General features: G+C 37.9%; 2 protein-coding genes across 4 annotated transcripts; one reads left to right on the forward strand and one right to left on the reverse strand.

Annotated features, from left to right (window-relative positions):
- Nucleotides 1-15,310: 15,310 nt before the first annotated feature.
- On the forward strand, nt 15,311-42,711 carry LOC141668719 (putative pentatricopeptide repeat-containing protein At3g08820). 3 transcript variants are annotated; one of them, XM_074475707.1, is made up of 4 exons: nt 15,311-17,724; nt 18,289-18,344; nt 20,668-20,722; nt 41,833-42,711. In XM_074475707.1, exon 1 carries the CDS (start codon nt 15,788-15,790, stop codon nt 17,600-17,602), a length of 1,815 nt encoding a protein of 604 aa, XP_074331808.1. In that variant the 5' UTR covers nt 15,311-15,787; the 3' UTR covers nt 17,603-17,724; nt 18,289-18,344; nt 20,668-20,722; nt 41,833-42,711. The 3 variants fall into 3 exon arrangements, with proteins under 3 accessions (XP_074331808.1, XP_074331807.1, XP_074331806.1); XM_074475706.1 differs by lacking the exon at nt 41,833-42,711 and adding an exon at nt 36,872-36,987; XM_074475705.1 differs by lacking the exons at nt 20,668-20,722; nt 41,833-42,711 and having other exon boundaries at nt 18,289-18,523.
- Nucleotides 42,712-44,086: 1,375 nt separating this feature from the next.
- On the reverse strand, nt 44,087-52,324 carry LOC141667017 (putative zinc transporter At3g08650). Its single transcript, XM_074473307.1, has 6 exons — nt 52,179-52,324; nt 50,958-51,686; nt 49,467-49,751; nt 48,895-49,023; nt 45,260-45,357; nt 44,087-45,021 (listed from the first exon to the last, which is right to left on the reverse strand). The coding sequence occupies exons 2-6, from the start codon at nt 51,435-51,437 to the stop codon at nt 44,205-44,207; spliced, it is 1,809 nt and encodes a 602-aa protein (XP_074329408.1). The 5' UTR covers nt 51,438-51,686; nt 52,179-52,324; the 3' UTR covers nt 44,087-44,204.
- Between the last annotated feature and the right edge of the window lie 19,765 nt (nt 52,325-72,089).

Below are 72,089 nucleotides of genomic sequence, written 5' to 3' on the forward strand. Positions count from 1 at the left end.
TTGATAATGTGATAAATTGCACAACTGCCAAAGAGGTTTGGGACACAGTTCAACTACTGTGTGAAGGTACAGAACAAGTGAAAGAAAACAAAATGCAGCTTCTCATTCAACAGTATGAATACTTTCATTTTGAAGAAAATGAATCTTTAAATGAAACATTCAATAGGTTCCAAAAGCTGTTGAATGGACTGAAGCTGTATGGAAGAGTGTACCAGGTGAAGGATTCAAATCTTAAATTTTTAAGATCCTTGCCAAAGGAATGGAAACCCATGACTGTCTCCTTAAGAAACTCTCAAGATTATAAGGACTTCACTCTTGAAAGATTGTATGGAATCTTGAAGACTTATGAACTAGAGCTGGAACAGGATGAGGTATTGGAGAAGGGGAGAAAGAAAGGAAGTTCAGTTGCATTGGTAGCTGAAGATGAGAGGAAATGCAGACAAGAAACTGCGAGATCTACATCAAACTCCAAAGATGGTATAAGAAATCAGGAATCAAGCAAGGGGAAAGAGCAAGTTGCTGAAAATGAAGACAACTCCAGCCAAGATGACTCAGATGGTATTGATGAGCATCTTGCATTTCTGTCCAGAAGATTTGCAAAGATGAAATTCAAGAAAAACACTAGAGCCACTAAACCTCACAAAAACACTGTGGACAAATCCAAGTTCAAGTGTTTCAATTGTGGTATAAGTGGACACTTTGCAGGTGAGTGCAGAAAGCCAACTTCTGAAAAGAAGAAATTTGAACAAGTAGATTACAAAAAGAAATATTTTGATCTACTCAAGCAAAAGGAGAGGGCTTTCATTACTCAAGAAAGGGACTGGGCAGCTAATGGAGATGAAGAGGATGAAGATGTGGAGTATGTCAACCTTGCTCTCATGGCTGATTCTGAAGAAAATGAAGTTAGTTCATCAAGCAATCAGGAAACTTGGGTACCAAAATCAAATTGATTGATTTTATGGTGTGCAGGGAAATGGAAGAAATCTATGGTACTTGGACAGTGGTTGTTCAAGACACATGACAGGAGATTTCTCCCTGCTCACAGAGTTCAAGGAGAGAGCTGGCCCTAGCATAACCTTTGGAGATGACAGCAAAGGGTTTACTATGGGATATGGCTTGATTTCAACAAGGAATGTCATCATTAATGAAGTTGCATTAGTTGATGGTCTCAAGCACAATTTACTGAGCATCAGTCAACTATGTGATAGAGGGAATACAGTTTCCTTCAATTCTGAAGCCTGTGTTGTCACTAGTAAGAAAGACAAAAAAGTGGTTCTAACTGGAGTTAGAAAAGGAAATGTGTACATAGCTGACTTCAACTCTACAGATGCAGAATCCATTACTTGTCTCTTCAGTAAAGCAAGCACAGTTGAAAGTTGGCTATGGCACAAGAAGCTATCTCACTTGAATTTCAAGACAATGAATGATCTAGTCAAAAAGGACTTAGTTAGAGGAATCCCTCTAGTTGAATTCTCAAGGGATGGTTTGTGTGATGCTTGTCAGAAAGGCAAACAAAGGAAAGCATCATTCAAAAAGAAGCTTGAAACAACAATTGATGAACCATTACAACTGCTACATATGGATTTGTTTGGACCAGTCAATGTATTGTCTATTGCAAGAAAAAGATATTGCTTAGTGATTGTAGATGATTTCTCAAAGTTCTCATGGGTCTATTTTCTTGGATCAAAGGATGAAGCAAGTGAAATCATTATCAATCACATCAGGCAAGTCAACAATCATCCTGACTTGGAGGTTAGAAATATCAGGAGTGACAATGGAACTGAATTCAAGAATTTGACATTAAGGCTGTTCTGTGAAGAAAATGGAATCATGCATGAGTTCTCAGCTCCAAGAACACCTCAGCAAAATGGGGTTGTTGAAAGAAAGAACAGATCTTTAATTGAAGCTGCCAGAACAATGCTTGAAGAATCAAAGTTACCAACATATTTCTGGGCTGAAGCTGTTAATTGTGCCTGCTTCACTCAGAATATTTCTTTGATCAATCAAGCTAAAGGCATGACTCCTTATCAGTTGTTCAAGAGAAGAAAACCAACTCTAAACTTTCTTCATGTCTTTGGATGTAAATGCTTTATACTGAGGAATCAATCTGACCATAAAGGGAAGTTTGATGCAAAGGCTGATGAAGGGATATTTGTTGGTTACTCAGCTGGAAAATCTTATAGGGTCTACAATCTAAGAACCAACATTGTTATGGAATCTGTGCATGTTGTGTTTGATGATAAAAAGATTGATGGACTAACAGATGAGGGACATAATGAGAGACTCAAATTTGACAACATTGAGATATATTGTGATGATAGTGAAGAGGAGACTGATGGAGATGACACTTCAAAAGGGATTCAAAACATGCCCTTGGATAATGCACAAAATACTGCATCCGTTGATAGAGGCAATGCAGTATCCGTTGAAAGACATAGTGCATCATCCGTTGAAGTACAAAATGAAGCATCCGTTGATCATAGTTCATCAACGGATAATCGATTTACATCATCAGTTGATAGAACTCCAAGTTCCCTGCAAAGGACCAACAACTCAGGGGGAGTTTCAACTAGTCAACACTCTGTCTCACATCATGACAATACTGAGGCCACCTCATCTAGAGCACATCTTCCACCACAAAGGAAATGGACCAAGAATCATCCCTTTGAACTGATCATTGGTGATGCATCATCTAAAGTGCAAACAAGAAAAGCCACTCAAGATGAATGTCTGTATAGTAGTTTTCTGTCTCAGGAGGAACCTAAGAAAGTGGAAGAAGCTCTATTGGATCCAGATTGGATATTAGCTATGCAGGAAGAGCTGAACCAATTTGAGAGAAACCAAGTATGGAAGCTGGTACCCAAACCAAAGAACAAGAGTCCTATTGACACAAAGTGGGTATTCAGAAACAAGATGGATGAAAATGGCATTATCATAAGGAATAAAGCCAGACTGGTTGCTAAAGGCTATTCTCAGCAAGAGGGAATAGATTTTGATGAAACATATGCTCCTGTTGCAAGACTTGAAGCCATCAGAATATTTCTAGCCCATGCAGCCCATGCCAATTTCAAAGTCTATCAAATGGATGTCAAGAGTGCATTTCTAAATGGGAAATTAGAGGAAGAAGTCTATGTAAGTCAACCTCCAGGATTTGAAGATCCAAATTTTCCAGACTATGTGTATTATCTGTTGAAAGCACTCTATGGACTGAAGCAAGCACCTAGAGCCTGGTATGAAACCTTATCAAAATTTCTTTTGGAGAATCACTTCACTAGAGGTACTGTTGATAAAACTCTCTTCTTTAGGGATGTTAATGGCTCTAGTATACTTGTTCAAATTTATGTAGATGACATAATATTTGGCTCTATAGATGATAAACTTTGCAAAAAGTTTGCTAAGCTAATGCAAAGTAATTATGAAATGAGCCTAATGGGAGAACTAACCTATTTTCTTGGTTTACAAGTTAAACAAGTTAGTGATGGAATTTTCATTAGTCAAACTAAATATATTTATGATCTTTTAAAGAAGTTTGACTTAATGGAATGTTCATCTGCAAAAACTCCCATGGCCACTGCCACCAAACTTGAATTAAATAAGACTGAAAGGTCTGTGGATATTACAAGTTATAGAGGCATGGTTGGTTCACTTTTATATTTAACTGCTAGCAGACCAGATATAATGTTTGCTACATGTCTATGTGCTAGATTCCAAGCTGATCCTAGGGAGTCTCACTTAATTGCTATCAAAAGGATTTTCAGATATCTCAAGGGTACACCAAATTTAGGTATTTGGTATCCTAGAGAATCTGGCTTTGATCTAATTGGTTATTCAGATGCAGACTATGCAGGTTGCAAAATAGATAGGAAAAGTACAACAGGCTCCTGCCAATTCCTGGGAAACAAGCTTGTATCATGGTTTAGCAAAAAGCAAAATTCAGTCTCTACTTCTACAGCTGAGGCTGAATACATTGCTGCTGGAAGTTGCTGTTCTCAAGTGTTATGGATGAGGAACCAACTCCTTGACTATGGACTTCATGTTGATAGAATTCCTATCTTTTGTGACAACACAAGTGCCATAGCCATAACAGAGAATCCTGTGCAGCACTCAAGGACCAAGCACATTGATATCAAGTACCACTTCATTAGGGAGCATGTCATGAATGGTACAGTGGAACTACATTTTGTTCCAAGTGAACAACAAATTGCTGACATATTTACCAAGCCACTTGATGAATCAACATTCACAAGATTGGTAAGTGAGCTAGGTATGCTTAATTACTCTTAAAATTCATGTCTTTATTGCAATTTGAATTGAAGCCTGAAATATATTAGTTGCTAAGAACAAATTTGACTTTTAACATAGTTTATTCCATCAACGGATGTTCCCTATCCGTTGAAAGTCAAAATTGCTCTATCAACGGATAATCATTATCCGTTGAAAGACAAATACATTTCTGGAATTTTTATCCGTCAACGGATAAAACTGAAGTACCTTTCAACGGATGACAATTTGCCTTATCCGTTGAAATGTCACATCAATCAATTCAGGTGTTTAACAGCCGTTGATTCTATTCTCTTAACCGTTGATACTCATACATACATCTGTATGTATTGGTTTTAAAGGTAGTTTTTAGAATACTTACAGTTTATTCTTAAAACGGCTGAAATTCACTAACGCATATTTATTGATAAATCTTTATTTTATATTTTTGTTTATTAATTTGAGAAAGCATATAAGTCCTTCTGATTGTTCATTTTTACTTTACGCTTTCTTAAAATTTCAAGCATTTACCATTTTCTCTCTGCAAAAACTTCAAGTTATTCTCTGCAATTTCTACTCACAACAATGGCACCAGTCGTGAAAATTATGTCTCAATCTGGGTTCATCTATGAAAAGAACAATTTCATAGCTTTGGTAGAAAAGAATGAAGCCCACTCAGACTATCACAAAATGATGGACTTCATCAAAAACTGTAAACTTAGCTATGCAATGCTGGAAGCCCCAACAATTTTCTGTGAAGTAGTTGAGGAGATTTGGACAACTGCTGAGTTCAACTCCATGGATATGACTATCTCCTTCACTCTCAAAGGTAAAACTCACTGTATTAACTGTGATGATTTACAAGCATGTTTTAAATTGCCTGAGAACAATGCCATGACACCACACACTGATAGTGATGTATCCAGCATGTTAGATTCCATAGGTTATTCTCTTAACTCTGCTAATTTAGGGAGTATTAGAAGAAAAGGCCTTAGGAAAGAATGGAGTTTCCTTGGGGATGCCTTTATAAAGGTTTTCTCTGGGAAAATTAGTAATTTTGATGCCATAACTTCATCTCTGGTTAATATGCTCTATATGCTTGTTTCTGATAGGTATTTTAACTTTAGCAACTATGTGATGCTAGAATTAGGTACTAGATTAGGTAACAAAGCTAATAGACCTAATAACATCTATTATGCTAGATTCTTTATGTTATTGGCTAACCATGTTGCTGAAGGTTTAGTCATAATCAATGAGAATAATAAACTCAAGTGCTGGGCACAAGAGAAAAGAGTTCTTGCAGACTTGATGAGAATGGATCTTAACAGCAGTGTGTCATTGGTATATTTACCAATCATGAATGCACCTCAGGTAGGTGAGGTAATTGCTTCTACAACTCCTACTTCTTCCAACCCCTCTATTTCTTTATCTTCTAGTGTGGCCATGAAATCTGTGATGCCCCAACAGATTTCTACCAAGGTCACCAAAACTAAACTTTCAAAATCAAAGACAAAGAAATCCACCTCTGTTGTTTCTCAAAAGACAACAGTTGTAACACCAACTATTAACCCTGAGGTGAGTGAACAGGGTGTGAGTGGTGAGGGGAGGGGTGAACATCAAAGAAACCCCCAGGATAAGGAAGGAAAGTTGAGTGCTTCCCAAGCTAGCCAAGCCACAGTTTCTCAAAAAGCTGTGGTGGTTGAAAAGGTATCTAGCACATCCCTAGTAGCATCCTCCCAAAAGGATGTTACTATTGAAAATAGTTCCAAACCAGGAACACAGAACAAACGAGGGAGGGACACTAAAGCCAAACACTCACCAACAAAAGCCTTTATTAGAAGAAAGAAGGCTAGAACCCAATCTTCTACACAGGGTGCACACACTGCACAGATACATCCATCTGTATCTATACCTTCTCAAACTCAGTTTGATGTGACTCCAATAAATGTGGAGTCACAGCCCCATTCTCTCACAATAATCACACATCAATCACCAAACACTTCATCACCATCTCTGGATGTGGATATGTTATTCCCATCAATTCCTGATTCTCCCTCTTTACAACTCAGGGAGAAGCCCCACTCAAATACAAGTGATCATCATCTCTTGGATGATTTGTTGGATCACCCGCAAATTCTTTCAGATATAATTGAAGGATCTGTGTCACCACATCTCAAATCAATCTACACAGATTCAACAGTTATATCACTTTCAATTTCAACTTCTTTTCCTTCTTCAACGGATATCACTCATCCGTTGACAAGTGGTTGTTCTTCAACGGATAAGCTTAACAGCAGTTATCCGTTGATAACATCAGTTTCACCTTCAACGGATATTCCACATCCGTTGACAGTCTCTACACAAATAACTGAATTAATCCCAAGTGTAGAAGACATGAATACTGTGCAATCACTCTTAGGATTGAGGGAAGGGAGTGACAGTTTGAGTGAGAGGCTGGGTTGCTCCCAGGCAAAAGGAGAGATTGAGAGCTCAAAAATGCATGCTATTTCTTCCAGCATGGCAAAACTAAGTGAGTGGAGTACCACCTTAGTAGGTGAAGGTGAGGGAGTGAGTTGTGTGAGCCAGGGGGAGCCCCTGATGCAAGAACATAGAGAAAAAGAGAGAAAAGCAGGTACAGTAGATACAAGGGTGGAACCAGCCATTGCTAATGCGTCAATGATTGTGGATGATGCTGAAAAGGAAAGACAATTTCAGCAACATTACAAAGCTGTAATTGATAACATTTCCTTGGATGCTGACACTTTTACTCATCCTGTGACAGCCTATCAACTGTTGGCTGCTCAGGGCAATGAGAAAGCAGAAAGGTCACTACATCTAGTGCACACAACAGAATCTCTTCAAAGGGATAAAGCTGCCATTAACAAAATGCCTTCTACAGCTGGTGAGCCATCTGAGGAATTTGGAGCAAATTCTGATGATGATGACTCTATTTCTTTTGATGGAAGCATGAACTTAGGGGGAGATGAAGGCCCTAGTTCAATTCCAAATCTACCTGAATGGGCCTTGACTAAGGAGTACAGATCAGGGGAATTCAATGTCTCTTTAGTCAAACAAATCAACACTATTCAACAGGCCATTCAGAATACTTCACATGCAAGTATCAAGGCTATCCTTCAAGCTCACCTGGACTCACTGCATCTCATGAAGCTGCAGCAAGTGAAGCAGAATCTGAGTATGGATGATCTCAGGAAGGATATTGCTGACTTGAAAACCTATACTTCAGAAAAATTGGATTCAGTCATGCCCTATGGTACATTGCAGGACTTGGTTTTGAGATTGAAGAAAGAATCTGTTACTGAAAAACGGTTGGCCAAGTTAGAAGACAGAGTTCAAGTTATTGAAAATTCTGTGGCCACCATTCTTCACAATCAACAATCTCAAACCAGTCTCCTAATGCAGCTGGCAAAAGCACAAGGCTTGACCCCTCTCCTTGATGATAACAAAAAGGGGGAGAGTAAAAGGGAAGGGGAAGGAGAGCCATCTACAAAAGTCAACATATCTAAAGTGCTAGTTCCTGCCATCACTACTTCTCCAATCATTCAAATCAAGGGCAAGCCTGATGGAATTGATTTGATTCAGCTAGCAGCAGCTGAAATTCAAGTGAAAGAGCAAAGGAGGAGAATTGATGAAAGGTTGCAACTGTTGTTTGGTTCTACACAAGACAAATCAACATCTGTGAAATACAGCACAAAAATTGAACCAATCAACATGGAGCTCATGCCAGTAGGGAGTCATAAGGATGGAGAAGCTTCTTCCAAAGAACTACAAGCTATAATTCTCAAGCCCAATGAAAGATCCAATAAGGACTCAACAAAGAATCCTTTAAAAGAAGTGGACTTTCCTCCTCCAAAAGCTGATGAGAACAAGATTTTAGGCAGAAGTATTGCTTATCTCAAAAAGACCATGGATGAGGCTGTAAGGAGAAATAGAGCTATTATCATTAGAGAGGGAAAGAGCATATGTGTGATGCAAGGACATCCCAAATTCTCAATAGCCAAGAAGGAAGAAGACAAGCAATTAAAGGCTGACAAAAGAGCACAAGCAAAGCTTGAACAACAGCTAAAGTCAAGTCTAGTTGAAAAAGAAAAAGGGATTGAAGTCAGGGGTGAAGACAAGACTACAAACCTAGATGAGGTTTTAGGGAGTATATTTGGTGAGAGTGTGGAAGAAAGAGAGGAATGGCAGAAGGGAAACAGAAGAAAGGCCAAGGCACATAAAAGGAGTGGAGATAACACTGAAGTAACCAAATCTATATCTAAACCACTACCTTCCATACCTGAACCCCTTGTTGCTGATCCCACAATAAACATCCATGGTGAACCAATCATTCCAAAAGAGGAACCTATTGATTGGGACACTATCAAATTGCCTACCTTTCTAACCACTCTTCCACTACCAAAGAAACAGAAAAGAAAACCAAAATCTACACCTCCCATAACCTCTAAGAAATTCACTCAAAAACAAAAACCTAAGCCTAAGTCACCCATTTCTAAAGATGATTATGTTCACATCTGTGACATAAAAGAAATTTCAGACATTGAACTCTATCTGGATGAGCTGGAGGATGTAAGGGGAATAGCTGCCTACAGACAGTTACCAGAGAGATTAGTGTTCAGATATAAAGGAGCTGGGGAAAGAACATGGCCTCTCCACAGGATTCTGGATGAAGGCTACTCTACCTTGATTAGAGTCTATTCAGCTATACAAAAGGATTCTGGCTTTACCAGAACTGCCAAGACTGAAATTCTCAACAAGATAGCCAATATAAGGAAAACTTGGAGGGAGCCCAATGCTTTACCCAGGACTTTACTCATTCAAGAAAGGGAAATGAAAATTCTCAAATCACCTCATTGGTTGATGGAATTTAGAGATGATAAAGGAGTCAGAAGATTTTTCAGACTTGAAGACCAACTCAAGATTGCCAGCAATGAAACTCTCAAAGAAATGCAATCTAAGTTGGATGTCAGTGTTGAAGATGAAGCTGAATTCTTCAGACAACTCCAACTCCAAATTGAGGAAAATGACAAAAGGCTAGGAAAGAAAACCAGGGAACAAAGAAGAAAAAGATGATTTGCTCAGACTAAAGGAGTGTCCTTGGAAACACTGTAAATCTTCAATTATCTCCTAGTACATACACTTTTGCAGCATTTTTAAATTTCTACTTAGTTTCAATTCATATATCTGTTAAGTGTTTTGTTATCATCAAGTTAACCCTGAATTTATGCCTACAATTCTTATAGACATAAATAGGGGGAGATTGTTAGGAATGTATGTGCATTAGTTTGATGATATGTTTAACAAAATACTTAAGTAGAAATTTAGTGTCTGTAGCCTCAACGGATAAGACCACTTTGGCTATCCGTTGATGGTGTAGCTTTACTTAGAAATAAGTCTAGTGTTGTAGCATATTTCAGTCTCTGTATTTAAAATGTAATTCTTGGAAGTTGAGAGAAACTATGAGTCATGTTGACTACTAGATGATATGCAGATAGGAAGGCCAATTGTAAATACTTCATGCCTTGTAATTTTGTATAAGTGAAGTGGTATCAACGGATGACTTAAAGACCTTCAACGGATGAGAAGCTAAGCTTCAACGGATGTCTCTAAAGCTTCAACGGATAAAGTCATCAACGGATGAAAGCTTCAACGGATAACATCCTTCAACGGATGAGTGCATCAACGGATGAAAGCTTCAACGGATGTTCAGATGATTAGCCGTTGATAAGGGGTAGTTGTACCTACAAACAGAGGCACATGGGTTGATAGAGACAACTGAGATGTGGTAGCCGAATTTCAGGAACAACAGAAAAAGCAGCCGTTCTTCTCTAGTACAAAGATGCAATAGTCAACAAAGTACTGGAGTGAACAGGAAAAGAAGCAAGTGAAGATCTTATTTTATTACTGTATTTTATATTGTTCTTCACTTGTACACTTGGTAATATATAAACCAAGTAGAAGCTAGTAATTAGATGTGAGATTTTCCAGAGCTGTTTAGAAAAATATTGAGAGAAAATTCATCTAGTTTGTACTAGGATGCAGCTGTGATCAACATTGTTTAATCACAGATTTTCTAAAATACCATCTCTGGTGGAACAACAAATCCACCAGAAAAGTTTTTAAGGTCTGTTGTGTTCTTTACATTTGTGCTTGAATATATATCTGTCTGTATTAGCTTAAAGCAATTCACACACTTGTTCTTCTTGAACACACAACTTTCATAAACTGCTCAAAACTTGAAAAAGTTTTGAGATTTACATTCAACCCCCCTTCTGTAAATCTCATTGTTAGTCCACTAGGAATAACAATTATGCAACTTATAAACATTTGAATCAACAATTAGATATCAAGATTACGAAACAGGCATGCATATATACCATATCAACATGCTCCAATATATCGCAAAATTTGTTAATAACAATCATGCACTTATCGCAAGATAATGCATATACATATATACATCACAACAACAGTATAACGGGTAGAAAACTTGCCTGAGCGACTGGGGGTAGTAAAAGGCCCGGGGCGAGTCTGGTAACCTATACACAACATATAAGTTGAAATTAACCAAAGTTGCTTAGGAAACTAGACTTTAACCAATTAGACTCTAACGTTCTCTTATGGTCACTTATACGCTTAACGATTCACTTAAGTCGCTCGAGTACCCTTAGCTCCATCATTTTTAATAAATTAACCATTAAGAATTTTAAGGCGATTCTTTCACGAGTTCTCTACCAACTGCCTAATCCACTTTAAATAATTGTTTTATACTCCAATTAGTCATTTAAGGGCCTTAACCAAGGTTTAAAAATAAGGAGAGGGGTAATGTTTCGTTCGTGAAATGCCGTTACTTAAAACGGTCGTTTCTCCTAAACCGTACATTGGATTCAAGAGAACCACATATCAAAATGAAGCTCGTAACATGAACTATCTAAACATGGCAATGGTCAGAATCTAACAGTGAGTTCACGGTTCCTAAAGTTAAGAAAAAAAACAGTCTAAGGTAAATCGGGCATTACAACGGCTATGTTTACGCGATTACGAAATTTTAAACTACTCCAATCAATCCACAAAACAACCCACAATCAACATTACAACCAAAATCCATCCATACTTCACTACAACAGCCTCAACATCTCAAGATTTTCCAATTTATACTATCCCCAAACATGAACTAAAAGCTATACTTAAGTTCATTAACCAATAATCCAAGATTTATAACTCAAACTCATTACAAATCCAACCAAACTCTAAATATACAAGAATCATACTTTCCATGGACTATACCAATCAACAAGCTCTAATATTCAATAATAAGGCTAGGGTAAGAGATTATACCTTCCTTGGTGAGCAGAAGTAACTAAGGAGCTTGAAACAACCTTTGAAAATCCTTACCAAAGCTATATCTAAACAAAAACACAAGATCAAAAGTTTCAAGTTCTTGAAAATACTATTCACTCTCTTCTTCAATGATTTATTGAAAGAGATTGTGAAGGAAATGGAAGCTTAGATTCATAGGATAGCTATATCTAAGTATAAGGAACCTCGGATAATTACCTTATAATTTAACAAGGCTTGGATCTTGGTTTTGGATTTTCTCCTCTTTGAAAAGATGAAGAGCCGAGAGCTTGATGTTCTTGAAAGGGAAAGTCAACTCCAAGTTTGTGTTATGATATTTGTTTTGTTTCTTTTTATGGCTTGGCTAATTTTTAGGATTTACCATGGTAACTTTTGCATGGCCAAGAATCAACCAACAACACACTTCTTTTTGTCATGCTTATGTCATCTTTCTTATGTCATCCAATTGCCACATGTCTTTTCCTTGTGGTGTGATGACATCATCATCCACTAACCTCTTTGATTAACCCCTAATTACTTGGCTAATGACCGCTTATCTGTTATACGGTTCGCTTAACTTTCGTTCTCGTTTATCGTTTGAGGGATCATACCCGGGATCTTATTACTTGGGCTCCCCTAAACCTTTCTCAATATATTATATTTCTTTTATGATCCTCTCTTATAATTCTTGAATTTAAATCCTTTTAATCATATTACCTTATACTCAATTCTTTCTGTATCTGGTGGGTTTTCGGGAAAAATCAAAGTGTTCGAATTTGGATTCTGACAATCTTTACATACACTTATATACCATATAGAGTACTAATAAGATCCCAGAATATCAATAAAAGAACCCCTACATAGTGTGACATGAAAAGTTTTCTTATTCAGCATAATCAGCAAAATCACTATTCATAAGGGTTACAAAAAGTCCAAAATTTTTGGGGTTATTACACCAATGCCCATGGGCCCCACATCTAAAGCAGATATCTCTAGTATCCCCTTCTGGTGGGGCCTTCCTTTTATTTGACATCTCATTCTGCCACTTCTGGTGGTCAGAGTTGTTGTTGTATCCATCACGCTGCCACTTCAGGTGACCAGAGTTATACTGATTACGAAACCGAGCACAAAAAATTCCGCATCCACGATTTCGTCCGTACTCTCGTCCTCCTTCATGCCCTTTCCTACGTCCATTCTTCCGAAATGACGTGTTATGTACTTCAGGTAACTAGGTAGTGCCTGTTGGACGTATCTGATGATTTTTCAATAACAACTCATTGTTCTTTTCAGCAACAAGAAGGAGAAATATCAGCTCACTAGATTTTTGAAAGTTGCGCTCCCGATATTGTTGCACCAGAATCATAGTGTTGGGATGAAAGGTTGAGAGTGTCTTTTCAATCATGGCAGCATCAGTAATATTCTCACCACACAAAGTCAGCTTTGAGCTTATTTTGAATAAGGCAGAATTATACTCATCAATAGATTTGAAATCTTTTAACCTTATGTTAAGCCAGCCATACCGGGCATGAGGTAGATGAACAAGTTTTTGGTAATCAAATCTATTTTTGAGATTATTCCAAAGGGTGAGTAGGTTTTTGACGGTTAAGTATTCATATTTTAAATTTTTATGAATGTGATGCCTAAGAAAAATGATAGCCTTGGCAATTTATTCAACGCTTGGAGTTTTTCTCGATTCTATGGTGTCTTTTAACCCGTTAGCACTAAGGTGTAATTCAGCATCGACTACCCAAGATAGATAATTATCCCCAAATACATCCAAGGCAACAAACTCTAATTTTGCAAGATTCGCCATTCTAAATAGATTTTAAACAAGATATAATATGTCACATAATATTTAATCAGGCAAGTTGAAATAATAACTCTATACAAAAGTTACGATGGCATAGTCGGCCATAAAACTTTTGATTATTACTTGACGGCAGCGCCATCTTTATAGTAGTATTACTTGACGGCAGAGCTATCTTTATAGTATTATTTGACGGCATAGCCATCTTTATAAATTTCAATCAGTAACATAAATAAATATGTAATAATAATTAGAATAAAATGAGTAAAAGAAATCGTACCTCTTTTATGAAATAGTTTTATGTAATAGAGACTCGTGGGCCAGAATGAGTCGTGCCTCTTTCGAGAATCAAGTTTCAGTTGGCAGAGACTCGTACTGATAACGTGATATAAATAAACTATAAATTATAGAGTAAGAAAGAAAGAGATAGATCTCAAAAATATTATTACTTTTTCTGTAATTGTTCAAGTACAAATGACTAGGCAAAACTTCTATTTATAATAGAGTTTTATCAAATATAGTAAGAAAACTTAATAAAACTTCTATTTATAATAGAGTTTTATCAAATATAGTAAGAAAACTTAATAGGTGTTTTCTTAGTTAGGTTAATAAAATCTTGATTTTCGTGACAAGTTTCTGATATTAAATTAAATGTTTTTTGACAATTATTATTATAACAAGCTTAAAACTTGATGTCATTTTTAAATAAGACCCTTGTCAACGGCAACACACCAAATGTGAATCAGCTGATAAAAATTGACCCATCATCACCCAACTTCGAATTTCTAATTCTAGCTGATGAGTTTGATGAGTAAATACAAGATGATCAAATTGAATTAGTTTGTTTTTTCTTGTTATAATTTTCATGTCTAAAATCCTATACTGATCAATGATTTTTAATTTCCATGTATCTTTACATCTTGACGGGGTCGTAAAGATGTTTGTATTTATATCTATAAAAGAGTTAGAAAGATGTTTAAATATATAGACATAAATGAGGAGAAAATGGATCAAATTTAATAAATCAGCGGGTCATTTATAAGTTAAAGGGATATTGACGAGAGTATTGCTGCAAACTAGACCCGGTACGTGTATTTCTGTCTTTTTGTGTACTAAATCTTAAATTCGAACTCGATCCGGATTTGCATTCGTGTACCAATTTACTGACACTAATCCAGAACTAATATATTCGTGTTTATCCGCTTTAATACACTAAAATACACGGATTATATATATAAAAAATTAATTGTTAAAAAATCCAATGGATAATTAAATGGTAAAGTGTTCACTCACGTAATCAATGAACAATAAAATATATTTTAGTATTTATAATTATATATATGTTATTTAAAATAGGTAAAATTCACATTTGGTATTTAGTATATATATGTATTAGGTAAAATTCACATTTGATATTTAGTATATATATGTATTATATATTTTTTTAAAAAATAATTATTTGTTTATTCTCTATATTTTCGTTCCGTGTCGTATACCTATAATGGAAATCCAAACCGACACTAATTATATTCGTGTTTGTGTACTGTCGTGTTAGTGTACCAAATTTTCGAATTTAAATACTAATTATTCGTGTCGTTTCGTACCGTGTTCACGTGTCATGTCATATAACAGTGATGTCATGTCTATTAGAAATTGATGTGTAAATAATTAACGGACCTTCGTTAAAGTTAAAGGCAATTTAACGTTTGGGAAAGATTTTTAATATTAAGTGATTTAATTGCAAATTATTTTTAATTTAATGACCTAATTGATTTTTTTTTTTCAATTAAATTACCCACTTGCAAATTAGTGATCAATTTAGTAACACAAATGTCATTTAACCCAAAAAAGCCCTAACAAATACGACAACAAACAAATAATCAAACCCCTATTTAAATTCTATTTTAAGTGTTGAATTATTATTTTTTCAAAGTTTATCTGATTTTTTTAAATGGCGTTAAAATTATTGGAATTATTATTTTTCTTTTATGCTCTAAATTGAGTGTGTAATGGTTTTTTCACATTTCATAATTGCATTACATTTAACATATAATTATTTCATTCCCCTTGTATTGATAATACATACATAATAATATAGGCCACATCTGCGCGCCAAAAAAATTTGTAAATATTGAGGGTGTACTTTGAATTTCAGTATATGTTTCTGTTGGAATAGTTAAGTGAATTTTGACTGTCAAATCTAATTAACAGCTGCAGTGTTTGCTATGAACACCAACTGTTTGAATTAATTCTCATGTGAACCCTTTGTATTGTGGGTTACTAATCTGATAACCTTTTGTTGTATGTGCATTGTCAAGGATGAATTGTATAAGATTGAAGAATAATGGATGCCACATTTGATCAATGATGGAATTTACTTATCTTCCAAAATCATTACCAGTCATCAACTTCTCGAATATCTTAAAGGGACGTATTTCGAAACCCCGCCTGCTTAAAATTCATGCTAAAATTTTTGTTTTGGGTGCTCATCAAGATAATCTTATAGCTACTCGTCTTATTGGTCACTACCCGTCTCGATTAAGTCTCCCTGTTTTTAGTCACTTGAGGTCACCTAATATATTTCCCTGTAATGCCATTATAAGATCATTAGCTGAAGAGGGTCATTTCTCTTCTGCTTTTTTGATATTTAAAAGATTGAATTTTTGGTCACTTTCGCCTAATGACTTGACCTTTTCTTTTATTTGTAAGGCGTGTTTTCGAGCTAGTGATGTTGTTTATGTTAGACAGGTTCATACCCTTGTTTTGAAATTGGGGTACGGTGATGATTCTTTTGTTTGTAATGGACTTCTTGCTGTTTATGCTAAGGGTTTTAATGATTTGGTGTCTGCTCGTAAGGTTTTCGATGATATGCCTGGTAAGGGTTTGGTTTGTTGCTGGACATCGCTAATTGCCGGGTATGCTAAGTTAGGAAAGTCTGAGGAAGCTCTGCAGCTGTTTTTATTTATGGTTCGGGATAATTTGAGGCCGGATGATGACACCATGGTCAGTGTATTATCTGCATGCTCGAATCTTGACATAGAGAACTGTGAGAAGTGGGCAAATATTCTATCTGAGTTTGAAGGAAATTGCGGTTCCAATGAAATTGGTTTTGATGCGGTGAATACTGTACTTGTTTATTTATTTGGGAAATTGGGAAAGGTTGAAGATTGTAGGCATATATTTAATAAAATTTCTGTGCATGGGAAGGCAAGTGTGATTTCATGGAACGTTATGATAGGTGCATATGTTCAAAATGCAGATGCATTGGAGGCATTGAGTTTGTTTCAGCAGATAGATAATTATAAGAGTTGTCCCAACCATGTGACAATGGTTTCTGTGCTTTCCGCTTGTGCACAAATTGGTGATTTAGAACTTGGTGTCCGGATTCATGATTACATGAAATCTAAAGGATGGAAAGGCTGTCTTGCTTTGAACCGAAACTTAAATACCACATTGATTGATATGTACTGTAAATGTGGGGATCTGAAAAGGGCTAGAGATGTTTTTGGCGGAATGTTCACTAAGGATGTTGTCTCATTCAATGTAATGATCATGGGTCTTGCAATAAATGGCGAAGGACAGGATGCTTTGTTCATGTTCTCCAAAATGCAAGATGTTGGCTTGATCCCCGATGCTGGAACTTTTCTTGGAGTTTTATGTGCATGTAGTCACTCAGGATTTTTAGAAAAAGGACGTCATCTATTTGCAGACATGAGCCAGCAATTTTTTATCTACCCAAAATTGGAGCACTACGCTTGCTATGTGGATCTTCTTTCGCGATCAGGATGCATTCAAGAAGCGCTTGAAGTTGTTATGTCAATGCCATATGAACCTAATGGTTTTGTATGGGGATCTTTACTTGCGGGATGTGTTCTTCACAATAAATTAGAATATGGTGAAATCATCTCCAAAATGCTCATTAGAGCAGATCCTGAAAATTCTGCCGGTTATGTGTTGTTGTCCAATGCATATGCTAGTGATTGTCGATGGGGCGCTGTCTCAGAACTGAGGTGTTTCATGAAAGAAAAGGGTGTGAGAAAACAATCAGGGAATAGTTGGATCAGTATAGAAGGAACTGTCCATGAATTTCTTGCAGGGTCCCCATCACATCCACAAATTGAACAAATTTTTGATATTTTGGACGAATTGTCAATGAAATTGAAGTTAGGTATTACTTAAGGAAATTGTGATGTTTCAAAGATGCATAGCATGTTTTGAAAAAGATAAGCGATGGTGTTGCAATATTTAACGTTTTGCAGATCATACTGGTGAAAATGGAGAATAATAGGCATCAGTAATGGGTAATTTCTTTGCTTCAAGTCTTGAACAATCTGCAGTGAGCATCTTTATTCTTTAGCATATATCCAAGTGTTTCTTCTAGAGATTCTGACTATTGTTTACGCAAGGGCATCTGATATTATGTTATCATCTTTCTATTTCTTCAAGCACATTCTTTAGAGGCTGTGTACTAAAGTGTTTAGCTTTTGCACCATCGTGAACTATAGTGGTACCTTTCGTTTAAGACACAACATCATCGTATGTCCAACCTAACAGCTACTTAACATATTTATGTATATGTCTATTCTTGAATTTTGGTAACTGGTGATGACATTCTATTCTCATTACTTGAGTTTATGCTCTTTCCGCGTTCGTATAGCTCTCTGACTAAAAGGTTCTTGAAATTAAATATTTAAACCTTAATTTTTATATTTTATTGTTTATATTTATGTGCATAGGGTTGTGTACACTTGGAAACCATCTTAGCCTGCAAACAACCTCTAACAATCAAAATTCACTGATTATACGCAAGATTCACCAAATAGGTAAACACGATCCTTAAGAGCTATTGGTTTCATTGCAAACAGGGATTGATCATGAATATATGGCAGTGGATATGTTGAATGGAGGCATCTCAGAGTTGGTTAGATTCTTTTTTCTTTCTGTGTTAAGATTTTATGTTATGATGATATAAAAGTGCAGTTGAAAATGCTTTTTTTTTTGTTTTATTTAGCAAAAAAAAATGCTCCTGTATAATTTTGTCTCTAAGAGTAAGTTACGTGTGGTGGAAGTATAATTAAGATCGGGGACTTGTTAGTAGTATTTAACCATGAATCTTTTCTTGATATATTAAGCATGCTAAGCATGTGTTGTTAATTAGGATTTAGATTTTTATTCAAGTTTGCTCTATAAATTAGAATATAGATTCGCTATGTGGTCATTAAATCATCTTCTCCACTTGCTGAAGAAACTATCTAGTAGTAACCCAAAAAAGTAATGAAGTAGTTGTCATGCCAGATGCACCATCTTAAATTTTTACATTATTCAGCTCTCTCGAGTCTAGACCAATCCAAGCACGGTTTTAGTTGAAGTATTTGGGGGAAATCCACTGCTCTAGTATTTTTATAATCGTAGAAGAGAGCATAAAGTATTGATGGAAATCAACAGATTAATCTCAATTTTCAGTAATGATAAACTCTATTCCCTTTAGGTGAAAGATTACTACAAATTAAAACTTAGGTTCAGTGCATAAAGAAACATTTTCTGCACAACAAAGTGAAAGTTTTTGAGTTCCCACCAACAACCTGCCTTAATCATCTACGATTCTGGTAAGAAGTGGTTTTTTTAGCTGGGACTGAGACATGGAAGAAAGGTGTGTTCTTGTCCCCATCTTGCAGCCATTGATTTTTTGATTCTTTTGCTTCTTACAAGTTTCTTTCTGTTGAAGCCTGGAAGACAGTGTTATTCTCCTTTTTAACCTTATTCTTACTGCTTCCTAAAACAATTTGCATACTATATACGAAGGGATCTCTGTATTCCAGTAAGTCGGACTAGAATTTTTTTTATATTTTTTTGAAGATGTTATTAGTACATTTTTGTTCCATTTGAGAGTTTTTCATTCTGTACTTAAGCCTGTCATTCAGTTGTCCCCTGCTCACGTGTTTCCAGTTGTTTTAGCCTGGTCCACTAAAGCGAGACATTCAAACCTTTTCAATGTTTTAAACTATCTATTGCTGGAGAACTGTTTTCACTTTTCACTTATATCAATTAGAAGGGAGTGATGGAACTTGTCTGAGTTTAAAGCTTAGCAAGTGCATGACGGAAATATCACAGAACTTGACAACTATTTCAATGCTTTCCAATTCTTTTTCTGTCTGTTAACACAGTTTTTCAATATTTGATTTGTATCGTAGTATAGGGGCAGGGCATCTAGCACTAGAAACACCTTTGACACAGCTTGGGCTCTCCTTGATGCTCTTTGGTATTTATAAATAGTGATGTACTGCTCCAAGTGTTTCACAGTTGGACTAGCGAGGAACCAATGATTGTTGACTATTAACTGAATAATCACAAAGTTCTAACTATGATCACACTTTACTGAACGTGGAATACATTGCTATGGCCTATGTGTAATGACTAAAAGTTTGTGCTCTCTGTAGTAGAAGAGCTGTGAGCTTGGATCTAAATATGTTGGTACTTTCCTTTTCATTTTTATTGCAACAGGGGTTTTTTTCCATGTTGGTAGCTGATAACTTTTATTCAGTGCACTCAAAACTCTTCTATTTACAAAATACAGTTTGAACAAAGCTCACTCTTTGAACAATTTCTAGTTTCTTTATATAAGAATCATTCTGATCTCAATCTCTGCATAAAGCTGGTCTTTAGATCCTTCACAACCTTAATATTCAATGATCCAGTGACATACGATTTAAGATTTTTTTTTGGACTTATATTTCTTCAACTAAGCTGCATGTCATTTTTACAGATTCAATACCATATATTAGTATAGTACTCAGTTTTCTGGTTACTGTTTAAGAATTTTAGTTATTTTTTCTTTATTTTCCCTGGTATATCCTTTAAAAGAGAATGTGGTGCCTCAGGATTGATATTTTCTCCTTTAGTACTTTATTCTGTAAAGTAGATGAACTTTGTAATTTGCAACTTGTTCTGTTCTTCTAAAACCTTTAGTTTAGATTTATGAGATTGATTTATATAGACATCTGAGATCTTTTGGGTCAATAGTTTTTTTTTTCTTTTTTGACTGCCTGACTAGAATGTAGAGTACTTAAAGCTCAATCGTATTAGTATGGTGTCCGCACTCGTGGATGGTGACAAAGTACTTGCAGACCATTTTGCCATCGTTATGCTTCGTAATATACTTATCCTTTTATGTGTATCCTGTGATCCCTATCTTCATTTTCTTAGCAGTTCCATATTTGTTCTGAATGATGCTTAACTATGTGCAGTACGCTCAACAATAATTTGCCAAATGAGCTCCAAAAAAGGGAATTACATTATCAGGTATATGCAGTTGCCTTGCTTGTAGTGTAGTGCACAGTACACATTCACAAGTAAGACATTTAGTTCGATTAGCACGTTGGCCTCTGCATCACAGCGATTATTGTTGTCAATTTGAGTATTATTGAGGGATGCTAAATCTTTCCAGGACGGTATGGTTTAGGGATATAACAAACCGGTCTATGCATACTTCCTTTTATTCTGAAGTAGATTGGTGGCAGAATCTAAGTACTACATGTTTGCTTCTCAATATGAGCAACTACCTACAATAAAATCTGTACCATAAGGCAAAACTGCAAAAGAGAAATTTAGACAGGAAATTCAATCTTTTGGACGAATACCACATTGGTATGTTGAAATAGAATATGAAAATCAATAACAATAGGATGCAGAGTGAAGTGATTGGATAACATATATTTTCACCTCCCTGCACATTTGGTGTACCGAGCACAACAATCTACTCACCTCTGTCTCATAGTATCCCTCTTGTACTATATGCTAAATGTTTGAAACTTGACCTTGCATTCTAAATTTTTGTTGCTGATCATTACATAGTGAATTTGTCTATATAGAGAAGTGATCAGTATTTCTGTGAATATATGCTGGTTGTTTTCTGTTTAACTGTGCAAATCTGGCATTGAAGTTTGGATGCTTTTGCTTCCTGCAAGTTGCTTTCTAGTGAATCCTGAAAGACTGTGATATATACTCCATTTCAAGCTTAGTCTAGTGCTTCCTAAAAGAAATCGCTTCTGTATAGGCTGGAATCTTTGTATTCCAATAAGTCGAGCTAGAAATTTTTATTTCTAAAGACGTTATCAGTACTTTTTGGTTCCATTACAGAGCGTTTAATTGTGTCCTTTAGCCTTCTTGGCTTTGTGCACTAATGTGGGATGTCTAAACCTTTCTAATTTGCGTGCTTTTAAATTTCTGCTATTGGAAATTTTTGTTTTCATTTTTCACTTATATCAATTAGAAGGGTCTGATGGTAAAACCTTGTTTCAGTTTGATGCTAAGCAAGTGAATGACGGTAACGTCACAGACGTTGACAACAATTTTTGTGCTTTCCAACTTTATCCTGTCTAGTAACTCCTTTTTTTAAAAAAGTTGATTCATGTCGAAGTATATAGTTGATGATTTCTTTTCCCGTCTGTTACCACCTTTTTTTATAGATTCTGATGCTCTTTACTATATATATACTTTGTTGACAAATGCACTAGAGAGGAAAAAATGTCACGATTAAGCGAATAATCACAATATTTTAACTATAATTAAACTTTGTTGGACGTGGAGACTACATTGCTATATATAAAGAGTAAAGACTAAGAGTTTGGGCTTTCTACATGAGTAAAAAGAGCTGTAAGCGTGGATCTAAATGTTAGTGCTTTATTATTATTTTTGAAGATTTTAGAGCTTTCATTGTATACTTATGCCTGTCAGTCAGTTGTCCCCTGTCCTAGTGTCATAGTTTTCTTTCCTACAGATTATGTTAATAGAGTAAATATATGATTACATTTAAATCGATAAACAAATAAAGCCAATGTTTAACCAGCTTCATTGTAGAAGAGAACTTATTTGTCTGTAATTCATTTTGCTTTTTATGTCAAGTCCTTGTAGATTCTGGTTCTTTCAGTTGCTATGACCTACAAATAGTGTAATAATCTAATTTTAAGTTGGCTTTGAATTTTGATATGGGAAGATTGAGACCGAGACTGCTCATGAATTTTTTTCAGCTGAAAGACAAATTTTATAGAACCAAAATATTTATATATATGCAAGGGGCATACCCCAGGACAAAAGAGTGAAACTCTAAACATAAGTAAGAATAAGGGTAGAAATGACTTGCTGATTCGTTATTGCATTAACAAAAAGTGCACCTCAAATCTGTGTTAAAATCGAACTGCATCAAACGGTCTTTAGTCATGAGTCTTCCCCTAAGCGCCAATCAGAGTAATAAGGAGCAATTCCTTATGGTTAAAGAGTGGTGAATAGCCTCCTGCCAAGGCGGGGATTACAGCAATTACAGCATTCCCAAAATGTTCCAAGAGAGGCTTTCGAATTAGCCAGGGATCATGCCAGAACCGAAACTTATAGTTCTACTCGTTATAAAGAATCGGAAGCATGGTAATTGGAACCCGACTGGTTGATTTGAAGCCATTATATGGTAAAATTAGTCCAAAGAAAGTTGATTACTTTATGTTATACCCAAAAATTAGTATAAATAATATTTAGATTGAGATTGATAAAAATAGTCAAAATTGAGGAAGAAATGCCTAAAATTAAGGAACATATAAGATTAACTTTCCATAAAAAGATAGTAGGCGCGCCCTATGTAATGAAGACGCGCCTTATTAAGAAAGGGGTAGATGGAAAATTGTAGTCGTCCATATAATGGATGGCGCGCCCTTAAAAGAAAGAGAAGGCGCACCCTGTGTCTGTGGAAATAGTAGAGGATTCCTAGAATGGGTCCTTCCAAGAGGCAAAACTTAGGGCGCGCCCTGAGTTGATAAAATGATTTGGGAAGACCTTAACATGATTACTTGGACGGGCTCTGTGAAAGATTCAAGGAAGATGGAGATGATTATTACTTATTTGATGCAGGTATCCTATTGAAGAACTCCTTCATGTAGCATATCTACAGGAACGACGGTGTCCGTGGTCAGGGACCTCCAGGGGTATGCCTGGACTGAAGGCCTCCTCCTGTAGTCAATGGGTGTCCTCATTGGGGATGTGGGGTGAAATATGGTGTGTGCTTTGGGAGCTCTGTCTCTGTAGTCAACGGGTGTCCTCGTTGGGAGACTTCGGAGTATCCTGCACTTTGCACCCAAAAGCTTGGGATCACTTGTCCTGCAATCTGGTAGGGGCTCCTTATCGGGGGACAATGATGCGTCCAACATTTGGGGTGAACCACAGCTATACCTGCATCCGCGGATTAGAGAAACAGCTGGTAGCGGAGGGTTATCCTTGGACAGGGAGATGCCTCATCCGTGAAGTCTCGAAGCCGCGGACGAGCCTTGGGCCTCATCGACGGACATTCCTAAAGCTAGTAGAAGACGGTTTCTAGTGGGTTTTCTACTGGGCCTCGGGATAATAAATCTAAGCCCATTAAGTTTCTTGTTCCCCAAGAACTACGTGGGCTTGATCCCCTATAAATGGGGGTACGTAGCCAAATTGTAAGGGGTCGAAAGCGAGGGCGTAAAGGAGCCACCACTAATCCTAAGCAATCTCAGCCCCCAATAATCACCACCACCAAACACTGTTCATCGGATCTACCGATTACTGTTCACGTTTCCGACGGAGAACCGCCATCACAGATCTTGTTTCCGGCTGCGAACCTCAAACTTTGTTGCTCCCAAATTCCTCCGTCAACAAATTGGCGCTAGAAGGAGGGGCTAATCAAGATCTGCATCTGGGAGGAAGGATGTCTCAATATCGTGATGGAAGTTTTTATGATAGAAGTTCTGAAGAAGATTCTGATCACGGCTATGAACATGAACCCTACGTTCCGCCAATGACTGATCGTCCTACGCCGGACGTTGGGGGACAGCCTCCTGTGCTCATCAGCAACGCCGACTTGTTGGAAAAACTGTATCGCATGGGCGATGCTTTGAATGGTTTCGATTGAAGGTTGAGCACTGTGGAGCGACGCAAGGCCCGGAGGGGTCTTCGCCGCGGCCGTGCAGCTCATGCACCTGGAAAAACACCCATGACTAATAGGGATGCCTCATCCGGCCACGGCCGCACCGGAGGAGGGCGTGTGCCGATAACCCCGCGACGCCTGGACTATTCCAATGACAGGTCCCCAATCATCGAGCTAGTGGAAGAAGATGCTGATGGTCGAGAAATCCTGCGGGCGGACAACCAGGGAGCACCCATCTGCACCGGTCTGGACGTAGTCTCGAGGAACGCCGACAGGCGGAGTTGATGCCGGAGAATCAGCAACGGGGCTTCACAGCTTTGAAAGATCGCTTGGGGATCCGCTTGGGCGATGATGATTTAAGAATGTTGTTACTTGAATGGCAGAAAGAAGCTGATCGTGGAGATGTGACGCCCCATGATACAACGCGTGTGCCCCTGAATTCCCAGGAAAATCGGGAGCGACACCGCGACCCAACGCGTGTGCCCCTGAAGTCCCAGGAAAATCGGGAGCGGCACCGCGATCATGAGAGAGGTCCTCCCCGCAGATCGCTGGATCGATATGGTCGTGGGTATGGAAACGATCGTTGGAGAAGGCCTCAATGGAGGGGAAGAGGTGGAGGCCGAGGTAGATACTTAGAGGGATATCATCGCGATAATTACCACGGTCACCTTGATTTCCGCTGGAATAACTGAGCAGACAGCTATGACTATGTGGAACATGATGATCACAGAGATGTGGAAAACTATGATCGCGGTACGGCTCGAGGCCGCGGCCAGGGTCAAGAAGAAAATCAAGGAAGAAATCAAGGTCGGAATCCCGAAATAATTGTGATACCCGAAGACGCCCAGAACACGAACCGGCAGCAAGCCCCTCTAGGGGGTATCAAGTGGAGGTACCTCCATTACAACCCCAAGGTCCGCAGTCTCAAATGCAGCCAATTCCAGGCGTGGTAACTTTCAATGTGAGAGATCTAAGAAGGCTACTTAACCACCTGGAAGGCAGAGTGACGACCACAGCTGAAATCCCTTCCCCATTCTCGGTGGCGGTAAGAGAGGCACAGTTGCCGACCGGGTATCGCAACACTACTAGCGATCTCCGTTTCCACGGAAACTCGGATCCGGTGGTATTCCTGGGTCGTTTCAATATAGAGATGGATGTGTACCAAGTCCCGGACTTGGCTCGATGCCGTCTCTTGGAGGCAACCTTTAGAGAAAGTGCCCAGTAGTGGTTTCAAAAGCTCGGGCCAGGAGTGATCACTTCCTGGGATCAGATGAAAACTCTGTTCTTAACCAAGTTCCAAGCCGCGGTAAGATACGCGCCCTCTGTCACAACTCTTGCCAATGTTAGGCAAAGGGAAAATGAAAGCTTGAAATTGTACTTCAAAAGGTTCAACGCTGAATCTACCAGTGTGAGGGGAGCGTCAGACGAAGCCCTGAAAAGCTTCTTGATTGCAGGATTAAGGGTTGGCTCGGATTTTTGGAAGCACTTACAAGGGAAAGACCCGGCTACTCTAGCAGATGTCTTTGCTTTGGCAGAATCATTCAAAGCTATAGAACAATCTCTGGCAGAGGTGCAACCGACTTCACAGGCGAGTTAGAGAAACAAAGCAAGGAAGAGAGATAGGTCTCCAAGCCCAAGGTACAGAAGGAGTAGTCGAAGCCCAGACCGGGTGAATACCGCAAGCACGAGGAGGGGATGGATCCCTCCCTCAAATAATGATTACAGAACAAGCCGGTACACGCCTTTGGTCGCATCTATCGAGCATATCTTCGAAGTAAACAAAAATAGAGGGCTGTTTAGAAAACCTGAAGCTTTATCATCATGGCAAAGCAAAGACAAGAAAAAGTATTGCGAATACCATGAGTCACTCATGAGTGTCGACACTTAAAAGATGAAATCGAAGCGCTTATCAAGGAAGGATCCCTCGGTGAATGGGTAGTCAAGAAAGTAAGGAAGCACAAGGATGACAGAGCAAAGGAAGAAGAAAGGCGAGCCCCGCGCGGGTCAAACAATGATACTCTGGAGGAAAATAAATTCGTCAGGGATGGAAGCATCCGAACAATCTACGGGGGAGATCCCGGGATGGAATGTAGTAACCGAGCCTTGGCAAGATACGCTAGGGAAGCTCGATTCAGGCCTTTCACGGACATTCATAGGGTGGAAACTCTACCGCCCAAAGTGTTTAAAGGCGAGTCCATGGATATTACCTTTAGAGAAGCAGATGCCCGATGGGTACATCACCCCCACAATTATGCACTGGTTATTTCCATCCAGATCGGAACCAAAAATGTTCATAGAGCCTTCGTGGATAATGAAAGCTCGGCAAATATCCTCTACTATAGCACCTTCAAGAAGATGGGACTACCTGATCAGGATATGTCGGGGAAGACTCGTGGGTCTATGGCTTTTCTGGCGCAGGAGTTAGAGTCATGGGATCGATTCGGCTGCCATGTACTTTGGGGGAAAGCCCATTGTCGGTAACAAAGATGCTTGAATTTAAGGTCCTGAATCAGGAATCGTCCCACAACGTGTTGCTGGGACGACCTTCCGAGTCCACTATTATGTTGAGCAAGAAGATGAGCATCCCTCCGGGATGCCCCCAACAATGTTATACTTGGAAGACACAATCAGAATTGAGATGTTGGAAGAAGAGGAGACATTAGACACCATAGTCCAAACATATTTCAACGGGGAACGGTTAGAAGGAAGATTCGATGTCTTACAAAGCCTCGAACATGATGAGTGTGAGGTAGATGTCCTTAAGGAGCGCCCTTATCCGCAAAACATACCAAGGAAGTTGATGCCCCTGCTATGCAGGGCGCGCCTTCTAAATAAGCCGACGCTCCCCATACAGGGGATGCCCCTTCTCTACAAGACAATGAAATCCATGATTCACCTGACCTAGATCCCCGGATACCAATGCCGACGGAGAAGATGGGGCCAGCGGAAGATACAATTGTAATCCCTGTCGATGAAAAAGATCCGAGTAAAGTTTTGAGAATAGGATCTCAGTTGGCACCAAGGTTGAAGGAGGGTCTTTCAATATTTCTCTTGGCGAACCTTGATGTATTTGCATGGAGCCATTCTGATATGGTAGGAATTGATCCAGAGGTAATGTGCCACCAATTAAATATCGACCCCAAGCATAAAGGGGTTCGACAAAAACGCAGGGCCGTAAGCGGAGAGAGAGCTATAGCCCTAGCAGAGGAAGTAGAAAGACTCTTGGACGTCGGACTAATTCGAGAATCCTTCTACCCAGAGTGGCTAGCAAACCCGATGTTGGTAAAAAAGCCCAACGGTAAATGGAGAACATGCGTGGACTTCACCGATCTGAATAAGGCGTTCCTGAAATATAGTTTTCCCCTACCAAGAATCGATCAGTTGGTCGACGCCACGGCAGGACATGCCTTGCTCAGCTTCATGGACGCATACTCCGGGTATAACCAAATCCTTATGTATGAGCCTGACCAGGAGCACACCTCTTATATTACCGATATAGGGCTTTATTGCTATATCGGAATGCCATTTGGTCTGATCAATGCCGGTGCCACTTATCAAAGATTGGTAAACAAAATGTTCAAGAAGCAGATTGGAAAGACGATGGAAGTATATGTGGATGATATGCTCGTAAAGTCCAAAAGGGCGGAAGACCACATCGCCGACTTAGCTGAAATGTTCCATATTCTGTGACAATATAAGATGAAGTTAAACCCGCAGAAGTGTGTGTTCGGTGTGGAGTTAGGGAAATTCTTGGGATTCATGGTCAACCACCGGGGGATTGAGACTAACCCGGTAAAAATCAAAGCTCTGCTAGACATGAAATTTCCCACCAGCGTCAAACAAGTACAGAGCCTGACAGGAAGGATTGCGGCCCTAAATCGATTTGTCTCAAAGTCATCAGATAGGTGCAAAGAATTCTTCAAGGCAATCAAAGGAAGGGGGAAGGATTTTCTGTGGACCCCTGAGTGTGAAGAGGCTTTTCTGAAAATTAAAGAGCAGTTGGGAAATCCTCCGATGTTGGCCAAGCCAGAAGACGGAGAAACATTGATTCTTTACTTGGCGGTGTCTGAATACTCCGTCAGCGCGGTGTTGGTAAAGGAAGAAGTAAGCCAGCAGTGGCCCGTATACTATGTGAGCAAAAGGTTGTTGGATGCGGAAACCAGGTATACCAACATGGAAAAACTGGTGTACGCTCTCATTTTTGCGGCACGAAAGTTAAGACCATACTTTCAGGCTCACCGAATAGAAGTTCGCACCGCTTATCCGCTTCGGCATATTCTACATAAACCTGAATCGTCAGGGAGAATGTTAAAATGGGCAGTAGAGCTAGGATAATTCGATTTGGAGTATTGTCTTCGCACTGCAATTAAGGGACAAGTGTTGGCTTATTTCATACTTGAGTTCGATGCAGAAGTTGATGACAAGGCCATAGTGTTGGCGGAACCTACCTCGCAAGGAAGTTCTCATGATGAAAAAAGGCAGGAACTACCACACCCTTGGTGGATATTACATGTCGAGGGGGCCGTGAGCAACAATGGATCAGGTGTCGGGATTGTCCTGGTCACTCTGGAAGGGCACCGCTTGATGAGTGCTATCCATTTTAAATTCTATGCTACTAACAATGATGTTGAGTATGAAGCATTGATCAACGGTCTGAAACTAGCTCTGGAGGTGGGGGCCATGAATCTGATAGTCCGGAGCGATTCCGAATTAGTTGTGAACCAGGTCAACGGAGGTTTCCATGCCCGGGGACCTCGGACAGAGTTATATATGAGATGTGCACAACGCCTATTGAATTTTTTTTAAGTACCAGGCTAGAAAGTGTCCCGCGGGAAGAAAATAGTATTTCGGATGCTTTGGCCAAGATGGGGTCACAGATGGACAGCGTCCAACTTGGACAAATCCCTTTGGGAATCCAAGAAATCCCAAGTATTCCGGAGGTGGAGGTGTTTCAGATGCAAGAAGTCCCACGAGAAAGCTGGATGACCCTCATTCATAACTATATTCAGACATGAGCTGTACCAGAAGACAAACTACAGGCTCGACGCCTTTGGTACCAGGCTGTAAAGTATGTCAAATATGACGGGGTATTATACAAGAGATGATTTAACCAGCCACTGTTACGTTGTGTGGATATAGAAGAAGGAAATTATATTCTCAGAGAGGTGCACGAAGGGATTTGTGGCAATCACTCGGGGGTGGTTCCTAGGCATTAAAAGTACTCAGACAAGGATACTACTGGCCAATTATGAGAGAAGATGCCTTCAATTTTGTCCGGGCTTGTGACCGTTGCCAGCGATTTGCCAACTATTCCAACGCCCCGGCATCCACCCTTACCTCATTGGCGAGTCCTTGGCATTTTGCCATGTGGCGAATTGATCTCATTGGAGAATTGCCCAAAGCAAAGGGGGGTGTGAAATACGCCGTGGTGGCTGTGGACTACTTTACCAAATGGGCAGAGGCTATGCCGCTAGCCACGATCACGGCAAAGAAGATAAGGGATTTTGTTTTTAATTCCATAGTATGCAGGTTCGGTATCCCCTACAAACTCATCTCGGATAATGGGAAGCAGTTTGATAGTAAAGAGTTAAGGAAGCTCTGTGAGGACTTGAAAATCAAAAAGGACTTTGCCGCAGTTTATCAACCGCAGAGTAATGGTCAGACGGAGGCTATAAACAAAATCATAAAACATATCTTGAAGGAAAAGTTAGAAGAGAAAAAAGGAGATTGGCCAGAGGAGATGCCCATGGTCCTTTGGTCTTATAATACGACCCCTAGATCGACCAGAGGAGAGACTCCCTTTCTGCTAACTTATGGGTATGAGGCCATGGTTCCCGTGGAGGTAGGAGCCGGATCCCTCCGGAGAGACGTGTTTGTTGAGGAAGATGCAGAAGTTAACCAGAGGCTTCACTTGGATTTGTTAGACGAAGCCCGAACGAACTCTCAATTAAAGCTTGCTGCATATCAGCAGAGAATCGCAAGGTATTTCAACAAAAAGGTAAAAGTCGTGTCGTTCAAGGTTGGAGATCTTGTGTTGTGAAAGGTTATGCCTAACACTAAGATAGCTCAGCACGGGGTGCTTGGAGCTAATTGGGAAGGACCGTACAAGGTTAAATCTATACTCTGGAAGGGAACCTATCGCTTGGAAGATCTGGATGGTAAACTTATTCCTCGAGCGTGGAATGCGAAACATCTACGGAAGTATTATCAGTAGGGTGTGACTGTGTCCCCCTTATTTTCTTATTTGATTCTTATGTAATAGACTAGTAGCAAATAAATTCCTCCTAGCCTAGGGGGTAGTACATGTGACTGCGAACCTTGGAACTAGCAGAAGGAAGAAAATTTTCAAATAATTTTCCCATAGAGCATAGTAGCCATGGGACTGGTGTAATTTATGCACTAGAGCGCATTATATCAATAAAAGGGAAAAGTTACTTCAAATTGCTTTGTCTGCTTAACATAAAAATTTCATTGAAAAACACCAGAGGCGCGCCCTAAGTTGAGGCGCGCCCTATCGAATAACTGTTGTTTTATAACATAGTATGCATTTGGCTAGCCAAATGAGCTAATGTAAGAGTCCTGCATTTTAAGGCGCGCCCTTGGACTGACACTTGAGTAAAATATCGCAAAGGTATTACTGATAGGAAACATTACGTGTTATTTACAAAAGAAATAAGGCGCGCTCTCATTGCTAAAATGTTACGAGAAAGGAGTCTATAAATCTTAATGATATGGGGACAACTTTGAGATCACATAAATAGAAAAACACCCATAAATGTGCTAATAAATATTCCCTAAATATCAAAGGGCGCGCCCTATAGTAACATAAGTCATGACGAACTAACTGCAAATTCATGGAAACATGATATAAAGGCGTACCATCATGGAAGTATGAGTCATGATTTTGAAAACATAAAGTGGCCAAGAAAAAATTGAAGTGCCTTAACAAATTTTGTGCATACTGAAAAGGATAAAATCATATTAAGCCATACGAAATGTCATGATGCAAAGGTAAAAAAGTAGCAAGAAATAAGTCATACAATTTTGCACAGCATCAAAAGAGGGCTGGCTCCTCAAAAGTATTTTAGTACGGATGCAGAATTAAAATAAATCAGGACGCGCCCTGAGACTAGTCTGTTGGAGGAATAGCTTGAAGAGGAACAGTGGGATCAGCTTCTGGCGCGTCCTTAAAAGGTTCCTCACTTAGCGCGCCCTCATCTCCTTCCTCTAATCCAAGCTCTACCCTCCTCGCCTTGATCTCATCAGCATGCTCCCTCTTGAATTCTACCATCTCAGCAACCTTTTCCTCTCCAAACTTCTCAAAAGTGTAGTCAGGATCATTGGCCACGAAACCAATCCTGTAGAAGTGGAAACCATTTGCAAATACTTCATCAGTCATTTCCCTTTTCTCATCAGGCCAGCCCATTTTCTGCTGCTCCTCCAAATACTCAATCGTCAAGTTGGCTGCACCAAGCTCAATGTGGAGAGAGGTAGCCTTTTTGTTGGCAATCTCTAGCTGAGAAGTAAGATTGGCCATATCATCCTTGAGAAAGGAGATTTCAGAGTCCTTGGCCTTGATAGCCTTAGCATGCAAAAAGTCCTTGTCTTTGAGGGTGTTCCTCGGAATGTTATTGTCACCCTGTAGCCTCTCTAGGCGCGCCCCCTCTTCAAGAAGCTTGTCCACCACTCGGGTGGAGTGGATGAACAATTGGCAAGATGCCTTTATAGAGGCACGAGCGGCATCTCCCAAGTCCATGGCTTGCCACTGTTCCACTTCTTCATCTGAAACGTGAAGGGAACCCATGGGGCCAAGAGCGTTCAAAGCAGCAGATGAGCCAGAAGGCGCGCCCTCTGCTCTATGTCTCTTAGGCGCGCCCTGTTTATCTGTAAGGTCGATCACGGGCCTTTTCAAGATAGGGGTTGTTTGAGGAATAGGAGTTGGAGTGGGGACGGATGCCCTTGCTGCAGGAGCATCTTTCTTCGGCTTAGGCTTGGGTTTGTCACCAGGGCGCGCCCCAAAGGATTTGGGGATTCTTGGAGGAGCCATTTCTGCATAAAACATAGAACATGTTAATTGAACGTGACAGTTAGGTGTGTTGAACAGAGCAATAAATAAAGGTAATTGATAAAGATAACATTGATAAACATGTATAAAGTGCTACGCCTAAAGTGAAAGGGCGCGCCCTAAGGGGCGGAAAGGTTAACCACATGGACAAGAATTTATATCTAGTAGCTAACACAAAAGCTAACAAAAAAAAAATCTAGGACGCGCCAACTATAGAAGGGCGCGCCTTTAGACTCTGCAATTGTTGAACCTGGAGGATCTTGGCCTTGAAAAGAGCTGTCTTCTGCTTCTTCTTCTTCTTCTTCTTCTTCTTCTTCTTCAGCCTCTTCTTCACTATCTAGGTCAATGACGCGGGAAACAGGAGAACCTTTCCTAAATTTTACATATTTACACTTCGCTCCTACTTGGTCAGAAAGGATTCCTACTCGCATCAAATTGGTCCGGGTAACTAAGGTTTTTAAGTTCCACCTGTCAGCAGCCACTCTAAGATGGGCTTCAGCTCGTTTCTTGGGCACGCCCTTAAGTGGTTTTGCCACTGGTCTATCTGAAAAAGTATAAAGATGTGAAAAGGAAGAAAGAACATAGGAATAATATAAGGAAAAGAAAGAAAGGGCACGCCCTTACTTGGTGACTTGTTAAATCTTATCCTTAATCTGAGAACATCATACAAGTAAAAGAAGTTTTCCTTCCAGCCTTTTTCATGGCTAATCTTTCTAGAGGAGAAACCTTTCTTATTATGTTGCTTGTCTACAACCAAGTAGTAGTATCCGTGGCCAGATTTTCTCAGGTTAAATAAATAACTAACTTCAGCCATTGAAGGTTGAGGAAAACCCAGGTCTGTGTAGAGAATGAACAGGGCCAGAATAAATTTGTAACTATTGGGAGAGAGTTGGAGTGGAGCCACGTCATAGAGTTCTATCACTTCCCTAAGATAGGGATGTAAGGGCGCGCCTATACCCAAAGATACCAGCTTGGGGCTGGTTACCATCCTAGGGATTTTGAAGTTCCTCCCGTAATTGAAGATATGGGGCCGCATCATGCTTAAAGGGTGTGCCCATATGCCCTCCATATCATAGAACTCCATGAGCTATCCTAATTGCTCTTCTGAACAAGCTGAGGACAGGCCCATGCAGAAAAGCTTCCCATGCTCCTTCTTGAAACGTTTCTTCATAGCTTAATTGCATGGCTCTAATTCTTCCCAATCAAAGTCTAATTCGGTGTCAGAAACTTCACAGTGGCGGAAGGGAATTGGAGAAGGTTCAGGAGAGGTAGAAAACTGGAAGGAGTCCTCATCAAAGAAATTTTCTTCATCACGGAGTGGTGATACATTTACTTCAGGCGCGCCCTCAGAAGTAGGAGAAGTAGGCGCGCCCTGTGTTTGTTGAGGAGATAGACTTGGAGAAACAGCCCTGTAGGAAACTTTGGAAGGACCAGCACCTACGTTGACACCCCTCTCAATACCCCTATACATGTCAGCATTCAAACTCTCGAACCAGTCATCATCGTCCAGTTCTATCCTAATTGGGGCTGGGGATCTATCCTTTTGGACCAGCTTCTGCTTTCCATGTCTACGAGATAAAGGAATGTTGTCCGTGGAAGAACTGTCTGAAGAGTCTGCCATCAAGATACCCTTTTTGGAGTCTTGAACAAGGCGCGCCACCCGGTTTAGAAATTCAGGGGTATGGTGAGCGTTTGGAGGCTGAGGATCGAAGTAAGTGTTTGGAGGCGAATAGATTCCCAAATTTATAAAGAAATCCTTGAAAGGGTGAAAGGGAGAGGACGCACCCTCGTCTTCCAGCTATCAAGAAAACCAAAAGAAAGATTGAAGGCGCAGTCCCAGTTCAGAAATTAGGAAGAAGGAAAATTAAGAACAGTGAAAGGAGGGTGTTGAAAAGATATCGTGCTCTAATAAAAGGGATGGGATTAAAATTATCCTATCATAAAAGACGAGCCGTCTCATGAGAAGGCGCGCCATAAATAAAATCCTAGTCTATTCTTAAGGATGTGTTTAACTACGAACAGGCGCACCCTGTTATGGTCATGTGCAGATTATAAGAAGTTAAAGATATGGCGCGTCCTAAGTTGCTGGTGGATTCTAAAGGCACAGATGGTCATGTGCAGATTGTAAGTAACGATTGAAATTCTCAAAAACACAAATTTAAAAGTTAGACCCAATGATTTTGGATCTAAAACAACAAAATTCGAAATTACACATATACATACACCGATACATACATCATTTTATGTATATTATCAAGAACAGAAATAGGAAGTGAAAAGGTAACATGACATGCAATGTGATTTACTTAACGAAATTCAGAAATACAAGAAGCTTTTCGTACCTTTTCAAATGGAGAAGAAGTTGACTGGAAAAGATTGGGAGAGTGGTAACAGAGAAGGCTGATTCTGGAAAAACAATACCGCTGGAACCTTTGGGTAGAAAGAGAAAGTGAAAAAAGGGGGAGAGTAAAAGTAAAAGAAAATGACTGATTGTGACTAGTATTTATAGTAAAAAGATGACAGCTGTCAAATCAGTCACATCAATCGCGAATCCCTAATAATCAGGAGAACTGTTTCTAAACCGTTTGAACTTCTGGGACGCGCCCTCCTGAAGGCGCGCCTTATTTGGTTATCATGGCATCATTAAAATTTTAAGGAAAAATTGGGAACAGGGTGTGCCTCTGTAAGATGTATTGGAAGATTTGTTTATACAAATTTTGATAAAGGTGAAGAAAAATTTCAATCCCATTTTCAATAGCATATGGAATTTGGGGGTAGTTGTTATGCCCAAAAATTGGTATAAACAATATTCAGATTGAGATTGATAAAAATAGTCAAAATTGAGGAAGGAATGCCTAAAATTAAGGAACATATAAGATTAACTTTCCATAAAAAGATAGTAGGCGCGCCCTATGTAATGAAGACGCGCCTTATTGAGAAAGGGGTAGATGGGAAATTATAGTCGTCCATATAATGGACGGCGCGCCCTTAAAAGAAAGAGAAGGCGCGCCCTGTGTCTGTAGAAATGGTAGAGGGTTCCTAGAATGGGTCCTTCCAAAAGGCAAAACTTAGGGTGCGCCCTGAGTTGATAAAATAATTTGGGAAGACCTTAACATGATTACTTGGACGGGCTCTGTGGAAGATTCAAGGAAGATGGAGATGATTATTACTAACTTATTTGATGCAGGTATCCTATTGAAGAACTCCTTCCTGTAGCATATCTACAGGAAAGGCGGTGTCCGTGGTCAGAGACCTCCAGGGGTATGCCTGGACTGAAGGCCTCCTCCTGTAGTCAATGGGTGTCCTCATTGGGGATGTGGGGTGAAATCTGGTGTGTGCTTTGGGAGCTCTGTCTCTGTAGTCAACGGGTGTCCTCGTTGGGAGACTTCGGAGTATCCTACACTTTGCACCCAAAAGCTTGGGATCACTTGTCCTGCAATCTGGTAGGGGCTCCTTATCGGGGGACAAGGATGCATCCAACATTTGGGGTGAACCACGGCTATACCTGCGTCTGCGGATTAGAGAAACAGCTGGTAGCGGAGGGTTATCCTTGGCCAGGGAGATGCCTCATCCGTGAAGTCTCGAAGCCACGGACGAGCCTTGGGCCTTTGTGGTTGGGCCTCATCGGCAGACATTCCTAAAGCTAGTAGAAGACGGTTGCCTCGGGATAAGAAATCTAAGCCCATTAGGTTTCTTATTCCCCAAGAACTACGTGGGCTTGATCCCCTATAAATAGGGGTACGTAGGCAAATTGTAAGGGGTCAGAAGCGAGAGCGTAAAGGCGGCACCACTAACCCTAAGCAATCTCAGCCCCCAATAATCACCACCACCAAACACTGTTCATCTTTTCCGACAAATACTGTTCATCGGATCCACCGATTACTGTTCACGTTTCCGACGGAGAACCGCCATCACAGATCTTGTTTCCGGCTGCGAACCTCAAACTTTGTTGCTCCCAAATTCCCCCGTCAACACTTTACAAGGGTCTGCATTATCTTCTATGTGCATTGAATAATAAGAATTATGTTAGTTTTTTTCATGTATAAAGATAATATTGATATTTCACTTTGTGATTCTTTGGATGCTATAGAAATTATTTCAATTGCAAGTTGCATCAGCAGTTACAATTTCAGTAGCCTTTATGGAAGCTCCGGGGGCTGTATTCAAAAATTTCTGCCAAAACTATAAGATTTAATTCTGTTTGCTGAGTGGTGAATGAAATATGTTGATAAACTAAAAAATTGATCATGTTGTGGACCACAAAACATTAGATATGTTGGTGCAAACATGCCTATAACCGTGTTAATTTGTGTACATGTCTGCATGCTGGTGAGTTTGGCCATATACATGGTGGTTAATCCAAATTTATGAAGTTTGCACATGTGCTAAATTCAGTTGGACTCTGTGTTTTTGTAATTTGTAAAACTGAATCAACATCTCAACGTTGCAGCCCCAGAGGATACTTCCGTGTTCCTTGTTTCACTACTTTATAGTTTTGGTCCATTGCTTGGTGGAAGTCTTCTGTCTGCTTTTGCTTATACTTTCGGGTTTCAGCTCACACTTCTTGTTGGGATTTATTTTAATCTAAACATATATGTGTTTTATTTGTTTTGTGTTTGAATAAACCAACAGCTAAGTGTACGTTGGATTAGGAACTGGTCTTTAGGAAGTTGAGTGTGTTTAGGAGTGTAGTTGATGATGGACAGAAAAACCAGGGAATGTTCTCCTGGTTTGTAGGTTTCTAGTTCTCAATAGTTATATATGTAATCGTTTCTTTATGCAATAAAAGAGAAGAGAAGTTTTCCATTGCAGATAATTAAACTGTATTGTTTCTGCACTTTCACTTTAAAACCAACATCTGGTATCAGAGCAAAGATCATACGAGAAATTTGAGAGATGGAGACGAGTAAAAGCAAAGAGAGTTCTTTCAGTCTAAGCTGTCCAATGCTGAAAAAATCAAATCACACTGTGTGGGCTCAAAATATGAAAGTATTTATGCAAGCATATGGGGTGTGGGATGCAATTGAACCTAAAGATCCTAAGGCTGCACCTGAGGAGAAGATGGACAAACGGGCAATGGCTCTAATCTATCAGGGAATTCCAGATGACGTACTCTTGGCACTTGCAGAGAAAAAGACATCTAAACAAGCCTGGGAGGCGATCAAAACTTTATACCAGGGGTCGGATAAGGTGAAGCAAGCAAAAGCACAGACCCTCAGATCGGAGTTTGAGGCAATAAAGATGAAAGAATCTGAGCAAATAGAGGATTTCTGCATGAGACTCAATGGGCTGGTAACGAACATCCGGGCATTGGGAGAACAAATTGGTGAAGGACAAGTAGTGAAGAAACTATTGAGAGCTGTTCCAACCAAGTTCCTGCAAATTGCTTCAGCCATTGAACAATTTGGGAACTTGGATTCTATGTCAGTAGAAGAGGTGGTTGGATCGCTTCGGGCTCATGAAGAACGATTACAAGGTTCAACAGACAGTGGCGAGGGACATGTTCTAATGTTAACTGAGGAGGAATGGCAGAAGAAAGAGAATGGTGACAAGAAGCTCTTGTTGACGAGAGAAGAATGGCTGAATCGGCCTGGTAAAGGTAGTTCTTCAGGAGGTGGAAGGGACTATCATGTGCGAGATAATCGCATTGTGCGAGATAGAAGCCAAGTGAAGTGCTTTAACTGTGGTGGCTACGGACATTTCGCAGCAGAATGCCGTAAACCAGTGAGATCAAGACAACAAAGGGGCGAGGTAAACCTGACTCAGACAAATGACAACGAGCCTGCATTGCTCATGGCTATGTGTGATAACAGCATACTAGCTTTCACTGAGGAGAAGGGCGTAACCCACAGTAAAGAGGTGGAGGAAAACACATGGTACCTCGACAACGGGGCTAGCAATCACATGACAGGACATAGAGAAAAATTCGAAAATTTGGACAGAACGGTGAAAGGCGAGGTGAAATTTGGAGATGGATCATTGGTGAAAATTGAAGGAAAGGGGTCAATTCGAATTGTGTGCAAGAATGGTGAAACAAGAATTTTACAGGGGGTATATTTTATTCCCACACTTCAGAGTAACATCATAAGCCTTGGACAACTTTCAGAAGAAGGAAATAGAGTGGTTATAGACGGTGAAAATTTGTGGGTCTATGATAGTTGTGGGAGAATGTTGATGCAGGTTAAGCGATCTGGAAATCGATTATACAAAATTCACATTGAAGAGGCACAGCAGCAGTGTTTATTGACAAAGGATGCAAAAGAAGCATGGTTGTGGCATCAACGGCTCGGACACGTAAATTTTCATGCCATGCAATTAATGTCAAAGAATCGAATGGCATATGGGATGCCCGTTATCAGAAAACCAGAGGAACATTGTCATGGCTGCATTATGTCGAAGCAGACGCGTAAGTCTTTTCCCTCAAAATCTGATTTTTCTGCTTTAAGTGCTTTAGAATTGATTCATATGGATCTATGCGGCCCTATTACTCCTGCTACACCAGCGGGTAATCGCTATTTTATGTTAGTTGTTGATGACTTTACAAGGATGATGTGGGTATATATGCTTAAAACAAAAGATGAGGCCTTAAGTAAATTCAAAACGTTCAAACTAGCAGTTGAAAATGGGACAACACGGAGCATAAAAGTCTTGAGAACTGATCGAGGAGGGGAATTTTGCTCGAGAAAATTTCAGAATTTTTGTGAAGGACAGGGTATAACCAGGCACTATACGGCGCCCTATACACCTCAACAAAATGGTGTTGTAGAGCGCCGTAATCGAACAGTGGTGGCCATGGCCAGGAGTCTCTTGTCTGAACGAAAGATGCCATCGTATTATTGGGGAGAAGCGGTGCGTCATGCAGTCCATATTCTGAATAAATTACCCACACGTTCAATGTCTACCATCACCCCACATGAGGCATGGTACAATCGAAAACCAAGTGTCGAGAATCTGAAAGTTTTTGGATGTACTGCTTATATGAAGATTCCCATTACCCACACAACGAAACTTGATGCTAGAAGTAAATTAGTGATTCACCTTAGTCGCGAGCCTGGCACCAAGGCATACCGTCTTTATGATCCCGTCTCACGGAGTGTGCATATCAGTCGAGATGTAGTTTTCAATGAGCATGACAGTTGGGACTGGGCATCAGACATGACTGCAACAACTCAGACATTCGTCCTGGATGGTTTTGCAGCAGAAACAGGAGACGAGCCCTTAGAAACTGCTATGACTGAGCCACCAACGCAAGCCACACCAGTCCAAGAAACTAGTATGAGAGATAATGCAGACATAAGAGATACATATGATGACAGCACAACGCCACGACGATTTCGTCCCCTCCGTGATATTTACAGTACCACGACTGCCATCGAGCTCGAGGAAGAACTTCTGTTGATGGGAATTGATGAACCCGTTTGTTTTGAACAAGCAGTCAAGGAACATGTGTGGAAGGATGCCATGGACAAGGAAATCAGTTCCCTTAAAAAAAATAACACCTGGAAACTCACCAACTTACCAGCGGGACATAAAGCAATCGATCTGAAGTGGATTTTTAAATTAAAGAAGGATCAAAATGGGGAAGTGACAAAGCATAAAGCTCGGTTGGTAGCAAAGGGTTATGTTCAGAAACAAGGAGTCGATTTTGATGAAGTGTTTGCCCCGGTCACTCGATTGGAAACCGTTCGGTTATTATTGGCATTAGCAGCTAAAAACGCTTGGGAAGTTCACCATCTCGATGTTAAATCTGCTTTTCTAAATGGTGTACTCTTAGAAGAAGTTTATGTCTCTCAACCCAAAGGTTATGTGAAGCAAGGTTCCGAGCATCAGGTGTATCGCCTTCTGAAAGCTCTTTACGGTTTACGTCAAGCACCTAGGGCATGGTACTCTAGATTAAATCAGTGTTTAATGCATTTGGGTTTTACAAAGTGCCCATTTGAGCATGCCGTTTACACTAAACGTACTGGTCAAGACTGTTTGCTTGTTGGTGTTTATGTGGATGACTTGATCATTACGGGCTCAAAATTGTCAGACATTGTCAAATTCAAGGGGGAGATGAGTCGTGAATTCGACATGTCTGACCTTGGCAAGTTGTCTTATTATCTAGGACTGGAGGTCTTTCAAGGTCCTGATTTCATCGAGATTAAGCAATCGAGTTATGCCATGAAAGTACTGGAACGAGCAGGAATGGGAGACTGTAACTCTGTTAAGTATCCGATGGAGCACAAGTTGCAGTTGTATGCAGACGAAACAGGTAGTCCAGTAAACTCAACCTATTACAAGAGTATAGTGGGTGGTTTACGCTACTTAGTCCATACACGACCAGACATAGCGTATGTTGTGGGAATGGTTAGTCGGTATATGGAACGACCCACGGAATTACACCTAAATGCAGTAAAACGTATTTGTCGTTATGTAAAGGGAACTCTGACATACGGGCTGGTTTATACAAAAGGGCGAGGGAATTATATTCTGTCAGGATTCTCAGATAGTGATCTAGCTGGAAGCTTGGACGATAGGAAGAGCACGGGTGGTATGGCATTTTACTTGGATGAAAATTTGATCACTTGGGTCTCACAAAAGCAAAGGTGTGTTGCTCTGTCGTCTTGTGAGGCGGAGTTTATGGTAGCCACTGCTGCAGCATGTCAAGCCGTGTGGTTGCAACGAGTCCTTAGTCACATTACTGATGTCAAAACAGGTCCAGTTGTGTTGTACATCGACAATAGATCTGCTGTAGACTTGGCACGCAATCCTGTTTTCCACGGAAGGAACAAACATATTGATCTGAGATACCATTTCATTCGTAATTGTGTTGAGCAGGGTTTGGTTATTATTAAGCATATTAACACGAATGAGCAAAGGGCCGATATTCTGACCAAGGCATTGGCTGCAGCAAAATTCGAAAAGATGCGGAGTCTGCTTGGAGTCAGGAAACTTGAAGATGTTTAGATTAAGGGGGAGTATGTTGGGATTTATTTTAATCTAAACATATATGTGTTTTATTTGTTTTGTGTTTGAATAAACCAACAGCTAAGTATACGTTGGATTAGGAACTGGTCTTTAGGAAGTTGAGTGTGTTTAGGAGTGTAGTTGATGATGGACAGAAAAACCAGGGAATGTTCTCCTGGTTTGTAGGTTTCTAGTTCTCAATAGTTATATATGTAATCGTTTCTTTATGCAATAAAAGAGAAGAGAAGTTTTTCATTGCAGATAATTAAACTGTATTGTTTCTGCACTTTCACTTTAAAACCAACACTTCTTACTGGGTTGGCTTCTGGCATTGCCATCGTCCTTGGTGCATTGAGACCATTGCAGGCAGTTACGTCTGTCAACCATAATGAGATTTTTCCTCTTATATTCCTCCCTGACCTTGGGTCTGCGTTTGTCCATGTTTCATGTTTCATGTTTCAGTTTATCAAAACTCACAATCGACAAAGGGTCATCAGCAAATACTTAATCTGCTGCAGCGGGATTTGCGGTTGTACCCTGAATCTACATGCAATGTGTCAGCGCCTAACGATTACCGTCTTGGTGGACACATGGTCCTGCCTGTTTCTTTTATTGTATAATGAAGCCCTTCTGCCAGAGTTACTTGTGTAATCAAGAAGGAGAGATAGAAATCGTTTATGACGCTTGATGGTTGGATTAATATACAACTAGTTTTTATATAAATGGAGAAAGTGAAAGTGAGGAACATCCAAAATCAGGCATGTCTAAAGCCTTTTCCATTCACATATCTTGTTATGTACTAGATAACATTTCCCTTTAATTCTGTACAAGATGGATACAAAATACAGAAATACTAATATATAATGAATCATCTATCTATCTATCTATCTATCTATGTATCACTGTGGTTGTTGCATCTTCCATGGATGACACTGGAGATTGGGGCAAGGCTGGAGCCATTTAGTTTTGCAGTCTCCTCCCTTGTCATCGCAACATTTGCAAACCATCCCCAGTGTTCCAAAGAGTTTAGAGTATCCTCCTCCTCCTCTTGCTCTTGTATCAACATCCACATTTGTTTGAGTGGATACAAAATGAGAATCTTCTTCCGTGTGGTGTTTAGATTGGAGTAAAGATGAAGAAGATAGTTGCCTAGCTTGTGTACTACTTGTTAAAACCATACTTACTAACAACAACAACATACAACACCTCAAAGTATCCATGTATTATTCTCTCCAGGATTTAATTGAATCTGTGCGACTGTCTCTCTCTCTCTCTCTATATAAGGATCAGATAGGTCCGGGTGTAGCCAAAAGGATTGCTGATTTATTAAGGAGGCTAGTAAACCACGTAGTGTTTCAATTATTAACATGACAATAATAAGAGAAATGCTAGAGTCTGTGAAACGGTTCTCTAAATTGTTCTCAAATTTTGAAGTGTAAGATTCTCGTATATGGTAACTTTTTTGATAATTGAGATGCAATATCATACATATATGTCACTATAAATTAAAACGTGACAAATATCACATTATATCATTCAAGAAAATTATGATAATGAATTCGGGTACCTAGCAATGCTGTAATAATAATGTTGCCAGTATATAAAATCAAAGTTTCGCTAATGGTTTCCTTATCTTAATATTTATTACTTTCAAGTCTAGAAGACAATGAAAGGGGCCATTTTTTTCCAAGTAAATTAAAAATAGGAAGGAAAGAGTTGTTGGTGATTTGCCTTTTTGTATTTGAAATGTAGTACATTAATTAATAAGAAATGGGAGGTTTCTAGAAGATGGACATATAGATAGCTCCACACGTCTTTAATTAATCATTTATCATTAAAAGTCTTCTTATACAAGTCACTCTAAAAGTAGTTTTGAAGAGGTATCAAATTACTACATCTTGCTTTGGTAGGGCCATCTTCTAGAACAATGGCATCAACACTTATTTCCTTAATATATTATTTTCAACTTGAGTTATTTTTATACATTTTGTTAACCGGCTATTCAGACATTTGTGGGTTACACGAATATTACAAAAACCTGTCTTTAAAAAAATTGGCATTTTAAATTGCATGTTATCGGCTCCTACAAGAAACGAAAGTTGCATATGTTGGAACGTTTCTCCTTGAAGTAGCCCTACTGATGGAGTAACAATTTTGATCCATTTCTTCTTTGAAATTTCATTCTCTTATCCCTTTATTACTATATTTTAGGGCTTTAATTCGGGTAAGGCCGAATTTCGAGCACCGCGTAATTTAAGCAAAGGTTAATCAAGTCAAGCTAAGCCGACTCGTTTAACTAATCAAGACTAAATCTCTGCCGAACTTGACTTGTATAATTTCACGAGTCGAATTGAGCCGACTCATTCACGAGTCGAGTCGAGCCGACTCGTTATACAGTCGGGCAAGCCGGCTCGTTTAATTTTACACTAACTCGCGCCTAAACCTTCACCCGAACTCGGCTCGTTTAATTTCACAAGTCGAATCAAGCCTAAACCTTCACCCGAACTCGGCTCGTTTAATTTCACAAGTCGAATCAAGCCGGCTCGTTTAACCTCTACCGACAAGCGGAGTCGAGCATACTTCAACTTACAGCTCAATTGGTAATCTACATTTCTTCGTTCTCATGCACATTTCTTAGTTCTCATGTTCTGTACAAATACTTTGGCTTGGCCATACCTTAACAATCATTAAAATAGATCAAGATTAATCCAGTTGCTAAGACAACAAAAAAACTGCTTTCTTTCGAATCACGTTAGTTATATACTCACCATACAATATTATAGTACAAACCGTTTATGTGCAACTACAAATTTCGATAAACAGTCTCAAAACGGTCATCTGACAGCCTCTGGCGCAGAGTTGCAATACGGTGTGTTTAAGCAGACTAATTTAGTAAATGTAAGGCATATGCTGGCAAATCCAATACCCGTAAAAAACCCCATAGTGCTCTTTCGGCTATCTAACCGTGAAGCTCTACGAAACATGCTAATAAAACACGGAAACAAACCCCCACAGGCAAATACCATTAGATGATCCAGACCACCATAATTGTCGAGTCCTGCAAGTATTGCACCTATGGCAGATGATGGGCCAACAAATCCAATCAAAGCAGCAGCTGCAAGGGACCCATACCAGCTGTCAGTTGCCCCATATATGCAGCTAGCTACAGCAGCTCCCCGCGGAAGGCCATGAAGAGAAACAGGCAGGACCATGTGTCGACCAAGACCGTATGCCTTGGGCGCTGCAACCCCCAATGCAAGCCCCTCAGCCATAGCATGTAGGGCAATGGCTATACAGGATAACATCGACTGAAGAGTGAGGGTACTTATTGAAAATCCTGCTGCGGCCGACAAAGTATTTGCTGATGACTTTTTGTGACTTGTGAGTTTTAATGAACTGGAACATGAAACATGGGCAAATGCAGACCCAAGTACAAGTAGGGATACAAGAGGGAAAAATTCCATTTTTGTTGACAGAAGTAACTGCAAAGGTCTCCATGCACCAAGGACGATGGCAATGCCAGAAGCCAACCCGGTTAGAAGAGTGTGCTGAAGCCGGAAAGCAAGAGCAAAAGCAACCAGAAGATTTCCCCCAAGCAACGGACCAAGACCAAAAAGTAGTGAAACAAGGAATGCAGAAGTATCCTCTGGGCTGCAACGTTGAGATGTTGATTCAGTTTCACTAATTAAAATAACATAGCTTCTGACTCATTTAGAAACTGTGCAAGCCTCATATATTTGAATTTGCCATCATGTATATAGCCAAACTCACCAGCATGCAGACCTCTTTGTATAACATGATTCTAGATATGTTTGGACCTACATATAATTTGCACCAAACTGCCAACTAAAAAGAGAAAACGGTAAACCAAGTAGCCACTGAATCTTACTTGTAGTTTTGGCTGAAATTTTTGAATACAGCACCCAGAGCTTCCATGAAGGCTACTGAAATTGTAGCTGCTGATGCAACTTGCGATGGAGATGATTCCTAGAGCATCCAAATCAGTACAAAATGAAATATAAATATTATATAAACACATGAAAAAAGCTATTATAGTTCTTAATATCCAATACAGATGCTAAGAAGAAAATTCAGATACTTGTAAACTAATAAACTTTCTTTCCACTAATTTTACCATATACTAGGCTTGAAATCAGCCAAGTCATTTCAATCAGCCAGTCAGGTTCCCTTATCATGCTGCCTGTTCTTTCCAATGCTAGAGTTACAACTTACAACAAGAGTAGTCTATCTCTCAATAAGGCAACTAAAAATTAGATTTATTGCACTCTTTACAGCAACTAAAGAACCAGAACCTACAAGAACTTGACATAAAATAACATTTAGTTGCAAAAACTTAAGATCTCTTTCACAATAAAGCCAGTTAAACATCGGATTTATTTGTTTATTGATTGAAATGGATCTGCAGGGAGAAAAATAATGACACGGATTTTTTAATATGTTGTCAAATACGTGAATTATTAGCTATCTCAAACTGGTGCTGCTTACTTGCTTGTATGATATGGAATGGGTCACGTTGTATAGAACGAAAACAAAATTATATACATCTCTAATTTTGCCGACGACAAGTGCCTCTAATGTATAATCACATAGTTTTCCCAATTTATAACTAATAGCGTGGAGTAATTGAGAGCGATAGTCATATGAGGTATGTAGTGCAAGTATTAAAAAAACTGACCATTATATATTCAGAAGGCATCTATAAAGATGTGAAACAAATTTATTCTATAAAGAACTCCATGTCTTTTTACTACCTTTCTTCCTCGAACTTTACTTTCCTCAATCTATCTAATCTTCTTCTCATGTCTTTGTGGATGCCAAACAGTCTGTACAGATATAGTAACATAGCAAACTAATTGAGCTTCTACTTTTCGTATTTCAACTCTTCATCAACAAACCTCTGATAATTGTACAGGGTGGCTGTCTGACATGAACAGAAACACAACCCGTTTATCAAAAACCATCAACAGAATAAAAAACGTGAAAATGACATATACTGATTAGCCTGAATATGACCTGAAGTGACTTTTCTTTAGGTTCATATATTCAGATTTAACGAAATTGAACAATGTCTTAAATAACACGACATTGACACATTTACGAACATGACCGAAACCTGAAATTGCTCCCCTCTTAACCTTTCCGCGGCATTAATATCTCTAAACTTTGCTACTTCAACAGTCTAAAAATCCAAACACAGAACTTTTTCACCATTTATTCTTTCGGTCACTTTGATGGTTTTGTCCACCTTGCGACACTTAGGGGTGGCCATTTCACGTCATGGGTTGAGTTTCCTGAAAGAGGTTAAATTTTGGTTCAACCCAAACTTGACCCAAAGATTAAACGGGTGGCAATTGATCAATCTCAAAACTGTTTGACCCGCGGGTGACCCGACCTCATTTGGTAGCCTATATTTGGCACCACCCCTAAAATGACCCGAAATAATTAGTTACACTAGATACGACTTATTTGGCCTATAATTATACTTTCAAATCTAAAACAAAATCTGGAAATAAATTGCATTACAAAGCATTATAGCTCCTTGCAGGAAGTTATTTTCCTTGGTTAGGGCTTTAACAGGATTAAGAACGTCAGGAACATTTACTGAAATTCTTTTCTAAAAAGTCCCAATACATCCTCCATAAAATGTTGACCTTATCATGTCATCCGATCTATAAAATCTTGGAGTGATTTCCTTTTGGAGCAGAGACCACTCTTAGTATTGCTCAGTATCTCAGCTTATAAAAGACAGATATAGGGTGGTATTCGAAAAACTAAAAATTCAGCCCAAGTCATTAGGTTTTATGTTACAAGCACCTCATTTATTATTTGTAATTGTCTAGTATGATAAGGGATAGCTCTATATATATTTTTAATGAACTATAAACATTTAGATTACAACCCTAACTTTGAGAGAAACACTCCCAGTTTTAGGTCGAATCTCTTGATCTTCTATTTCTTCAGGTAAATTCTTTCTATCATAAATCTCTGATACTTTCTTCATCTTTATAGGCCTTACTGTTCCTCCTTTTACTTCCTATATATGCTGTAACTTTGGTATCTACATACCCAAGAATTCAGATGCAGCAAAACTCATATAAGGAACCAGAACTAATCAATTTGGATTACAATGGATGATAAGGGTTTTGAGCGACACTTATTGTCAGTTATATGTTTTGCTGCTTGTATACTTTTAAATTCCTTGCACATGGTTCTACGATATTTTTTGCGATAGGGAGAATCGAATTGGAAGACTCCACTTGGCTAAAAAATTAATAAAAAAAGGAGTCCTAAAACTGGATGAGAACTTGGAAAGGAGAAGGTAGGGGAAGAATTAAAAAATAAACAATTTCATCTCTAAATAATAAATATTAAATATCATGTTCGGTCCAGGAGCACGAGAAAAGGATCTGGAATCTCCTTTCAGGCTTTGACAAATGACAAGATGAATATGAAGACAGACTGCAGAGTAATAGTAACTATATCCCTGGTTAGTGGCTGCAGTTTCAAAAGAGGATGATTCTGATAGAGAAAGAGACCTGAGATTTAAAACACTTGAACAAGTTTGTACTGCTCACAAGAGGTCAATTCGGTGGAGGTGAAAAATATTTCCATAAAGAATGCTTCAAGTTTACTAGAGCATCCAATGCCAGATTAAATGATGGGCCTTCCATATCTAGCGGTGATTCAATGCCAGTGTACTTTGAAGATCTTTCTATGGTTACGTGATACTGTGGGTTGTTTGCACGGAAGTAGTTCTATTAAAGATGCTACTGATCAGAGAAACAATGAAAATCAGGTCACTGGGTTATCTAAATAGCTAAAGGAACCAAAGTATGATAAAAAATAAAAAACAAATCCATATGAACTATAAGAGAAATCTTAAAAAACAAATTGGGCAAGATTCTTCAAGTTAACAAGTGAACAAAAGATAAAAAAACGACTGCATTGTTCGTCATATTTCACAACTGATTGAGCTAACCCAAATTACTTCAACAAAGACTATTCAACTTATCAAAATTGAACATCAGTATCGTACTGATAAAATACAATTGGATAGTTGATTAAAAGAGAAATAAGATTCAGTATGTAACAGGAAAACAATATTTAGATTCGGACCTATGACGGGAGAATATGGAAATGGATTTAATTTGAAGAATGAAATATAAGAAAAGTTGAAACAAAAAAAAATAGACATACTAACTTAAGTTGCTGAGCAGCACAGGTAACCAAAATCTACTAAAAGGTGCGCAATAAATTATGAAAATAAGTTTATCTACCAGGCAAAGGAACAAATCGTGACTGTAGTTGCTGATTTCGCTGTTCTAAGTGTTATAAAAAGAAAATAACACTAGTCGTTCAAAAAAAGTAATTTCTTTTTAATAACCAGCTAATTTGCAATAATATCTAGTCATGCCACCATAATGAGACCTTAAGGTTTTCTTACAACTTTTACCTAGCATCAGATATAAATCATCAAGATAAATACATCTAAAGTAATGATACCTTAAATGCATCAGGAAGGACTTCTGCTATAACCATCCAGATCATACACCCAGCAGCAAATCCAGTACAAAATGGCAGGAACTTGTTAAATGTATCTGCAAATACAAATGAAGGCACTGCTACAATTGGCTGCATCAAGTTGAAAGAAAATGGAAACAGAGTAAAGCAGAGGTAAGGCAGGACTTTTTGCATTGTAGCAATTAGAGGACATCAGTTTTCATATGACTGTTTGTATATTCCACAAAGATCACGACCATCACTTAGTCGGACCTTTAAAAACCAAATATATAACATAATCAATCACCTATACTGATAGAACGTTATTTAAATCTATCTTTAAGTCTCAGAAGCCTTCCTCGTACTACGACTCTATGAGTCTATGACATTATTAATCAACCCATTCCATGCGTACCACATGGTACAGAGAAACACAAATCCCTTAAACACTCCGGGTCACCATTCGGTTTCATTTACATATAGATAATGCCTTTTTATGTTCTATAAACAAGGACTTGCATGCCATAGAGTCAGAATACCCATAACAAAAGCAAACAAACAGTATGATTTATTACCTGTGGCAACGAGGTAATTACACTCCATAGCATTGCATTTTGTGGAGAAACGCCCCTTGATGCAAGCACCATACTTACAGCTAAGCCCTCTGGTATATTGTGTACAGCAATAGCTAAAGTAATTAGCAGGCCTTGAGTTACACCTTTTGAACCAGCAAAGGAAACTCCAACACCAGAGCCTTCACCAAAAGAATGAAGCGTCATGATTCCAACAACAAGAATGACCTTAGCTGCATCAGCTCCTTTTATGTCCAACATACTTACTTCACCATACTGCTCAAGTACCTGAAAATGACAAGTTTACAACTTACAAGGTGCAAAATTAAAGTCAAGACCAAATCACATTATATTAAGATTTATATTCCTGTGAAGTTTTGTTAAGTATTATCAGCAATTGTTAATAAGTGTAGCTTCAGTTAGCTGCTTTATATAAGCACCAAATTTGCTTCAGTGTTTTATGTGAGGCTGAGCACAAGTCCTTCATTGCTAAAAAAACTACAGGCAGAAGAATCAAATGGTAATACCTATAGTTTGGAGTGATCTTACTTATACCAAACACAAGCTCCATGGACCACCAAAGGAGCTTTATTGTCGAACAGTCAAAATTAGACTGTGGAGTAGAACGCCATTAGAATATAATATAATATACAAAATGCTCCTACCTTAAATTTGATATTTTATCTTGAAGGGTGCCACTGTATATAATTAAATTCCAAGATGATGAGCACGCGTTATAATTAGCACAATGACGTCTTATAGAGGTATATGGTCTACTTGCCAGTCATTTACGACTTGCAAAAAAATGGTAACCTGAATGATGAAGAAAGCCAGAATGGAAGTGAGCATAAAGGAGTATTTTTATACATGTTTATTAACTAATTTAGAAACATTTCGTGTAAAGCGGAATTGTGTTTTTATCTATATGTTTTATTTTTTGTAGCTAGGGGTTTATGAATTAAGTAGGTTATTTATAATAAGCCCAACTCTTTGGGCCTTGGTGCATGAGGTTAGGTTTTTTTTTTATACAAGTCATGTACCCCACATAATAGTTTAGACCTGATAATTGGATATTTTGTTGAGTCTCTTCAGGGGTTGTGATCCATAGTTATTATCCCTTCTGCGGTTCGAAAAACCGTTTCATCCATGGCTGAATCATAAAAAATTAACTTTCCGTTGTTATATTGTTCTCTATTCACAATTTTATTACTTTTCCTCAAATTTATTACTTGTCCTGCATCATTGCAATTATACCACAAGTACAAGAGAAAAGAGACACATCTAAGTTCCAAGAGCTACATATATAGCTGGGACACATAAGAACACCAAGAATCTTATCGTTTGCATTTTATCTGTCTGAATAAATGAATATGTAGATATTATGACAGCAATAATAACAAAATAGTAGGTCACCTTATAAAACAAACGAAGAAAGTATCACATGAGCAATATATATACATATACAAAGATATGATTTTTGGACATAATCATTACCTTCTTACAAAGCCAGATGAAAACTGCACCCGCCAATATACCTGTGACAACCAAACTGCCACTATCACCATGGTCACGACCTTCCTGTATGAGGTCGAAGCTTGCTGCCAACATAACCCCAGCAGCCATTCCGTTACATATCCCTTCCCATTGAGAATCAAGCTCCACAAAGAAAAAAGGTATCGCACCCAAACCAGTGGCCGCAGCCATTGCTAGGGTAAACAAAGCAACCGTAGATACAGATACTCTACTACTCCCGCCCTTTAAATCACCAACTTCTTCAGTACGACTTTCAGAAACATAGGAACCCTGTAAGTCTGACCCATCAATAACACTTGTATTTTTTAGCGGTGCAGCTATTATCTTTTGGGGATTTTCACTCCCATATTCTTCTATGGCATTACAATAGAGTGGCGTTATGAAGATTAAAAACAACACAAAACTTTTACATGTTACACCCATTGTTGTCGATATGTACATCAGAAAATTTGCGATCTTTCCAAATCTGTAATCTCGGGTGATACTACAGATAAATATTACTTGTACAGCCAACCGACTTAAAAGGCATCTATGTACTTCAAGTCCAAATCTTCTCCCACAGCAATTTTCTTCCGAAGATTTAAACACTGATGCTAAATTTCGATGAAATACAGAATGTAGATTCACCCACTTAATTCCAGCATCCGAAAGCTAAAAGATCAGGAAATACCAAGCCTTCCCATTCATCAGCTGCATCAAAAATCCAAATTCGTATAAGCAATTGAGCCACCACTAACACTAAGCCACAATTCTTAAATATTCAATACTACATCACATACAATAGTATACATATACATTCTCTATCTGTGCATCATTAAACACTCACATTACATAAACAACAACGATAGAAGCCCATACAGAACTCGAAAAAAATACCCCCTTCTTATTCATCTTTACATATCGATATCGCGTTCGTTAATTAAATAAACACAAATATAATCAAGATAGTAACTTTATTCATTAAACTAAAACAAAATTCACCAACCCAGCTTAACAAGTCAAAAGGTCCAAGTAAAATGTCAAATTCGATAAAATCTAAGCAAGAACAAGATCAAACTCTGTCAATTACGTTACATACATACAAGCTTGTGTATTTATAACAAGATCAAATTAGGTTTTAAACATATGATAAATTCACAAAATCTTGATTTAAATAAAAAAGATAAAATCTTGAATAATTACCGCCGTGAAAATTTTGTGCCCCCGCCGCTGCCGCCAGTAAATGTCCAAACAGAGGCAGTCGGCTGCCGGGGGGATGATTGTAATAACGTCTGTTAACAGCAAAAGAGGGGAGCTTGTTTTGTTTTTGTCGTAACAATAGGGTACCGGTCAGAAGTTGTGTTCTAAAAATCCCCGATTAATCTCCGATTAATCCTTAAAAAATATTTGGCCGATTTATTTTTTGAAATCCGATTAATATTTATAAATTATTTTTGAATTATATATTTCATAATAAATAAGGTAAATATATTAAATAGTATTAAAATATTTAAATATATCCAATTTTTGTTTCGAGTAATCCCTCTGATTAATCCCCGATTTGCCGATTAATCCCTAATCGGTAGTTAAACCGATTAGTGCCGATTACCGATTTTTACAACCATGGTCACAAGACTCCCGGAAGGCATGCCCAAATGGCATGTCATTTATCAATTAAATATAATAAAATTTAATAAATAATTATTATACTAATATACAGTGAATTTGAATATAAAATTAAAGTTAGTTGACAGTAACAACCAAATACCATCATAATACTCATTTAAATTAGTAATTTTTTAGATATTAAAATATACTAGCTTTACAACCCGTGCGATGCACGGTTCTTCACTAATATTTTTATATTATTTAAAATTATAATAAAAAAATTTTGGATCATTACCTTATTAGTATATTTATAAATAATAATATAAATATTTGTTGTTGGCAGGATTCGAACCTGAATCTTGGGTAGTGTATAAATAATAATATAAATATTTGTTGTTCGTGGGGTTCGAACTTGAGAGTTTTAGTATTGTATAAATAATAATATAAATATTTGTCGTTGGCGGGGTTCGAACATGGGAGCTTGAGTAGTGTATATTTTTTTAGTATTGAATCGAACGATCCTTATCACTTAATTAAAAAGATCTGACGGTCATAAATGAGGATAACCAAACCAACCAAAAAAAGGCATACCAAATTATACCCCATTCCGGTTATTATAGTATAGTATAGATGTAAATATTTTAAAATTAGATTTGTTATTTCTGGATATTTCTAATATTAAAATAATTATTAAAAAATAAAAAAAAATTAGTAAAAAGACATGCCGAATCATGAAAATGCATGCCTGGCTAAATCACATCATGGCATGCCCATCTTGGCATGCCCGTACCGCTGTGACATGCACCCTACGTAACAAGGAAGAGTAGACTTTAATAATTCCTAATATTAATTCTACTCCCCCTATCTTTCATTATTTTAAACTACACACTCAATTTTACAATTTACTCACGTGCATATCCTTGTGTAGTTTTTATTTTGTTGTTTTTCTTTTTAATTTGTAAGAATATATCCTTTATATTTTTAATAAAAAATTCAAATTTTGGTGACTATTCATATTATCAAAGATAATAACAAATATTCTGCAAAAAAGAAGAAGATAATTTCAAATATTTACGATAAAGGGTAAAATATAACTCTAAATACACGATAATACAATAATTATTAAACCTAGCATGGCTCATTCAATAAGACTCAATTAATCAAATCTGATAATTAATATTACATTAGTTAGGCTGAAAAATACTAGAATATGGTAGGGTTAAAATCAAATAAAACGAAAGTTCTGGGCCCGGTGCTTATAACCCACAAATCATGAAATTATTTTTAAAATCGTAGATTATAAATTAACTAAAATATAAATCGGGAAGATAAGGCCAAAAATATTCAATTTCTTGAAAGTGTAATCTCAAAGCAATGTAATCCCAAAAGAAATTAAACTTTTATCTTCTATGCCAAGGATGCCTGTCGATGCCCGTATAAAGAGCCTGACCCCTTATTCTTAATAGTACATTTTAGCTTGATTATCTCCACATGATAGGAATCTTGTGAAGGCCAGAGTTAAGTTATGACACGCAAGTGTATCCACTAAAATTCTAATCTCTCAAAATCTAACATTAATTATACATTATAAATAAACCTTTTTTTATCCACAACATTTGGTATTGCCCACGGGAAGACAACATTACCATATCACGTTACTAAAGAAGCACTAGCAACAACCCGTCTGTTGCATCCACGTAAAATCCCACCAAACTCAACCCTCAAAATTGAAGGGGCTGAAATTTTAGGGATTTCAATCCCCACTACTCAAACACCGATTGGCTCTCATGGAGTTCCTAATCCCAAACTCATATATTGAATGCTTCTTTGACTACCCAAGCTTTTGGATTCGAGATGTTAACGATAATATTTCCAGGAACAGCAAATCACACCAATTGGATACCGTTGTACCCCGATGTTGGAGAAAGCAGGCTACGACCGCAAACATGGAATGACCCTCCATACAACAGAGGCTTGAGCCCTATTATTGAAGAACCTGATTATTCAAGTCCCTACACCGAGGATAATGAAAGATTAACCGACGAGGATTTCCATCATATGAGATGTTCAAAGGAAATACACACATAAATAAGAGATTCAATTCTAGCAATACGAAGTACACACATAACATATATCACACAAAAAATTCACGTCCAAACGTGTATTATTAATCAGAACAATTATCAATAATACATCAATACATAAAATCTCAATGATGTCCCAAACTGATACTTGAGCCAACCAATGCTTAAGTATCTCCCGCACGATATCTAAGATGACTACATCACTTAAGCATACATATCAAATATTATATGGCGATATATATATATATATATATATATATATATATATATATATTCTTCCAAAACTTAGCCAACAAGACATACCTAATCTGATTACAATATTAATTGTCAACCCATACAATTATTATCCAATCCGAATATGACAATTATTGTCTACCCATATAGTTATTATCCATTCCCATTATGATAATAATTTTCTATCACCAAGCCTATATTCCTATTGGATTTAAACCCAACAATCCTCCCTTTCAGCCAATACAATTTCACAACCAAATTAACGGTCACCTTCAAGCCATCAACGTTCGGTCGCCAATGCCTCCCCTCAAACAAGAATATATTCATCTCATTTCTCCTACTTTTGAGAATCACTAAAACCCGTATAGTGAACTCCAAACTACCATTCTTCATCATAACAGCATATTCATCCATAAAATCACGTACATCAATCACGAGTTCCTCTTTTAACTATTGAGTCACCTGATCTTTGCTTTCATAATCCTTCTACCTCTTGAAGAAGAACAACAACATCATCCAAAGAATTTCACATGGTTGATCAACTATCAAATCATTGAAACTATTACAATGATCCCTTTCATCTCGAGTCTGAACGAATTGATCCACGATACAAGCCAACTGTCATACGCCACGTACCTTTGCTTCTTCCCACGTTAGCAGGCTTCTTATCATGAAACAATCATCGCAATCAACCATACCAATTGAATCTCGAACGTTCCTCCAACCCAATTCATCACGAACCCAAACTCTGACTCTTGATACCACTTGTTAGGAGGAAACATACAAACATAAATATGAGATTCAATTCTACCAATACGAAGTACACACGCATTATATATCACCGGGAAAACCCATGTCCAAAATTATATTATTAATCTAAACAATTATCAACAACGTATCAATACATAACACCTCAATGGTGTCCCAAACTGATACTTGAGCCAACCAATGCTCAAGCATCTCCCGCACGATACCTAAGATGACTACATCTCTTAAACATATCTATCAAACATAATATGACTATGTATATATAGCCATCCAAAATCTAGCCAACAAGACAAATCTAATCCGATTACAATAATAATTGTCAACCCATACAATTATTATTCAATCCGATTATAACACTTATTGTCTACCCATACAATTATTATCAATTCTCGTTATGATAATAATTATCTATCTCCAAGCCCATATTACCTATTGGGTTTAAACCCAACAGGAGATGGCGTATGAGCAAGGAACCCGTTGGAGGAGGAGGCTCACATTTGCGAAGAACGGCAATATCGAATTCCCTCTACTTTTTTGTAATTGTGTGGAGGATTTATCAAATTATATTGGGAGAGGTCAAATTTGTGGTTGTCGAATTAGTTCAACAGCCTTGAGATTACTCACCTTCTCTTTGCAGACGATATCTTCTATTCTGTAAGACCACAAGAGATTAGGTTACACATATTAAATCCATTTTGAGTGACTTATGTTGAACTTGCGGACAAACTATAAACTTTCAAAAATATTGATCTTCTTCAGCTCGAATGTCAGGAGAGACAAACAAGAAGAGTTTTCGAGTATTCTGGTATTCCATAACAATATTTTCCGGAGTACTTGAGCCTTCTCTCTTTGGTTGGTCGCTAAAAAAAAGAGGTGTTTGGTTTCTTGAAAAAAAGTGAGTTAATGAATACAATCTTGGAGTGCAAAATAAATTTCTAGGGCAGGTAAAATAGTGCTTTCAAGGAATTTGGCGCAATCATTACCTTCATATTGGATGTCATGCTTCTTACTGCCTAAGACTCGTTGTCAAAAAATTAAAATATTGTTTAATAATTATTGCTGAAAGTCAAGGTCGAATCAAGGAAAATGGATAAACTAGCACTCTTGGAAAGTTATGAGCATGTCTAAACACAGAGGTGAACTAGGGTTTAGCAGCCTAAATGGCTTTAATATGAATATATCTCAACATCCCCTAGATATTGGTCTCTCGAGTGTTGAAAACTCGTTATTTTCCTGAGAGAAACATCTTAAGAGCTACTAAAGGACGAAGCTCGAGTTTTATATGGATGGGAATATGAAAAGCTAAAAAATCTTTTGGAAGTGGCTTTCGGTGGTTGTAGGTAATAGAATGGATATTGTAGCTACAAAAGGATCAACGGTTGCGAACTAAAAGTCATTTTAGATTTGATGATCTTCATGTTTGTGAGGGAAGGAACTAACATGTGGATGCTCTATTTTATCCAGTTACAACAATATAGGATGCTGGGAAAGTGCAACAGTTATTTTCAGTGGTGATACTGAAGCTATTTTGGCAATTAGAGTGCCTCAACAAATGGTTGACGATCAAATAGCTTGGTCCCGGTCAAATGATGGTCATTATAATGTTAAGTATGGATATAAGATGTAGCATGATCATAATATTGTAAGCTCTATAATTTCTCAGTCGAAGGGTTGACACAAGGCTTGACATTTGGAAATCCCTCATAAAATGAAAATTTTCTTATGGCGTTTCTGTCGTGACAATTTCCTAGTGAGAAATAAACTAAAATCCACGGGTGTGGCCTAAGTTACTCGGACTCGGATACGGGTGTGGATCCGTTTGTCGGTTGTTCATTTTCAAAAATTTAAGATCCTTGGATGTAGATCCGAATATCGACACGGGTGTGGGGATTCGTTCATCTTACAATTAGATTTCATAATTACTATCTACATTAAAATCTCAATAAATGAATATTCAATAAACAAAAAATCTCAATTCTTAAATAAAAATAGCTAAAAAAAACAATTCCATATATATATATATGAAAATATAATTTTTTATACATTTTATTCAAAAATAAAATATTTTGAAAAAAATTGTATTTTACTTTTTGTAAAATAAAATATGTATATCGATAAAAAAAATATGAAATGTAAAAATTGATCACCAATAAATGAAGTAAAAGCTGTTTATTGGACACAAACGAGAGTGTATAGTTGTATTACTACAGTTCTACATAGAATACAACCAATAATTACAATAATAAAAAGATTATCTTTACATCTTCCCACTTTCTCGTAAGTTGTTCCTAGCCGTCGTCTTATTTTCTTCTTTCAACCATATATACATCCAAATATATATATACATATCATCTTCATAAGGCTTCCTGGCCGGGAGTGAAGTGTCCGCTTTGATGGTTTTGAAAGGTCCGGGTAACTTAAGGTGTGATGTAACACCCCACTTAAACAAGTAGAGGATACACAAGCTAAACCTTATTTATTAATACAAGTAAAAACAAGCTAAACATAATTTATTAAGCTAACAAAAGTTCAAAAGATCCAAAATAAAATACTCTAACAAGATCCAAAATAATATGGAATAAAACATGTCCTTGACTTTATTTTCAACTAGATAAACAAGTTAAAATCTGGGCAGCACTCATCACACCCCCGCTTTACCCCCGACTACCTGTGGAAAGAAATAAATACGAGTGAGTCAAATGCCCAGTACGAATATATCATTAAAAGGTAAAGCAAAAGACTATATTTAATTTTAATAATTAGCCAAGAAGATGAGTAATATGACAGTAATTATTTAGTATCAAGGAACAAACTAATCCAAACAAAATCAAAGAAATGGCTGAGAACAAGTAAGGTGGGTACTAATAAGGGCATCGTATAAAACCTTTGCTCGCTAGTAAACACCAAGCAAAGCACAGTGTAAACAGTTCCTTCTCCGGTTATCCACAAGAAGGATAAAATGAAATGTATAAAATATTTCTCAAACAAACAAAATGATCATGATCTTAATCATGCCTCATACCCCAGAGACATGCTCGTATACTCATAGCATTTATACGAGTTAGTGCCGAGAGCACCAAAGACTGCAAAAACTTCATGTGCCTCGTCTGTGATTTACCCACGTAGATAAGTTTAAGAGCCCATAACAAATGGTTACAAAGTGTTGCCAATAATATTGAAAATAAAAGTTGCATGTGACAAATTAAGTATACTGATAGGCAACATAGATCAAAAGTGGTTAAGCAACAACATGGATCAAAGATGGCTGAGCAAAAATTAACAAGTGTACATATACACTTAACAAAATAAAATTTGATAAGATAAATATGATGGGACAATGAGTACAGGGGAAGAAAATATATTTTAAATGAAGAGAGAATGAAAGATACTCGTACCTGGAATGAGTCTAAAATATTAAATCACTACCTAGCTCCAAATCAATCTCCAAACCAATCTATAATATCAACACAAATATAACTTATAAACGCCAAACTCTAAAACCCACTAAAAAGTAAGCTAACAAAATTATAATATTTTATACAGCTACAACAACTATCTAGCATACTATCTCATGCTAGAGTAGTATAAACATATAACTAACAAATAATCTGAATAATATACAAGCTGGTTCACAAAATATAAAAGATATTTTATTAATTTATAAAAGTAATGTAGAAAACTTTAAATATATGACTTTATAAAAGTAGACAAACTTAAATTATACATTAATTTAACATATTAAATTGTAACGATAATTTAAGAAAATGATAAAAATAAATATAGCATTTATGTTCTCTGTTTAGCAACACATACTGACAAGATTTATCAAATCCACCTATGGCACATTAATACTACACACTACTTACAAAATTTAAATTATCATGGCCAAGCATTAGATACTATAATTAATAACATATTGGTTATAAAAAATAATGAGACTAAAGTTTCAAATATATTATGCATGGAAAAAATTTAATAATATAATATGATTAACAAATGTAAACAATTTATAATTTTAGATAAACAAACAACCAATTGTTAATTACTTAACTTAATTAACAAAATACTTTGACTACATATCTCCTGTAAAATAAAATACCATACATATCATTAGTCCCACAAATACATATTTTGTCAATTTTTAATAAATCTCAATAAACTAAATCTTGTGAAAATAGATTTTATTTTACAAATATTTTTACATATTAACAAACTAGCATAATATAACATGATAATATTTTGAATAACTCACACACATAATTAGTAAAAAATAATTAACAAAACTAGCCAGACACTAAGAATATTAAAATGTACCATATCATCCACTTAAAAAATGTAAAAAAAACCTGAGATTCATATAATTTCTTAAACCAACTTAATGACATAAAAATTAAAAACAAAAACAAGAGGGAACATGACTAATTAGATTATTACTAATTAAACATCTTGTAGCCAGTACAAATAACAATTAATTAATTAAATCAATTAAACATGCATTAAACAATAACCTAACACAATATATGAACACATAAACAAATAATATAATAATTTGATAAAACTTACCTGAATTTAGAGCCTGATATAAGTATGTAAAAAAATGTGTACAAATAGTTATAAACCTGAAAATAAAATGACTAATATTAGTATACAATATAAATAATAATCATCTTAAATTACATAATTAAATTTTAAATAAACCTCCTCAAGATGCACACTTCTTTGAAAGTTTTGGCCGATCTTAACCTAGCTATCTTTCTCCCCCTCTTAATCTTTAATAACCCAATATTTTAACAGTGACACTCCAGTTAGCTCTTCTCTGACCTTCTTGCACATGTAGATCCAAAGCTTTCTTTATTATGCACCAACTCTTCTATCTCATTCATAAGTTATATAATACAACTATATTTTCCATTTTGTTAGATGTCGCTCTAAGATGAGTTTTTTTTTGTGTGAAAGCACTAACATGGTGACTTATTTATAAGTAGCTCAACAAACTATGAAACTTTTATCACCTGGTTTGACTCATATTCAAATTTTAAACAACTAAAAGATAGCTTACAAAATTCAAATTTTTAACAGCCAATTATCTACATAAAACATTATCCAAAATTTTGAATTCTAAAATTAATTAATAAAATATTTACTAAATTATTGCACCAATAATGTACCAAATAATATATGGGGTATTATATTCTTCCCTCCTTAAAATAATTTCGTCCTCGAAATTCTCCTGAAGTACCTGATTCAAAGAGGTACGGATATCTTGAGCGAACTGAATCCTCGGTTTCCCAAGTAGCTTCCCGAACATCATGATTTTTCCATAAAACTTTAACAAAAGGGATCGTGTTCTTGCGCAACACTCTCTCCTCCCTCGCCAATATAGCTTCAGCTTCTTCTTCACAAGACAAATCTTCACGAAATGCATCTAAGGGATACTGAACAACATGATTAGGATGGTATACATACTTTCTCAGAACCGATGCATGAAACACATTGTGCACTCGTGACAATTGTGGCGGTAAAGCAACTTCATATGCCACAGCTCCAACCCTCTCAAGAATCTCAAAAGGTCCTATATACCTCAGACTTAGCTTACCCTTCTGACCGAATCGCTGAATGCCTCTCTGAGGAGATACCTTAAGGAAGACCTTGTCTCCTGCTTTAAATTCATATTCTCGCCTACCCTTATCAGCATAACTCTTCTACCTAGATCGAGCTTGTTCAAGTCTTTCTCGAGCAACTGTTACCTTATCTGTAGTGACTTGTACTAGATCGGGACCTTCTAAAATCTTCTCTCCTACTTCATTCCAACAAATAGGTGTTCTACACTTGCGCCCATATAGTGCCTCAAAAGGAGCCATACCAATGCTGCTCTGCCAACTGTTATTATAAGCAAATTCAACTAAAGGCAAATAGTCATCCCAATTTCCATACCACTCTAATGCACATGCTCGCAACATGTCCTCCAAGGTTTGAATTGTCCTCTCTGACTACCCATCCAACTGTGGATGAAAAGCTGTGCTATAGTTCAGCTTGGTGTCCCATGCCTTTTGAAATCCTTTCCAAAATCTTGAAGTGAATCTGGGATCTCTGTCTGACACGATCGAAACTGGAATCCCATGTAGTCATACAATCTCATTCCTGTATAATAGCGCTAAACTCTCCAAGTTCATGTTCTCACGAATTGCCAAAAAGTGAGCAGATTTAGTGAGTCTGTCTACAATCACCCATATCGCATCATGTTTCCTAAAAGTCTTAGGAAGTCCTATGACAAAATCCATGCAAATATTCTCCCACTTCCAAGTAGGTAACTCCAATGGTTGTAATAAGCCACTTGGCCTCTGGTGCTCAATCTTCACCTGTTGACAAGTCAAACACTTCGAAACAAAATCGAAAATATCTCGTTTCATGCCACTCCACCAAAAGTGTTCCTTTAAATCTCGATACATCTTTGTCTCACCTGGATGAATAGAAAATGGTGATCTATGAGCCTCTTCCATCAATTCCTCCCTGAGTTCCTTGTTAGCAGACACACATAGACGATTATACATCCATAGAATGCCATGATCATCAAAATGAAATCCTGGTTGCTTTTCAGGATCAATATTCTGGACAAAAGACCACAATTCTCCATCTCCATCTTGAGCTGCCTGAATCCTAGCGATAAGCCTAGGCTCGACATGCAAACTTGCTACCATACCAACGGTATTCTGATGATAAAACTCCAAACCAAATTTCTCAATCTCACATTGAAGAGGAGGTTGTTGTGTCACCAACGCGGCCAAATTCCCAAAATCCTTCCTGCTTAAAGCATCTGCAACCTTATTAGCCTTTCCGGGATGATACTGAATGCTCACATCATAGTCTTTCAATAATTCAATCCATCATCTTTGCCTCATATTAAGCTCCTTCTGCGTGAATATGTACTTCAAACTCTTGTGGTCAGTAAAGATCTCACACTTATCACCATACAAATAGTGTCTCCATATCTTCAAAGCAAAAATGACGGGTGCAAGCTCTAAGTCATGTGTCGTATAATTCACCTCGTGAGGCTTTAATTGTCTTGAAGCGTAGGCAATCACATTTCCATGTTTCATCAATACACAACCAAGTCCCTTCTTCGAAGCATGCTATAAATCACATAGCCTCCCAATCCTGATGGTAGTGTCAATACTGGTGATGTCACAAGTCTCTTCTTCAATTCTTGAAAACTAGTCTCACACTCATCGGTCCATATGAACTTGTTGCTTTTTCGAGTCAACTGTGTCAATGGCATCACAATTATTGAAAAGCCTTCTACAAATCGGCGATAATAGCCCGCGAGTCCCAAGAAACTCCTCACTTCCGTCGCAGTGCTAGGTCTTGGCCAATTGGTAATAGCCTCAATCTTGGCTGGATCCACCTTGATTCCATCTGCTGATACAATATGTCCCAAAAATGCAACTTGATCAAGCCAAAATTCACACTTCTTGTATTTTGCATACGATTTGTTATTCCGTAGTGTTTCTAACACAACTCGAAGATGCTCTTCATATTCCTCCCTTGACTTTGAATACACCAATATATCATCAATAAACACAATCACAAACTTGTCCAGAAAATCCTTAAATACCCTGTTCATTAGGTCCATAAAAACTGCAGGTGCATTTGTCAATCCAAAAGACATAACAAGAAACTCGTAGTGTCCGTAACGAGTCCTGAATGCTTGTTAGATATATTTGATAATGTCATGGCTAATATGTTTTATGTTTAGATTTCAGATCTTATTTGAACAGAACAAATCAGTACTTAACTGATCAGTACTTATACTGGACGTCAGAACTTAAGGGATATCAGTACTTATGTCATCAGGAGATAGATATCAGAACTTAAGTGCTGAAGGACGATCAGATAAGGACAGTAGCTGATTAAAGTTAAGAAGATCAAGATAAACATAAGAAGAGATATGCATGAAGAAGGAATTCCGTGAAGAATGGAATACTTGGAATAGAAGATATCTGATTGATATATATTAGGAAGCATAATTATATTCCATATCAATTAGCGATTATCTTGTAACTGTGTAGTATATAAACACAGACATAGGGTTTACACTATAAGTGTTATCATTATCGAGAATATTATTTACTGTAACCCTAGCAGCTCTCGTGATATTTTGTTCATCACTGAGAGATAACAGTTCCAGATTGTAACAGAGTTTATTATTTCAATAAAGTTTGTTTTCTGTTACATAAGTTCTTGAAGTTTGATTTGATTGTAATAAACACTGTATTCACCCCCTCTACAGTGAAAGTGTGACCTAACAAGTGGTATCAGAGCCTTCTGTTAACACACATACAGTTAAAGATCCAAACACAATCATGTCTGACACAGAAACTCCAACTAAGCCTACCAAAACTGAGGAATCATCAAAGACATCAACTCAGAGTCGATATGAGACTATCAGAGTTCCCATATTGAGACCATCTGAATATCCCATATGGAAGGTAAGGATGACCATGTTTCTGGAAGCAACAGATCCAGAATACCTTGATAGAATCAAGGAAGGGCCTCACAAACCTACCAAGCTCGCTGTTGTAGTTGCAGGTGAAGCAGCAAAGACCGTACCAAAGGAAAAGAGTGATTACACTGCTGAAGATATAGCATCTATTGCTAAGGATGCCAAGGTACGACACTTATTGCATAGTGCCATTGATAATGTAATGTCAAACAGGGTAATCAACTGCAAGACTGCTAAGGAGATATGGGATGCACTGGAGACAAGGTGTCAAGGAACTGAAACAGTTAAGAAGAACAGGAAGACAATACTCACTCAAGAGTATGAACACTTTGACTCTAGGACTAATGAGTCATTGACTGATGTATATGATAGATTTGTCAAACTCTTGAATGACTTGTCATTGGTTAATAAGGAGTATGATCTTGAAGATACAAACCTTAAATTCCTGTTAGCTCTTCCTGAATGTTGGGATTTGAAGGCAACAACAATAAGAGACAACTACAATCTTGATGAAACAACTCTTGATGAAATCTATGGAATGCTCAAGACTCATGAACTTGAGATGGAACAAAGAAGCAAGAGGAAAGGAGGAAAGTCAAGGACAGTTGCTCTCAAGGCTGAAGAGGAATCCCCCAAACCACCTTCCTCAAAGAAAGACAAGGGTAAAGCTCTTATCATAAAGTCTGATACTGAGTCATCAAGTTCTGAGAGTGATGATGACTCAGATTCTGAAAGCTTGCCTGAAACTGATGCTGATGAGGAGATGATGAAGCTGTGTGCTCTTATGGTGAAAGGAATCACAAAGATTGCATACAGGAAGTTCAGGAAGGGAAAGAAGTTTTCCAGAAAAGGCATAAGTTCTGATAAGAAGAATTTCAGAAGATCTGAAGGAAGAGGAGGAAAGTCTGACAGAGGAGATTACGCTAATGTTAAATGTTATAATTGTGGTGAGAAAGGCCACATATCTCCTGATTGCAAGAAGACCAAGAGTGACAAAGGCAAAGCTCTTGTCACAAAGCAGAAAAGCTGGACAGACACCTCAGACTCTGAAAGTGAGGAGAACTATGCATTGATGGCAAATGCTAATAAATCAAGTTCTGAGAGCAGTTCTGAAGCTGCTGAAACAAAGGGCAACAGGAAAAATATTTTAGTTCTGGACAGTGGATGTTCAGGACATATGACTGGAAATAAGGCCTTGCTATCAGACTTTGTGGAGAAAGCTGGCCCAAGTGTTTCTTATGGAGATGGCAACATTGGAAAAACTTTGGGATATGGCAATATCAATCTTGGGAATGTCATCATTAAAGATGTAGCTCTGGTCTCAGGACTTAAACACAACTTACTGAGTATAAGTCAAATCTGTGACAGAGGTTATCATGTTGATTTCTTTACAGAACATTGTGAAATAGTTAGTAAATCTAAAGAAAAAATTGTTCTGAAGGGATTCAGGCGTGGTAACATTTATGAAGCTAAGCTTTCAACAAGTTCTGATGGTTCTGCAATCTGTTTAGTAAGTAGAGCCTCAACTGAAGAAAGCTGGAATTGGCACAAGAAACTCTCTCATTTAAACTTCAACAAGATAAATGAACTGATCAAGAAAGATCTTGTGAGAGGACTGCCAAAATCAGTGTTTGTTCCTGATGGTCTTTGTGACTCATGTCAGAAGGCTAAACAAAGAAAATCTTCGTTCAAGAGCAAGACTGAATCATCAATTCTTGAGCCTTATTATCTGCTTCATGTTGATCTATTTGGTCCAGTGAATGTCATGTCTATTGCAAAGAAGAAATATGCATTGGTCATAGTAGATGAGTTCACCAGATACACATGGGTGTATTTCTTGCACACAAAAAGTGAAACTGCATCTATCCTGATTGATCATGTCAAACATCTGGATAAATTGATCAAAGATTCTGTGAAAATTTTGAGGAGTGATAATGGCACTGAATTCAAGAATCTGATAATGGAAGAGTTCTGCAAAAATCATGGAATAAAGCAGGAATTTTCTGCTCCTGGAACTCCACAGCAAAATGGAGTTGTTGAAAGGAAGAATAGAACTCTCATTGAAGCTGCACGAACAATGCTTGAAGAAGCAAAGCTTCCAACCTATTTCTGGGCTGAAGCTGTGCAGACTGCTTGTTTTACTCAAAATGCAACACTCATTAACAAGCATGGAAAAACACCATATGAGATGGTGAAGAACAAGAAGCCAAATCTCAAATACTTTCATGTATTTGGATGTAAGTGTTTTGTTCTCAAGACTCATCCTGAACAGCTATCCAAGTTTGATCTAAAAGCTGATGAGGGAATCTTTGTTGGATATCCACTTTCTACAAAAGCCTTCAGAGTCTATAATTTGAGAACAAAAGTGGTCATGGAATCTATCAATGTCTCTTTTGATGACAAGAAGATCACTGGACTTGAAGATTGCATTGATCATGATCAGCTGAGATTTGAAAATGAAGATTCATATTCTGATACCTCAAGTCCTGACAGTCTAAGTCCTGATACTGTAAATTCTGATGGATTAAACTCTGATGTTATTGAAACTGTGGTGACTACGTCAAAGGAAGATACACCAATGCAGGGGGAGCATACTCAAGATATTATCACATCTCAAGAAGCATCAGAACATACATCTGGCTCTTCAAATTCTGATTCGTCAAGTTCTGATAAGCCAAATACTGAAAATCTAAATACTGAAGGATCCAACTCAGAGAGCATAGTTTCAGGGGGAGCATCAGAAAATGAAACCGAAGACAGCATGAATCATGGGGGAGCATCCAGTTCTAGAGAAAATCTTCCATCTGCAAGGAAGTGGACAAAATCACATACACCTGATTTGATAATTGGAAATCCTGAGGCAGGTGTCAGAACTAGAACAGGTACTTCGAATGAATGTCTTTACAATTCTTTTCTCTCTCAGTCTGAGCCAAAGAAAGTGGAAGAAGCTCTTCAAGATGCTGATTGGGTGCAAGCAATGCAGGAAGAGTTGAATGAATTTGAAAGAAACAAAGTCTGGACCTTAGTGCCAAGACCCAAGAATAGATCGGTTGTTGGTACAAAGTGGGTATTCAGAAACAAAACTGACAGTGATGGCATAATTGTAAGGAACAAGGCAAGGCTGGTTGCAAAAGGATATTCTCAACAGGAGGGAATTGACTATGATGAAACATTTGCTCCAGTTGCTAGGTTAGAAGCCATAAGGATATTCATGGCTTATGCTGCTCACAAAAAGTTTACTGTCTTTCAAATGGATGTGAAAAGTGCTTTTCTCAATGGAAAATTGGAAGAGGAAGTATATATTGAACAACCTCCAGGCTTTGTAGATTCCAAACATCCAGATTATGTCTACAGGCTTGATAAAGCACTTTATGGACTTAAGCAAGCTCCTAGAGCATGGTATGAGACTTTAGCTCAGTTTCTTCTGGAAAGTGGATTCAACAGAGGAACTATTGACAAAACACTGTTCTATCTCAACCATGGCAAGGACTTACTTTTGATCCAGATTTATGTTGATGATATTATTTTTGGGTCTCCAAATGACAAACTTTGCAAAAAGTTTGCCAACCTAATGCAGTCAAGATATCAGATGAGTATGATGGGAGAACTTAGTTATTTTCTGGGCCTTCAAGTCAAGCAGAGTGAAGAAGGAACTTTTATTTGTCAATCTAAGTACACCAGAAACTTGCTGAAGAAATTTGGAATGCAAGACTGTTCAAGTGCATCCACTCCCATGGCCACTTCAACAAAACTGGATAAGGATACTGGTAATTCAGTAGATATTACTGATTACAGAGGCATGATTGGCTCACTTCTCTATCTAACTGCTAGTAGACCAGATATCATGTTTGCTACCTGTCTTTGTGCAAGATTTCAAGCAGATCCAAGAGAACCTCACTTAACAGCTGTAAAAAAAATCTTTAAGTATCTTAAAGGAACAGCTGATCTAGGATTATGGTATCCTAGAGAATCAGATTTTAAATTAATAGGTTACTCAGATGCAGATTTTGCAGGTTGCAAAATTGACAGGAAAAGCACAAGTGGAAGCTGCCAATTTCTTGGAGGCAGGTTGGTTTCTTGGTATAGCAAGAAACAAAAGTCAATTTCCACATCAACTGCAGAAGCAGAGTATATTGCTGCAGGAAGCTGCTGTGCACAGATTCTCTGGATGAAGAATCAGTTACTGGATTATGGGTTAACATATTTCAAAATCCCTATTTACTGTGATAATCAAAGTGATATTGCTATGACAGGTAATCCAATTCAACACTCTATGACAAAGCACATCAACATCAGGTACCATTTCATCAGGGAACATGTGGATGAAGGTACAGTGGAATTGCATTTTGTTCCCACAGATCAACAAGTAGCAGATATCTTCACAAAACCACTGTGTGAAGCTACCTTTTCAAAATTGGTAAATGAACTTGGAATGATTTCAGGTTCTTTCTCTAAATCTGCTTAAACTTGTTCTATGTTATCAGACTTTATGATCAGTATTTACAGAATTAATCTCTTTGTATATTCTGTGCATTAATTGATAAATGTCTTTAAGTACTGACTGTTGTCTGATATATGTTTCTAAACTCTGATAAGTGATATGTCTGTTTCAGTATCTATTCAATCCTATGAGGATAACTGTGCTAGATACTGATCTAGTAATCTTTAATAAACAAATGATTCCATGGAAGAAGTAATTATTTCAGTGGAAATCTTATGACACTAGCAAATTCTGATAACTGAGCTTAGTTAAGTTTACTTTGTATATCTTATTACTAAGTCACAAATTAGAATAATGCTACTCATCTGTTAAGTTCTGATACTAGTAAACTGCTGAATGTACTAAGTGCTGATAGACCTCTCTTATTAATAAAATAAAAAAAAAATCAAAGAATAAAATCAGGTACTCCTTTGAGATCTAGAGTAAAAATGTGAAAGGGACGACCCAAGTGCATTGCTGGTATTAAGTAAATATGCATTAGAAAAGCAAAATATTTTCTTGGTGACTTTTCACACTCTATGATTACTGGAGAAATACTCTGATAAAAGCATAAATTCTGATAAGCAGTCGTGACTCACTTACACTGAGAAGCCACTGTAAAAGAGAATTTTAAAGATGCATAAAATTAGCACAAAAACAGTTGAGGTGGACTCATGTATGAACTCATTTATCAGTAGGTTTCAGGATAATGACAGCTCTTTAGCAAAATTTTAATTATGACTTATTTCTAAGATGTACTGAAGTAGATCAGACTTTACTCTTTGTCTGTTATTTAGCTTAATGCACACACTAATCACTCCATCTGAATGATGAAAATTTCTGTGGTGGTCTATGTTATTTTAGATAAACAGTCATTGTGTCATTTTTGCACAAATTCTGAGGACAAGTTCTAGTTACACGTTCTGATGATTAAGTTCTGACGTTCATAACTAAGAACTTGTATGAGTATTTACTAAGATGAGCATTCCTTTTTTCGAGTTAAGAAATTATGTTCTGATGACTGTTAAGTTCTGGTATAGGTCTAAGTTCTGATTTCTCAGTCTAATCCTTTACTTGGCTTATCTTTGAATGAAATTTAATAACAGTCTCAGTTTGTACTCGCATATGTTGAAGTGGAAGCTTAATAGTCTCTATGATTAGGATTAATGGTTTTATCAAAAGAGGAGAAGCATTACTTTGAGAGATGAATCAGATTCTGAGGATCAGATTCCCTCTTCAGAACCTGTGGTAAATGAAGCTGAGAAGGCAACTTCTCAGACGGATTCTGCAATTGGGGGTTCTAGGCTTCTCAAGAGGCTTAGACGTATGACGGTTCCTGAAACTCCCAAGGAATCCAAATCAACAAGGAAGTACAAGAAACAGAGGGCACAAAGGCCAGTTTCAGATGATGAGGAGGAAGCAGCTAAGGAAGGGGATCAGGAATCTCTGATCTCACAAGACAAGGAATTTGCTCCAGTCACTTCTTCTCCATCAACTCCATCTCAGGAACATGTATCTGACAAGGCTAATTCACCTTCTATGTCTCTTGTTGATCCAGGCACAAGTGCTGAAATTGATATTCAGAACCTGGTTGTGCCTGAAATACTTTTCTTAGAAGCTCCAACAGCAAATAATCTTTCCACAACACCTGTTACTGATGCTGTTCAAACTCCTGAGTTATCACTAACACCTTCTCTGCATCAAGATGCTGATGATCAGATTTTAGGTGAGCATCAGGATATGGCTGTTGATCAGAACTTAGTATCAGATCAGCAATTAGAGGATGTTGAAGCCTCCATTGCTACTCACACAGTTGTCTTATTAGAAGATACTGATTCCCTAAGTTCTGATGCTGCAAATGTTGGAGATACTGGTGAGGCTGCTACAACTGTAGATGCTGATGAAGCAGGTCCTTCAGGACATACTCCTCCACTGACTCTTCCTAAGTCTGAACTGGTAAAGGAGTTTGTTATCAGGGATGCACCAGTACCTTGGAGTGAAACTCCTGCAGGTCAGGAGTGGACTAAGGAATGGAACTCAGTTTCATGTGTTCCAAATGCTTTACATCTTGCTGAGCACTTGACTAAAGCTGATGAAATGTTACATTCTGATGATTTTAAAACCCAGCTTAGAGTCACTGCATTGAGTACTAAACATCTACAAGGTCTTCATTCCAACACTCATGCAGAGCTACACAAGATTCAGGAGAACTTTATCAAACAGGAACAAGTTTGGAAAATTGATAAGAAAAAGTTCTTCCAACCTACCATTGACAGGGTTGCTTATATTGAGAAAACTCAAGAGAAGCAACAAGCTCAGATTGATCAAATTCTGACAAATCAAGCTTCTCAGCAATCGCAACTTACTGAAATCCAGACCTCAGTGGAACTACTTATCTCTCTTTTATTACCTGCTGATGCCAAAAAGGGGGAGAAGGTAATTAAGTCCAAATGCAAAACCAACAAGTCACTGCAAGGAAAGGATGATGGAAAAGATGACCAAGGAAACTCTGGAATGGGTAGTGGTCATAGTCAAGGTAGAAGGTTTACATCAAGACAAGCTAGTCACAGAACAAGTTCTGATACTGGGAAAAGAATAAGTTCTGCTGCTGGTAAAAGGATAAGTTCTGATGAACTTCTAGATCTTGATGAGGAAATGTCAAGACAGTTATTTCTTCAAGAAAATCCAGGGATGGACTTGGAAAGTTTAAAGGAAGAAGAAGCCAGACTTAAATTAGAGAAAGTCACATCTAAATCTGAAGCTTCTGGTAAAAAGTTACTTCCAAAATCTAAAGGCATTGTGATCAAAGAAAGGATACATACTGAAGAAACTTTGGCTAGATCACAACCACAGATAGATCCAAGATCCAAGGGTAAAGAAAAGGTTGGTGAACCTATCAAGCCTTATGTACCTCCTGAGGAAGAAGAAATTACTGATGAAAAAGATGATCTTGCTCTGACTTCAAGAAAAGTTCTTAAAACAACCTCTGACATGGCTCAAGTTGTTCAGAGTCAAGAAATTGTAAGTTCTGATATTCAGAAGAAGCAAGTAACCCCTGACAGTGCTCAAGTTAACTTGATATCAGAAAATAAATCTAAAACACTCCTACCAGGATTCACTAAAGCAAAACAGACTCAATCTTTGAAGACTACTCCAAGTGGTTTTGAAGCAAGAGTAGTTACTGGAAAGGAAGCTAGAGATAAAACTGGATTGGGAAGTGCTGATGAAAGAAGAGTACACAACACTACCGATGATCCAACTTCCTTGAGTGAACCAGGTATTGGAGCAACTCCTGAGAGATTGAATCAACTAGAATCTGTACAGATGGTTTACCATACCTACTTGAAAGAATACATCATGTTGTATTTCATGACAGATGGTAGGGTTTATCATATAAGACAAAATGTCATTCCTTTGAAGTATTTTGAAGAATTGGAGCA

Source organism: Apium graveolens, chromosome 6 (assembly GCF_009905375.1).
Source record: "Apium graveolens cultivar Ventura chromosome 6, ASM990537v1, whole genome shotgun sequence".
NCBI classification, from domain to species: domain Eukaryota; kingdom Viridiplantae; phylum Streptophyta; class Magnoliopsida; order Apiales; family Apiaceae; genus Apium; species Apium graveolens.

Excerpts from the sequence above, each read along its gene's own strand:
- LOC141668719 (XM_074475707.1), top strand. The coding sequence starts at position 15,788 with ATGATGGAATTTACTTATCTTCCAAAATCATTACCAGTCATCAACTTC.
- LOC141667017 (XM_074473307.1), bottom strand. The coding sequence starts at position 51,437 with ATGTACATATCGACAACAATGGGTGTAACATGTAAAAGTTTTGTGTTG. Across the intron at positions 49,752-50,957 it reads TCATCTGGCTTTGTAAGAAG|GTACTTGAGCAGTATGGTGA; the intron begins GTAATGATTATG and ends TGTCATTTTCAG. Across the intron at positions 45,022-45,259 it reads AATTTCAGCCAAAACTACAA|CCCAGAGGATACTTCTGCAT; the intron begins GTAAGATTCAGT and ends TCAACGTTGCAG.